Genomic DNA, 52517 nt, shown 5'->3' with positions numbered 1-52517 from the left:
ACGGATGTAACTTTTTCTGTAGATGTTCGTAGAAAAAAAAACGTCAAAATCGGAGTTCGTATGCAAAAGTTATGCCCGTTTTACCAAAGGCACTCCGGGTCACCTATCAAATTGCACTTAATCTTATAGTGTTAAGGAAACTAGTTCTATCCATACAACTTGTGTAGTATACTATTGCTTAGAGACTGTACTCTCCATATTTAATAGAGTTATAAAATTCCAAATTGTTTTGTCCATAGACAGGATGCTACCTTAGCATGCATGACTTCAGTGTTTTTTTTTGCCATACAATTATGATAATATCAACAATTCATCCTGATACCTAGTTTCAATATCAATAGAACACATTCGCTCTTTACCTGAGATCAAGATTACCTAAATGGAGGAGCAATTAAACGTCAAAATTACTTTAGTTTCACCTTAGGTACGCACCACCATGGCCCAGAACAACAACATGAACCTATTTCATTTGTAAGGAGTAGAATTGAAACATCATAAATATCATAGTCAATGACACTGAGTGAGTTGATGCATCTATTAAACAGAATCTAGTATCAAGTTTTAGCAACAAATTAGAATAAATCCAGCCCACCCATCATTGACACTCACTCACCTCACATTTCCACACCCAAAACTGAGTGTCCAGTTATAACTTTGGCATATGAATTGATGATTACAATTTGAAAGAGACTTCAATCTCTAGTGAATAATGGCAGGCATGATGTTAAGGTACATAAAACTATATCAAACACTGAGAGTAATACATAGGATACAGTCGTGGTAAGTAGAAGGTTTTCATAGCAAATACTTATATAAGTCTGAAAAGAGGTGCTGAAAATAGCCATACATACTACGATTAATACAATGACACTATAGATACTGATATGCAACCTAATCTATGTGTATTAATAGCTTTAAGCAACTCACAAGAGCAGCCAACCTAGGCATCAACTATCCAAAAACTCATTTATAGTACTAAGTGCAGGACCACTCACATTGCGTTCCCATGCTATGGCCTTCGCAGTATAGTTTGATCCAGTGAGATGCGCACGTATGGTTTCTGTGGCATCAAGGGAGCAAACAAGCCAACCCCAAACATCAGCAATATGTTGAATCTTTGCAGTTTGTGCTTTTGCAAGGGCATGCGTATTGACTTTCATCTCATCTATGGAAACACAAAGTCTCTTGCATCCGGCAAAATATTCACTTAGTTCCGACACACCGATTGCCCTAGCTAGCCCAGTGTGCTCGACAAGCTTGCGAATGGACATAGAATCAAAAAATTCTTTGAGTTCCTCCACCAAACCAGCATCAACCATATCGTCAACACGACGGTTGAGATATTCCTTAAGAACTAACTCATGAGCATGAAGCCACAGGAGGCAGCTTTGGAACCTTAAAGTTGGCCGATACCTCGCAATTGCAAAAGGATCAACAAGGGAGGGATCAAAATGGTCAACAAGGAATCCATGGATCAGTGAGTTTGAGCCACCTACCAGAACTGGTACATGACCACGTGTAATACCGAATTTTTGGAGGAAAAAAGAGAGAGGAATTTGACCGCATTTTTGACTTTTGATCCGAGGCTCGTATGGACGATCGGAGACCATGGTTGCGTTCATCTCGTCGAGATGAACCCATTTTGCTATTCATATGTCCGTTCCGGGCACTTTGAGACCCGTAGCGAGCCCAATAAATTTAGACCATTTGTTGTTTAAAAAAAGTAAAAAAAAAGAGAGAAGAGATAAAGCTCCGGTCGTCACTCGATCCATCCAGAGGTTTCGAGCGCTCGCGTCTCTTTTTTCTTCTCTCTCTCTCTCTCTCTCTCTCTCTCTCTCTCTCAGTGTGTCGCGCGCCCGAGCTCATCGCTGTGCTCTGCGCCGAGCTCCCGTCGCCGCTGCGCCGCGCCACCACCTGCCGTGCGCCGTCGTCGCGCTGGGCCGGCTCTGCGCCGTCGCACCAGGCTGTGCGTCCTGCCGCCTCTGCGCTGAGCTGCTGCTGCCGCCGGTGCTACGCGCTGCCGTGCCTCTGTGCTAATCGCTGTGTGAAGGAGCAGCAGCAGCCGCCAGCCAGCTGACCGATCGAAGAAGCAAGCAGCCAGCGCAGGAAGAAGCCAGGAAAGAGAAAGGAAGAAAAGAAAAGAAAAGAAAAGAAAAAGAAGAAGAAAAAAAAGGGAAGAAAAAAAAAGAGAAAAAAAAGGGAAAGTTGGAAATTTCAGAATTTTGTCGGATTCGTCGTCAATCTTTCGAAGGCAATTTCTCGGTAATTTCTGGACGTTTGTGGTTGAATTAAATCAAATCAAGCAATTTGTGTCGTATTATTTCATGTGATCAATAGTCTGATTCTTTTTTATAATCGTTGTTGATTCGAAGATACGACATCCGAGTTGAAGTATTTCTTTTTGTCCATCGGAGCAAAGTCTAATTAGTGAGAACTTTGGTTCGACTCTGAATTAGAAATAGTGTATCATTTTATGTGATACAGTTTTCTGTTTAGTTTTCCGAAATATAGGCGTACCGATGGCGTGGACGTTATTCTTTTTCGGTAATTGGTTTAGGTGCTTTTGGCGTATTAGCGTGCATCCTCTTTTATTTCATCGTTGCGGCGTCGTTGTGCTAATGGTGTGTTTGTTCAGGTGGTGTGACCTCACGTCACGACTAGTGCCCGGCTTCATCGTCGGTAAAGGCAAGTGAATGTATTGTATGACTATGCTTTAACCTAATATTGGGTTGCCTACATTCTTTAATTGCAGTGCATTCATCTAATCTGAATGACTGATTCTGAGCTGAGTACTATGTTGTTTACGTTTCCAGAAGTTTACTCGATGATTGATTTATGAAGTGCAGTAGTCACGATATGCCATTCTGGAGTTATTCATTAGTGTTGTATGCAATGTTTTTTTTTGAAGTCTCAAGCATATTCCGGAAGTTATGTTGGTTATGCTTGAAGCACGTCATACATATACATCTCATGCATTGGAAGTTTGTCGTCGTCTTCTGGCCGCGACCGTACCGGTACAGTACCGTATGTCACCCGAGGAGGGGTACGGTGCACACCCTTACGTTACCCGAGGAGGGGTAAGGGTGAGAAGAGCATGTCATGTGCATGGTTATATCTTCTTATGAAATTCAATGAATCATTCGCATCAAATCTTATTTCCTTTAGTTAGCTTGTATATAGATATATATGCGGCTCTGAAGGCTTATACCAACCGAATGTTAAAATATTTAATGTTATCGTTGGACTTGCTTAGTCATAATTGTTTCTCCTAGTGTGGCGGTCTGTTTCATTACTAGTTTCTATTTAGAATTGTTAGCACATTCAACTGTGGCTAAATAGCTTTTTGTTAAAGTACCTTTCACTTGCTAAGATTTTCGAATCTCACCCGTGCTTTCTTTACAGGTATGTTTAGATGTTGACGTGCATTTTGGGGATGGATCTTGGTAGCTGCACACACTACCTCATCACCATGTTGATAGCTCAACCGGTGTTATAAATGATATTTTTGGTGGTCTATCATTTGCTTGGTTCATGTTGTGGTAGACGCTGGTAGCGTCATAACGGTTTCTATATAGGCTGGTTATATCTGATTCTGTTTGCCTGAGATCTTTCTTTTGGTCAGTTATACCTCTCTATAGAGGAAATACTGCCAAAATATCCTATTTTCATATAAATAGGCTGAGTTGTAAAGTAGGGTGTTACACCACGCCTTACAATAGACTTTGTAGTAATGGTTGCAATAGATCGAAAGAAAGATACAGAAAAATCGTCAGTAATTGCTGAAATAGCCCCAATAAGGTGATGAGGAATACCACATCCATCATTCAGATGGACCTTGTTGGTTGCGATGTCAAGCCCAGGATAGATTTGCATCTTGTCAGCATTCACCGCTTCGCCACTAATCACCTTGGATACATCAATTGATAGCTTTGTCTTACCCGTGCTCGTAGCACCCATGATCACCACTGGTTTAATTGTCAACATCTGGGGGATGTAGTCAGGGGAAAGAGAGTGTAGGGTGAACTGGGAAGAGGAAGGGGAAAGTGGTTCGATCGCTGTGAACCCTAGGTCTATCGGCCCATGTTATACCAGTCAATGTTGTCTGCGTGTAACAAGGGTTCATCTACGATATCAACCAATGGCATTTTAGCAGGTACACAACGCTATTCATCAAAGGGAGATGCATAGCTAACCTCTCCACCGCTGGCGTCCTATAGTGGATATCAAATTCGAACATATGCCAGATAGCCTCATGTGAAGATAAATAATGACAATCAATATACTCCTGAACCTCATCGACATCTTCATGTTGTATCTGTGCATCTAATGGATGGGCACCAAGACTGCTACTGATAACCTCATACATAGTGAGTGGGTACACTTATTGACATGATATCTGCAGATGTGTCGGCTGATTTCTTTATGTTTTCTGTAGGTGCAACGACTAACATGAGGTTAGAGATAAATAAACAACTTGTTCATTTATGTGTGACGTAGTTGATATTTCACTTAGAATGCTGTATTTGCAACTTAAAACTAAAAAATTAGATAAATTTTCATTATAATCATTTATAAACAACTTGCTCACATTAATTTTTGTATGAGGTAAATATTGTTTAACCATGCCCTTTTACTTGAGATGGCAAATAAATCTAACATAACCAATTGGTGCCCCGCAACAAAGCGCGGGCATCAGTTAGTTATTGTATGTGCATAATTTGCAAAAAAAAAAGTAGTTTACTTGCTTTTGTATGAGATTGTACATGGTTTATTGTATTCTAATTGATTTAAAAACAAGTACAGTGTTTTCTTTCCAACAGTCACCCGGGTCTAAAACCTAATTTCAAAAAATGTTCAAACTTCTTCTCTCTTAGACTAACCCAATTCGCTCCAGCCAATCCTAACTCCACCTCTCTCTCCTTATCTTCTACCTCCTCTCGCCTGTGCACGTCTTACACATACGCACGCATGATCGTGAAGCACGGAGCACGCCGTTTCCGCATCCGACCACCGCTGCCACATCGTCACCTCACCACCGCCCATGTCACTACGCCCCACTACCCACCTTTACCCCTCCTTTACTCACGCAGACCGCCGGTCACCGCACGCACCACAGCGGCGACGACCCATACGCGAGGCCCCTGCTCCCTCCTCCTGCCTATAAGATGCAACGCCAGGGAGCTCCCCGGCCATCCCAAAGCTCACCCAACTCCACTACCTTTCCATCGAGCCTCAGCCCTCCAGTTTCTCTCCCTTACCTCTCTTACAAAAAATTGGCCGCCAGGGCGATCTCCCTCTCCGACCACACCCTCGGCAAGGTGAGCAGCTGGTGAGAGCCTCCAAAAACTCTTACCCTCTCCTCTCTATTGAAATTTTTTTTACCCATCCTTTTTCTCACAGATGGCAGAAGAAGGATGGACCACCAGTTACTGCTTGAACAAGTAAGGTTTTCCCAAGCTCCTGTACACCGCTATGGTAAGACTTGGTATTCTGGACCACCCAGAATACGTGGGCAGAGAGTACGAAGAGTATGGCACAAAACGGTGCGAAGTGATCATCCATGTTGGAGCAAGTAAGGATTTCCCTTACATAAAGCCGTGGAGGGTGTCTACGACAGGGTTCCGATTCAAGGACACCTACCAGGCTATCGCTCGCAAGGCTTTGAGGTACCTGTGCCAGATATACGAGAAGGTCATCTGCCGTACACCCATGAGGTTCTTTCCACCCTTGGTAAGGAACCGCCAGTGGATGGCCCGGATGAAGACCCTGGAAGGACCCGAATTACGAGAAGATGACCCGGCTGTGGTGTTCATGTCCGGGTACTTGCTTGCCCTAGACGAGCAATACGACAAGCAGGCAACCAAGCTGAGAAAGTGCATCCACAGGGCGGAAAAAGCTGAGACGCAGATCAGGAAACTCGGCGTGCAACTTGCGGAGGCTAAGGCCCAAGCCACTGAAGCCCAGAGCCGTGAGGCCGCCGCGATTGAAGCCTTGCAACAGGTAGAGGACCGCCACACTCAGCAGCTAAAAGATGCCTACCTTGTCACTAGGGCCAAGAGAAGGACCCTTGCCTTGGAGGTCATAGAGTGCCCAATACTAGATGGAATCCCAGTTGCAACGATGGAAAAAGGCAAAAGGAAGTTCTTGGACGCCCCTCCAGCACCCCGCCTACAGAAGTCTCCCATGGGACTTCTGACACAGAGTCCACCGAGGAAGAAGAAATTCTCCCTCTGACTCATCCACCGCCAAAAGATGATGCTTTCCCTCTCATCCACTTAGAAGACCCTTCAACCTCAGAAGAATGATCTAATCAGCCACTCAGACACCTCAAGGAATGAAGCCACTCCAGTCCGAATTTAAAAGTCTAGAAGTAGTTCTAGCCAGCTCCCCATTACGCCCAAGGGAAGTGAAGGCTACTTCACTTTATGTATGTATACCCTCGCGTAAAGGGGATGTATCCGTATTGTAGTGAGTGTTCTTTCTACCTATAATGTAATCTATTGTGATAGCTATTGTGTTTCAAGACCTAAACCTGGCACTTTTTAAAAAAATGAACCAAACTAACAAACATCACTCCAAGTTGCTGCTCCCCGTCAAATTGTGGAACAACTTGGACTGCAGAAACAAAAAATAACATTTGAGGAAAGAGAGAACGGGATGTTTCATATAGAAGTGGACCTTGTTAACTGGATATCTATGGGATTTAGAGGCCCATGAGAATTCACAGGGAGGGCATCAATTTCTGCAAGCTGCTGGAAACTTTGGTCTGTGTGGAAGAAATTTCCATACGATGAGTTCAGACCTCGTATTTGGTTTCCTCCAAAATGTATGTTGGCATAACTATTTCATAGTGATTTCATAGAAAATCTGATAATCCGATCATTTGTTCGAAATAGACGCATAGGAACATTTTTCACGGGATTTTGTTCCAGTAAAATTTCTCTGAAATTCATATGAAATTAAATACTCCCGACGGCCTCCGAGCATAGTCACATTAGTCTCCTTTAGTTGCTCAATTTGATATGTTTTCTATGGTCTAAATTCAGGCTTCCCACCCTTTTACTGTGACCTTAGAGTGCCAACTTATATCGGTCTTTACAATAGCATCTGCGATAATGTCCTGTCATACTATAGCTTTATACCTTTCTGTGACATGATACAAACAAAAGTAGAATATTATATTTTGCTGCAATACCAGTTCACTCACCCGCAGCAAAGCGCGGGCATCAATGGCTAGTATATATAGTTGAGGGGTGGGGATCAATTGTAATAACTCAGTCACTCGCAATAATTATATCTATTTTTATTCTTCTTTATTTTTCTGTACATTAGAATAGTTTTAGGTTAGTCTTCTGCACATTAGAATAGTTTTAGGTTAGTCTTTTACAGCCCCGACCACTCCTTACCACAGTTTCACACCCAGACACATCGCCGCTGCCGACTCCTTACCACAGTTTCACACCCAGACACATCGCCGCTGCCGCCTGCCATTTGCACATTGCCGTTGGACGGAGCTGCTGGGAGCTAGCTAGCATGCATGCATGCATGCAGCTTGCAGCCAGCCAAGGCCCATGCATCCATCCCACTCCCACGGCTGGTAGGGTGCACGCCCATGGCGGCAGCGGCCCCGCCGGCCCACGGAGAGATCCCAATGTCCCACCCCACCTTGCCCAGCGCGGGATCGCCCGCCACCAACCCCACCTCCATCCCTCGCTGCCGCACGATCCGTGCTTGCGCAGGGCACGTCACATGCGCGTCCCTGCGAGCCCGGCCCCAGCCGCTGGCGGTCGCGCGCCTGTGCAAGTGTGCATGCGGCCGATGGGGCGCCAGCGAGCGATCGGGCAGGGGTGATCTGGAGATGCTTTCGGGATGTAGCTGCTGTGATCGGCTTGAGCCGGGCCGGACAGGACAGGACAGGACAGGACAGGACAGCGACGGGGATTGCACTGTTTGGGTATGGCCGATCCTTATCGACGTCGATCTCGACGGGACGCCGGCCGCGCGAGTCGATGGGTGATCGTTGCAGGGATTTGACCCAGGCTGGGCTGACCAGCGGCAGGCTGGAATGGGGGCCAGGAGACTGGAGGACTATCTGTCGAGACTCGATCACTCGATAGGCCTTTTCTCTTGAGCTGACAACCTAAAGCGACGCGGCGAATAAACGATTGGACAAACGAAAGCCCTACTAGAGTACCCTCCGGTAAATTTTTTTACAGTTGTCGGTATTGACACGGTCTCTAAAACGTAACTAGGTCACTACTTCCCTTTTTTCTATATTTTGTCGTTTTTTTTTGTTGCAATGAATTGAATTGGCCAACGATTGCTTTGTAGTACAGCCTTTGTGTAAATGCTTCTGAATTGATTCAGGTTACTATGCTTGCGGCAGCTGCCACACAGGAAACGTAATACGGCTTTAGCAGTGGCATCATTGTGCTGTACTACTACTAGATCGTTTTGACCATACCGTACTTAGTCCATAACGCTGAAACTTCCGCACAAATCTGCTGGCAGTAAAAACTGAGAAGAAACAGGGGGCCAGTGCAGCATGGAGTATCGTGCCTCCTTATTTCTTCACATGTGTTGTTCATCATGTCCATGCAGCATGCATATGTACAGCTTCATACACGGGTGGAGCTACTCCCAACTTAAGCCTGTGGGCTCTTCCCAAAAATGTCCTGTACACACATGCAAGAACTACTTAAAAGCGATTAAAAAATCAATACAAAACTGAAAGAAGGAATCGATCACTTAGAAATATGCAGCCAAATATTTGGGGTTGAAGCTAGCACTACATTGGCCACTACATGCATCAATATTAATGCATGCATGCATGCATTCATACATGTGAAGGGCACATGACCACCATACGTGTGCAATGCCCCCACAGAGTCAATCAGGCACTTGTAATCGAGGCAGGATCAAGAACAGAGCACTCGTGTTCCTTGTAATCGATCGGGCCCTGACACTCTCGGGGCGGCGACCACCCCAGGACACGGCCATGCATCGGCCCACGCGGCCGTGCCGGCTCGCTGCCCCCCGGCCCCGGCGCTCATGCATGCATGTCGGCCGCGCGCGCGCCATGCGCCCACGTCCCGTCGCGTCGCCATCCGACGCGCAACGGCCTCGATCACTTCGGCGTCCGTAGGGGGCTCGAGCTCGATCGACCCTGCCGTGCGTTAGCGTCACCGTGTGCGAGTGTCAGGATCGCTCGATCATTCCTAGCAAGCACCGGCCGGCGGGGCACGGTCGGAGGTCGCCGTCGCCGTCCGTCGTCGTCACCGACTCGACCGCCGTGTCGCGCGGTCGGGACGCCGACTCGACATTCTGGCTAGCGACCGTGTTGATTAGGGACTGATTGGACGGCCGTGGGGGTTATATGCATGTCGATCAGATGGGAACGCGAGATCGATCGACAGGAATTGTTTGCATCGATCAAAGTGGTACTGGACCACTACTTGTTTTGGGCATCGACAGTGCCTTGAAAATGCATTTTAGACCACTAATTTCTATCAAAATATATTTATAAAACCCAATAAAACTGTACAATTATGGAAGTACTTCTCAAACCAGATCTACAAATATCGACATATTTTTCGATTTTATGTCCAAAATCACAAGTATTTGTGACCAGATGCATTATTTCTCAATCAAATAATGAAGGCTCAAAGCTCGCTTATATCATACATAAGAAAATCAAAAGACAACTTCAGAGGCAGAGAAATCCCACAGCGTACCATTTGGGCCCTTCGTGATCACATTCTGCCAAAGAGTTTTTTCTTTTCACTGACCTTTCCGGTACTTTGTACTCATATTATCACCTCACGATCGATGCTCTCACCAAGAAGTTGGCACGGTGTTCATTTTTTTAACCTGAGCCATGGAATAATCCCTTTGTCATTCCAGTACAGACGCAAGGAACGACATGATGATTGTATTTGGTTTCTATTTCGTGAACAGATCAGTAATCGTGATTAAAGGCGTCAGGAGAAAATACCGGTGGATCAGCATAAACGGTGTGCATCTATTTGCATTTAGGATTATGCAAATTGCTCTTAAGGTACAACGCCAATCTGAAGCGGAATCAGAGCCAACTTATTGCCCATGCAGGGACCGGTACCCAATGGTACAGAGACATTTACTCCTCAAGATTAAGTACACAAGTTCTAGTAAGGGATTATAAAAAATTCAGTAGTACAAAAACCATTGTCCATTTTCAGTGCTGTAAATATTCAGAAGTGAAACTGAGACAGTTATTCAGAGTTGAGGCAGCAGAAATTACCCTTTGATATGAACAAATGATCTTTTCTTTTTCCAAGTAGAGTACAACGGCATGCAAGCCTTGGGAAGAGCCCCAATGCAATGCCTAACTGAGGTGAAACTAACAAAAACTTCAAATCTAACAGTAACACCATGGAAAATAAACTCTACTACAGCTAACCCTAGTTACTGCTCTCGTTATAACCACCAGACAAGGGGATGGATTAGGTCCGACATCACAAACTCATCTGGTGCCAGATTCTACCTCCATCACAGCATTATTTCCTCCTTCTAGATGCAAAAAAACAAGAAACAAAAAACCAGAATTATTTAAAATGAAATTCGAAAAAGATATATAAATTCTGCAGGATATAGTAAATTATCTTGGCACATAGCTAAAGATTTCCACTGAACGTTGCTGCATTACCTGTTGTCACTGTAGGATCCTTTACTGGCTTTCCTCCTCTCTTTCTACTGGAAAGAGCACATGTGGTTACTGAACATCACTTGATTGAACAGTTCTTGCCTTGGCTCACCTGCTGTTTGCACCATGTAACTGCCATTGTCCTGAAGATTATGAAGACGCAGACGGGTCAGCCTCAGCTGAAGGCACAGTGCATTGGAACTGGATCCTGAATAATCATGTGGTAGAGGGAAAGGAAGAGAAGCCAAACCTGAGGGGAAGAGATGCCGCCGCCGCCGCCGTGAACCTCGTAGGATGATGGAGAGGAGGTGGAGGTGTTTGGGTCCATGACAGCTTGAGATGGAGCTCTGTTCAGGACAGAGGGAAACATTGCAAGCGCCTCTTGGTGGAGCATTCCTTCGATCTTCTGAAACAAGAGGATCGGCAGTTATGACACTGTGAACACTTTGATAAGAGGGGAAGAAAAAGAGATAGCAAAATATATGGTTTATAGGAGCAAAGATTTTGAGATGTTGCGTACCTGAGTGTGGTCACTGAAGGCATCACTGTCCATGCCAAAACCATACAGCACTGGGCTCAGGGAAGCAATCCTCATGGAAAGGAACTGCATCACAGGCAAATAACAATCTATAAATTCTCAATATCTGTAATCTAGTCTAGATTTTTTCCTGGCCATGTTTATTACCTCAACTTGGTTCTGCAAGGACTGCACATAGTTGATGATCTCATCCAGAATGAGGGCTTTCCCAGTAACCTAGAGTAAAGGGCATATTTTTCCCTCTGAAAATTAGTACCATGCAATAAGTTTTAAAGAGAAATTATGTTAGCATTTAACAAAATTAACCTTGTCACAACCAGGGACCAGGGTTTGCAGCACCCTCATCCTCTCACTGATTCTCTCCCTCCTCACCTGAAGAAAATGACACAAAAGATGAGGAAAAGGGAGGCCCAAACAACCAAGCTAAGGTACACAAGCTACAACAGCAATAAAATGATGGTGAATTTGGCAATTTGCAGGCAATGGTGTAAGCCCAGTACCCTCTCTGCAAGGCTGTGGCTGTCTGTTGCTTGCCCTCTCCTTGCCCTGACATGGATGTATCCCTTGGGTGCCTCCTCCTCATCTACCTCCTTGCTGTGTCTCTCTCTTCTCCCTCTCCTCTTTCTGTTACTCTCCTTGGAGTTTGAGTCCTAGTTGTTCAACCACACAAGATCAGCAAACTTCATGATGAAATTTATCTCTAAAAAGAAATAAAATTTTCTGTTTAAAAAGCTATCAAACATGTTCGAGTGTTAAATACTTAAATGTAATAATATTACACTACCTTGGACTGAACAGAGCTGAGGTTGGTGCCGTCTTCTGTGGGTTTCCTCTTCCTGTCCACAGAAGCAGTGCCTTGTGGCGAGGTGTCAAGAACCACAGATGAGGTCTCCAGCGAGGCATCTTCAGGGGTGGCTGATACTGAATCTGCTGTGGCTGCCCCATGGCAGAACAAGAATCTTGCCATGCTGTGAGAGGCATTGGTGAGGTCATGCTCCATCTGCTGTGGGAGGTGTGAGAACCCTGCCATTGGTCAACAGATTTGTGCAGCTGCTAGGCTACTAGTTCCTGTGTTGATGCTTTTCAGTGTGGTTTTCTTGGCAAGGAGTTCAGAAGCAACAAGTTTGGGTTCATTGGTGACCTTTTCATTGGTTTATATATAAGCTGGGGAGGGCAAATGAATGAGAGAGAGAGTAGAGAAAGAGAAAGAGAGATGATAAGACCAAATCATTACATCTCTATTAATGGATAAGTTGGCAGTGGTAAGAAAGGGCCCCGGTGTCTCTTGTAGTAGTAGGATGAAATAATTAGAGAAATGTTCATCAGAACATATCGATAAGGGTAGGGCCTTCTTCCCTTTCTCTTCTATTTGATGGTCAAGTTGTGTGCAAGAATATTGTTTTCCCACTCTGGCAGCAGCTGTTTGTGCATAAGAAATAGTGTTTGTAAAGATAGCTAAAGTCCATAAAAAATTTATGCTCACTAGCTAACATGCAGTGCTAAGCATTCTTCATGAGCTTGAATCTGTCATCAGTAAGTCGATTTTATGAAATTTTGTGAAACAAAAGGGTAGAACAACAATTCACATGTAGTATGTGGCCCTGGATATCAATTGAAACCTAAAACATCATGAGATAGCAGTCTGAGGTAAGGGCTGCCCTTTCTGGTGTCTGAGTTTCTTCAGTTTCCTGCAACATCACCTATAGAGTAGCTGCGTCATTAATAACTGCAAGAAGAAAAAATCATCTGACAGTAAATAATAATTACAGCCAGAGAGTGTTATGTATCACAGATTTTCCTGACAGTAGTCAAAAGGTGCTTTTGAGTGACTGCATGCCTTTGCACGTATTACAGCCGCAGAGTGTTATGTATCACAGATTTTCCTGACAGATTTTTCTGAAACGCTGACTATGTACTGTACTGTGCGAATGTTAAGAGCTCGATGGCTACGTGCGTGCATGCGTTGGTAGCTCATCAGTTACTGACCTGCAATTAATCAAGCTCCCACGAACTGTAAGGACCGATCTTTCTGAACGTACGTACGCGCCTCGTTTCTGAATTCTACGGACGCGCCGTACGCACGTATGTGTAGCTCAGGTAGGCGTAGGAACTGTGTATTATGGTCATAGCTTCTTAGCAGCTGGTACATGCATGTTACCTGCATGCATTTGAGCAGTGGGCCAGCGTGAAAGGATCCGTGATATCTTAAAAGTAGGATTAACTATGATATTTAAAATTAATTGGTTGTAAAATTTTCTTAACATAAACTTATATCAATTTTTATCTAATTATACTTTAGTTTTATCTAATGTGTCTATTCTATCATTCAAAAGGTTTGCAACTTATAGCTAAATGTAAGTTGCAAGTCTGTAATTGCGGAAACGTAAAGATGATAAAAAAAGCAAACTCGGTATAAGGGGTTTTATCATGTGGTATCAATAGCATAAACGATACCTTATTTCACGTTGAAGCAGCCACATAAGATATAGCTCTCAGACGGCACCCGATCACGGACCTAGAGCCACTTAGACCTCAAGTAAGTTGAGCCACTAAGCTACCAAGTCAATGCCTCACCATAAACCTCTCTTCCGGTCACTTACCGTCGTTTTCACTTCAGAGCTTGAGCCACCAAAGTAAGGGTCTTTGCGTCTCCGTATAAGCGTCTTATCGCCGTACCACACCAAATCGAATGGTCAACAAGCATGAGCCACCAAGGCTCACGATCCCGACAAGTCACCAAGACTACAAAGTACCAGCTCACTACTTGGTACAGTGTAGGATCTCTCATTGATCTCCTCTCTAGCAGTAACAGCTAGCAACACTCTCTCTATACCTATGAACACTAATCATTCCCTAGTTTTGTGCTTAATTACCTTAGATGACCACTTTTAGCACTTTGGTGGCTTAGATATCTTCTCATGTGTATGAGCTTCCCTGGACTCCAGCGTCGTAAAATGGCCGAGTGGGGGGGGGTATTTATAGTCCCAAACCCGTGCACTAGCCGTTGCTAGAACAGTCATAATAGACTGTGAACACCGGATAATTCGACGTTAATAACAATACAAAGACTGGACCATCTAGTGTATATAGCAGTAGAAAACTAGCTGTTGGAACTCTACTCAAACTCATTATGAACACCAGATATTCTGGTCCACATTAGAGTAGTCACCTAGGCTATAGCTCCCGGACAGTACCCGGTCATGGCCCTTGAGCCACTTAGGCCTCATGTAGGTTGAGCCAACAAGCCACCAAGACAAATTCTCACCACAAACCTCTCTTTCGATCACTTAGCGTCGTCTTCACTTCGGAGCTTGAGCCACCAAGGCAAGGATCTTCGCGTCCCCGTACAAGTATCTTGTTACCGCTCCACAGCAAGTCGGGGGGTCAACAAGCATGAGCCACCAAGGCTCACAGTGTCGACGAGTAATCAAGATTGCAAGGTGCCGGTGTACCACTTGATACAATATAGGATCTCTCTTTGACCTTCTCTCTAGGCAGCAATACTTAGCAACAACTCTCTCTAGACCTATTAGCACTAATCACTCCTTAATCCTATGTTTAATTACTTTATATGATCACTTTTAATACTTTGTTGGCTTGGATATCTTCTCAAATGTCTATGAGCTTCTATAAACTCTAACGCCCTCAAATGACCGAGTGGGAGAGGGTATTTATAGCCTCAAATCCGCGCACTAGACGTTGCTCTAATGATCATAAGAGACTGTGAACACCGGATAATCCGGCGTTAACAACAGTACAAGTACCGGACCATCTGGTGTGTACAAAAGTAGAAAACTAGCCGTTGAAACCCCACTCAAACTCATTGTGAACACCGGTTATTGCGGTGTAACCTTGAACTCTATCATCGGACCATCCGATGTTTATATGTCAGCCGATCGAGCCACTTCTTCTATATTGTTCATTGTCCATTATGTAGACCTTTGATCACTGGACCATCTGACGTGTACAACCATGCCAAACTACCCGTTGAGACCTTCTCTTGGAAAATGCTCCGATGCAACCACCCAGTGTGTACACCTCCAAGCACCGGACCGGACCATCCAGTATGTACAACTTCTCTCTCCACTGAAAACCTTCTGAAAAATGCTCCAGCCAAGGCTCCGGTGTACACAACATTCTAGTACCGGACCGTACAGTGAGTTCATCCTTCTTCTTCTAAAAACTACATTTCTGCTGTAAACACACTCAGGTATTCATACCACTCTAACATCGGACCATCCGGTGTGTTGTTTCTGAAAAGCTTCTTCTAAACCAAGAACACTTCGGTGTGTACAACAATCTAAGCACCAGACTATCCAGTGAGTACAATTTCCTCTGAACTCGTTCAATTCAAACTTTCTTGAGTTCGGTTTAGATGGTTTCTTCATATATTGCATCTATGAGACCTACTAAAGTATATTCTTGATAAACATGTTAGTCATATTGATTATATTGTCATTAATCATCAAAACCACATATATGTCATAAAAGGGTCATGTTCGCTACGCATTGAGATATCAAAAGGTTCATGATCAGTTCTACATCGGCAAGAACACCCTGTGATGGTTACTATGACATGTACGCAACTGGAGCAGATGACTAGAAAGCTCTTTACGCGGTTTGGATAGTAGCTTACTCTCCGTATTCAAGCCTAAACATAATAACCTCTGCAGAGGGGATGTGTTTCATCTTATTAGTTTTTTTTTTTTTTTTTTTTTGTCTCTTGTAACATTCTAGTTTATACTCTAATATGAACTACATGAAAAAAATTAAAAAGAAGTCCATTAATTTTAATAATACTTTTATACTTATACATAAAATATAATATAATTAAAAAATATGTGCAAACCACCTAAAAAATATACATACCACTTAAATAATTTTATATAATCACATGCACTGTATACATATCATTTATTACATGAGATACTCCATGTGTTATAGAATACGTATGTGAAAGTACATACTCATATATATATATATATATATATATATATATATATATATATATATATATATATATATATATATATATATATATATATTCTCTAGTTTGGAAGACTTCTGATGACCGAGCTAGATTGTCAATTCAAATGAAGTGCAGTGCCACGAGAGAGAAGTGACGAAGAAATCAAATAAAAACCTACGACTGCCTCACCAGCGGCGTCCAAGGGGAGGACGACAACTCGCCTTTAGCACGAATCTCGTCAATCAAACAGTGAAAATTAGCAAATTTTCAGTAGCAATGATTTAGCAAATGTAAAGGGAAAAAAAGGCACAGCCAGGGGCGGATCAGGGGGCTAGGGGGCTCCAAGTCTCCAACCGTCCTACTACTTTGCAGCCAATGAAAACCCTCCTTAGCTCTTAACAATTCTTTGTTATGGATGAGGAAGAGAAAGTAGAAAAGATAGAAGAAAAAGAAAAAAAATGAGAAAGAGAAAGGAGAATAGATAGTCCCGCTACCTGGGGCTCGTTTGCATCCGCCAATGGGCATAGCATGTATGAGCTGACAATGAGCACGCAACACTAAGCTGTAGGGGCCATGCATGTAGGCCTCACTGGGCGCTTGGTGCTAGCGATTGTCATCTAGTTAACAGCTGCCAAATTCATCAGATAGAACACATACCGAAAGGTGTGCACTGCTTGATGTTCGATTGATCATTGATTGTCCATATATACCGTACTGGCAGGACGAGTACTTCGTCTCAGTCCGTAGACCTTAGACCTTGCATGTACCATATCGCCACTGGTTAATGTTCTTCGCTGCACATTGCACTTCCATAATAGTTTGACCTGTGACGCTCGTGTATCTCTCTTTCTAACTCTCGCTGTACGTACGTACGGTACATTAGCTGCAAAAAATCTAGGCATGCATGTACGTACCACTCGTACGTCCATCAATGCTAGCCTGGTAGAGAGGATATGCAGCATGCTGTACGAGTTCCAGCATGAACAAAGTCAATGCTAGGAGAAATAAAAATAAAAATCCACACTTGTTCTTTCCTCAGTTTTTTTTTTCGAGGGTTGCATTTGCCAATTGGTTTGCATGGTCATCCTTAAGCAGTCCAAACTGCAACACCCCCGACCCTCACAGAAAAATCTTGTAATGGCCATCAATGTGTTTCCAGTTTTCACGCTCCACAGGCGCTGTTGGACAAAGCCATCGGTTGGCAGCTCCATCGATCTGATACGCCATGCCCGTGCAGCCTTGTATTCTTCCAAGCCCAAGCATGCATGGATAGTCCGGCAAGGCTCTGCTTGGCTCATGCACGCATGCAGCTCCAGATTCCAAGTGGCTGACAAGCTGAGCAGCGCCTTGTTCCTTTGCAATTAACTTCGGCATTGACAACTGGGACGCTGAACGCCTGCTCGTGACACGTACTACGGCGCATCGGCGTAAGATTCAATTTCCCTGGGCCGTGAAGGCGACGTCTGATCGGCGATGGACATGGACTTGTTCTCGGAGGGAGATTTGCATGCAGCAGGATTCTGAGCTCTGTTGTCACTTGTCATCTACAGCCATTGGCCGCAACCGGTGCAGTGTAGCCAAGAAAACACGGTAGCACAGCATGATTGGAGGTGTCGGCATGTGGGCATATCGGGTGCAACTATGTTGTGGTATTCTCTCGCTCATCAGATTCAGAGCAACTTCCTGTTCAGCAACATGGAGAACGGCAGAGTGAAGACATCAGAAACAGTAGTCTTGAGCAGAAGGTTTTCAGATTTTTGTATCTGGTCGCTCTGGACAGCCCAATTTCCAGATAATGCACTCACAAGTAGCATCAAAATGACACATTTCTCACCAATCTAATGCTTCCATAAATTATGATGATACATCGCTATATATACATCTGTCATAAGAACAGCAGTCACTTCCCAATGTACAAACTTACAGCGCATCATCAGCAAACAAAATCCAAAAGCTTGCAAACTGCAATCACGATAAATAGGGATCACTTAATCTAAACCGAGGAGCCACATTGCAGCTCCAGAAAACCTTCTCTCTCTCTCTCTCTTGGAAACGAACCGAGATCATCGGCTAAGACATACTTGGAGCTGTGCTGGTTGACTGCAGCAGGAGGGGCACATGCTATCGCTAAACTGAAGATCTGATTATCTGACTAGCTACTGGATCACCTACCTGGGTCCTAACAAAACAAGAATCTCTTCATCGTCTATAGTTCCACTGTCAATTGCATACTGTAATGCTGTTCTACCATCTTGGTCTGTGGCTTGCGAATCAGCCCCCCTGTATAGAGAAGTCAAGCAACTATAATTAGATCTCAACATATCCGTAATTTCTTAAACTTTCCAAATTTTCAGTAAAGATATAGCCCGCAATGGTAGTATATGCTTACCTGGAAAGCAGCAGCTTGGCGTACGCATGCTTTCCTTTCATAATGCTGTGATGAAGTGGTGTTCGACCTCTTGAATCTGTAGAGTTTACATTGGCACCATACTGCATGAGTAGCTCAACCATGCCCACATCCGCAACGCGGCATGCTAGATGAAGCAAAGATAATCCCTCAACACAGTCATCCAACTCGTCTATGCGTGCCCTTGTGTCAGCAGGAGAAATCTTCTCAAGCGAATCGACATCAAAACATCTAGAACTTCCATCTGATGGCAGAGCTGGTTGCTCTTGTAGAAGCAGTGCTTTTCCAAGAGTCAGAGCCGAATTAAATGATGTCTGCCCATAAGTAAAATTTACATCCGCATTTGACCCCACAATCAGACTGTACACCCCCTTCTTATTGTTTGAACATACATTATCCCACATCTGTTGTGCTAGCTGATTCTCATCCATACTATGTTTTTGCACAAAATCCTTTTCAGCGTACTGGAATATTTAATAATAATAATAAACATCAGCTAAGCATACTTGAAAAGAATTAAGATGCACACTCAACCAATTTCTTGCTTTTCAGCATAGACAGTTAATGAGGCATTACACATTATGGCCAATGCAACAATGCAACACACTTCAGGTTTCATGGACATTTGCTAAGAACAATTCTAATCAATAGAGAAAATAGTTTATTATTCATGAAAACGTAATCTTATTTCTGATTAATGATTGTTGTATGTTGACAAAGTATAATAGACAGAAGCAACAGACGAACTATAAGTACCTTGGCGTGAATAAATTTCTCCTTCACAGCAATAGGATCAGATTGTTTAGGCTTGCTGACTACAAGGTTATGTGATGCGTTTTCTAATCCATCAGCTCTGCAGAATAGTAAACTTGTAAGTTAACTGCAAAATAATAAAAGGATGGCGATTCTTTAACTTATGTATTTTTACTTTATTACCTTGAAATATCACCATGGTCAACACAGCTTGATGAAGGTAACATTTCTTCCCAGACAGTGTTGGCAAAAGTGTTGCCTAATGACTGAAAGAGATTGATTACGGATGGCTCCCAAACCCTGACATCAAGTGTCAGAGATCTTACCTGCCAATACAAGGTAAAGTTCAGTCCCCTAGTCACATTAAAGATGATATCAATCAAAACATAGCAAATCTAAAATGGTATAAGTTGTTACAAAGCTGTTAGATAAATGTGTCCACGAGAATCAAAATGTTCTAAATATCTGCGAATAATGTAGACATAAATATTATCCTAAAGTTTCATCACGTCCCTAAGAATTTATTACAGATGTAACTATTACCACCTAGTGTCTTGTTGGCACAAAGCACATGGGATCATGCAGGTACAAATGTACCATTACAGACCCCCAACAAGAATCAGAACAAAGAATCACAAAAATTCTATACTCTACAGTTGTGTGATGGAATTTTTGCACATGCAAATTGCAGAGAATATTGCTTGTTTACCTTAGATATATGCACACCAAGGTTTCTGTGTACCCCAGAACACTCTATGCATAGAAGAACTCCGAGGTTTAGGGATGCCCAATCAGGCTCTGCAGCACCACAATCAGCACAAATATTATTGCCAACCACTTTCCTAAGCAAGTCAATTGGCTTATCAGGTTTCATGCTGGTTCGGTGATGCTGTGTAACTCTAGCAGAATGCTCAAAATAACCACTTCCTGAGTTCTTTTCCAGCATGCAATCTTCACTTATAGAATGTTCAAGTTCTGTTGAGCTACTGAAAGAACTACTTTCACTGGCAGTTTGATGATGGCCACTGCCCTTGGGGCTCAGCAGAAGACGCTGTAAAGAAAATTTAGGTGTCATGCAAATCAAATCTGGAAGTGATAAAACCTAAGTCAATCATCACTAACCCGTTCTGGGGATTGGGAGCTCAGTAAAGAAGCAATGACGCCAGTAATTTTTTCAATCCAATCCATCTGATCCATTGTACTCTCTGCCTGCACAAGTATAGGTGCATGTCACTAGATAGGAAGCAACTTGGCAACTATGGCTGTTAAACAACTTCCTACAGCAATGTCTCTTGACTAAAGAAAACAAGGAAACAGTTGTCTGCTTAAGCTTCATACCTGCAATGTGTAGTTCTTTGTGGGAGAGATTATTCTGAAGCAGAACCGTAGATCTGATTGGTCTGCATCAACTTTAATGGTTGATGTTAGCAAGTTTACAGTATGACGTGCAACAGATTTCTCATCATGTACGCCTCCATGATAATGAGAAGAGAACCATCTGCTGAGCAACCCAGAACCATGTTCGGAAGGAGTGCTACTTCTTTGGTTAGAATAACCACTCTGCAAAAAAAATGGAAAATGGTAAATATTATGAACCGAACCACGACCTAAGCATGTATCACGTCAGAGTGAGTATTTGAAAAGTGTTATGGGGGAACCTACAGATGGTCTACTATTCTGCTTGCGATAATAGTATAACATTCCTCGACTATCGAGGACAAAGAACCTCCTTTTCCAGTCACCTCTCAAGTTTGAAGATCTCTTTGAGAGATAGCCTTGCCGAATGGTCTGAACCTGAAAGTAAGTACTTACTTTTCAATATAACTAGAATTTTCCTAGTAGAAATTACACCACAGTGCATGCTTGAATATTAAGTTCCAAGTCAAACCACAATGTCTTACCTTGCCCTTTGAAGCTGATTGCATCACTGCATCGATCATCTTATGTGAACTTCTACCGATTGCTTGTATTCCATCACCATTAGGGGAGTCATTTATCCCATTTGGTGACCACCGACTTTCCCGATCAATTTGCCTTTTGAATTCTTGCATCCTCTCAATAAGAGCCGCTTGCTCATAGTTAGACCTTTCTCTTGATTGCTGAGCATAAGCAAGAACCTGCAAAAAGCAAGGGGGAAAAACATGATGTGTTAAAAGAAATGACCATTGTCAGCTTTAAAAAATGAGGGGGAAAGCGCAGCTCTATGAATAACTATAGAATTCAATAACCAAGGGTGCTACATTGTACCTAATCAAACCATGAACAAACAACCACATGACCAAACAATGAAAGGACTTAAGCTGAAGCAAATGGAGCAGAACAATCTAACACCCAAATTGCTAGGACTGCAAGGTCTAAAGAAATCAATATCTTGCTGAACAAGAAGTCAGTCACATTTGGTATAGAAGGCAAGGATAATTGATCATCAGTGACAGAAAGTGTTGGTGCCTTGATTATCCAGGATCGCCTCAACAAGGTCAATAAATTGTATGAAGCATTCAATTATGCACCAGAAACATGGAAAGAAAGGCCATGGGCCATGACGAAAGAGTTACTTGATTGATATATGGTTCCATCTGATGTAGCAGTTCATATCCCTGAATAAATAGCAACAGAGGAAACTTGAATCATGTTTGTACGTAACCAAGGAATGTCAAGATGAAAATAATGACTAGACTGTACTTGTTTGAAATAACGAAGATGTGCATCCATTGTCCCACTAACAGCCTCCAAAAATTCAAATCTTTTCTTTGCCTCGATATTTGAAAGTGCAGTTACCTGGATATTAACACAGGTAAAACAAACAAAGGGATGTCAACTATGTAAATACAGAAACCAGAATAGTGACAGGGGAAACAGTGAATGTACCAGGTTGAAACGAGCTTGCTCAAATGAAGATCTGGCGCTGTGGAGCTCCTGATAATGTCACATACAAGTCAGTAGCAGGAAGTAACCCTATCTTTGAAAAGATGTTCAATAAAATCAAATTAAGAAAAGAACTTACATCCTCTACTGCAGTTGCTACGTCTGTCCTTGTACCTTTCTTCAAGGATAAGTACTTCTCACGAGCCTGGTTAATAAGAAAGACAAGCAGAAGTCAATAACAGACTTTCTAGAAATCAACTTAACTTTGGTTTAAAATGCATCGCCAAGTGAAATGTTAAGCTTGATAGCAGTATGGCACACAGCCGAAAGAAAACAAAGCTACAAACTCAGTGCTACAGTGCAGTAAATTTAGGCCACACATAACAAACGGCGGACTCTGTTTATCAGATACTTTCTGACTCCAGTGCAAGTTGGCTATTCTGTTGGCAGGTAAAGGAAAATAAGGGAAATCGAACCCTTCATCATTTCAACCACAATATGTGCTTCTACAAGATTAGAACTTCCGAAATCTGTTTGTATTGCCATTTTGAAATAGCATCAAAACAGTATTACCTGGTCATAAAGAAGGCTAGCCTTGTCAAAATGCTTCCGAGCATCCTGCACGAATATTATCATATTAACACCATATAAAATTCCAAGTGTGGATTTTACAGATGTAATGCTGACAGAATGATTCCAATACCTTCATTTCATGCAAATCAATGTCCACAAACTGAACCAACTTGTCATTTAGCATATGCTCAACCTATCAGAACAGTATATCAGTAGTTACACCACCTAAGCTGGAAGTATAATGCAAGTTTATGGCACCTAATAAAATGAGACTAGTTCCATTCCCAGTAATGAATACAACTACATCAATGATTTATTTTTTTTCAATGCGAGAGTGAGAGCCATGGTAATGATCTAGATATGCCCTTCACAGTATCAGTATCCTCACTAAAGATAACACCATTAGGCAGATTGGCATGAGCGCAGAAGAACCAAGACAAGTCTAACTAAATAGCAGGAATTGGAGGGCCAAGAATGACCGCATAAATGAATATAACCATGTAACTATAAAAATAACTGATTTAATGTAGAATCGGAGGGCTAAGTAGATGAGACTAACTAGGAATCAATATCTGGAAGAATGATGACTGATAAAAACATTCTAGATGAAAGAATGACTCCATAGTAATGTGCATATGAATGCTCTACCTGGGAGCGCAATACTTCCTTGTACGTTCCAATTTCTCTCAGGGCAATTGTAAACTTGGTCATCACAGGCCCTGGAAAAGGGGTAAATGTCATACTTTACGAGAGATTCGAAAATTTTGGAAAGCAAAAAGGGGAAAACAAACAAAATTGCTGAAAAAAGGTATCTAGTGAAGACTGTGGTATCTTGTAGTTTCAGGTGCCACAAACAAATTATCCAGTTCCAAAAATCATCAAAACAAAAGGAATAATGCATGCTTGTATTACAAAATAGAAGAGACCATAATTAAAAAAAAGCTAAATACGTGTATTCGAATGAGAACTACACCGCTAACCTCCAAAGGCAACACTGATGGGATCATTATGACCCCCACCAAATGACTCAAGTGAACTTGCGAATGCAATATCTCCATCATATGCTTCCCCTAAACCTTCCCTGTAAAGGAGAAAGGAAATGCTTTTATCCTAGATAACCACACACGAGGACAAATTAAGCAGGACAGACAGGTTCGAGAAAGATTGTTAACTATAACCCAATTCAAATTGTCCAATAGAATTCACAAATCAAAGGGAGCAGGAACTTTCAGGTTTAATAAGTTCATTAACTACTTAAGGGAGACGCAGATGATTACTTACGTGTATTTCCGGCAACCTTTGTGAAACTTCAAACATCTCTCTCTCAGCAATTCAGCACCTTCTTCAAGTGATTGTATCTATTAGTGCAAGGAGAACTATTTAAACAGTGTTGATGGACTAAAAAAAGCAACTATTTTATTTTAGTGAATCGCAAGACAGCCAACAGATTTAAAAAGGTTAGAATGACACAAAATTTCACTGAGTCTATACGTTCCACACAGATATGAATAATCTATAATAAGAAGACATGTAAATGCTACACACAGATATGAAATAAGCAATAATAAGACATGAATTAAATCATAGGGACCTCCTTTGGCCGAATTGGCAAATCTATATATCTTATAGAGGAACTACACACTAACTGAAATTAATCCCTTTAAAACTCAATCCTCAGCAGGCCACATCACTCCAAATTCAGCACTGTCCAATCATTAGCATTTAGCTCTAAGCCTGATCTGTCCGTCCACCTCCCTCACCTGGTCACCCCATCAACGTCTCCGGCAACCACTTCCTGATTCCCCAACTAAGGCGTAGTATTCAAACGGACCTCCATCGGGCCTGCCACAGGTTTTGATTCCCTAACACCAATGGCATCTGAGGCAACGTTTATTCCTCATACCCCTTCCATAAGAAAAGCCAGTCCGTTTTGTCTACAGACATGACAATTCTAAACCACAAATTATACAATCTGCTACTGACAAATAAGTCAAAGCATCCCAAAAATGTTCACCAAATTATCAAAATTCCTTCCAAATTTACACATAGACGCTATTCCAATCGCATCAAAACAAAATAACAAACTACAAGACACATGCACAAAAGAAATTAGCATCTAAAAGAACACAACATCTATAATCGACTCAATTTGAAACATGCCAAAATGCAAAGCTTTGACCACAGTTCGCATCAGAACACACTAATGACACTAGACACACCCGTGAAACCATCAGAACAGGCCAGGGAAACGAATATGAAACATCAAGCCTGCAGACCCTGCACTATCAATTTAAGATGATCCACGACGAAATCACACTGTATAGGATCAGACTCTCCCACCCATTCTCATCAGGACAACCCAAAAATAAGGACAGATCCAAGCAACCACCCTCAGTCCAATCCGGGAGCCAGCAGAGCCAAGCATTGCACCGAAAGCCACAACCTTTCTCGCTCCCACTCGCCTCCCTCCACTAAACAGGATTCCCAAACCGCATAATCCGAGATCCAGCGTGTCCCCTCACCTGCTTCCTGAACATGGGCGAGTCATCGAGCCTGCTGAAATACATGGTTGCCTCCGCCAGTCCGCCTCCGCCGCCGCGGCCACTTATTCACCCCCCACGGCCACACTGCCTCCTACCACCTCATCAAACACCGCGCCACCGCGGCCTCCGCGAAACCTCACTCGCCGGAGACCCGCGGCGCAGCCACCGCAACCACCACCACCTCCTCCTCCTCCTCTGAGAGACACACCTCCTACTCCTCCGGCCGCCGTGTACGACGCCGGCAGAGGCGCCCACCGCCGTATCCCGCCGGCGAAGCTCGCAGCGAAACCCTAGACGGCCGCCGGAATCGGCGAAATGGCGGCGATTCGCGTGGGGGTGGAGAGGAATCGAATGGCTCGGAGGGGGGGACACGCAGGGAGAGAGAGGAGAAAAGTGGGGGTGGAAATAACGGTGCGCTTTTTAATTAGGCGTAATTGCTATTATTATTTCCTGTTCCAGGGTTAATTAAGAGGGAGTGAGGGATTAGGCGCTAATCGTGTGGGGAGGGCGTGGTAGACCCGGTCTATCGTGGTGTTGAAGATCTGGGGCCCGGTTTCAGAGACGGTGCAGGGAGTCATGGGGTTGGGGTTGGGGTTGGGGTTGGGTTAGGACGGGCGGGTCACCTACCGGTGAGTGAACGGGTTACTTGCCCTTTGATTGCCCATGTGTGCCCGCGCGTCTTTTCCATTTCTTTCTTTAGGAAAAAAAAAAGATAAGGCTATGTTTGACATAGCGCTAGTTTAATAAAATGAGCTTGGCATTCTCAGCTTAAAAATTTATGGAAATGCTAAGATTCATACGTACAAGCGAAACGTTCTCTTCAGACGCTACGTGGCTTATTCTCATTCACGCAAGTTCCAACTAACTCGTTCTCAACTTGCTCTCGTAACTCCCTCCAGCTTCACTTGGCTTCATTCCCTGTAGCCCCGCATGCTGCACGTGCTGGTCGCATGATCACCCTCTTGCTCGTTAGTATCTCGCGCTGCTCAAGCTTCCATCCTCTTGCTCACTCTTGCCTTAGGAGGTCACGATTGGAGCTACGAGTGGTTGATTTGAGCTTGCGATTGAAGCCTCGGAGGTCACGATTGGAGCATGGGAGACCACCAACCTGCCTTGCGAGGCTATGAGTGGAGCTTTGCGTGGATCACTTTGCTTCCAAGTGTGTATTGAGATCTCCGGTTTTGTTTCCTCTATCTCCCTTTTTGCTAATTGTGTCATATTTTCTCCATGTCTGATGAGATCTCATTCTATTTGTTGCAGCCCTTCCTTTGTTTGTCGTGTGTGTCTCTTAACAAGATGTGTTCAACAGGTGAGTTTCGATATTATGATAATTCTTTTGATTTGCTGTAAGATTAAATCCGAAATATTGGAGTTACTTTCATTTGTTCTTTGATATTATTCGCATGATTCAGGTCAAGAACGATTAGAATATTTGCAGTATAAAATTTGCGTTGCAACATTTTGATTCAATGTGTGCAACAATCGGAAACAACTTTTGCAACATGAAGTGTTAGGATGTTGCAATTGGATTAGCTTCTTTTGATGTTGTATCAGGTGATTTGGGATGTTGCAATGTTTATTTTGAGATGTTGCAGTAGCAATTTTTGAATGTTGTAATTGTTTAGGGTGATTGATATATTTAGGAGGTAAGAAACTCGATTTACAGTATCTAGGACCCTTTGCATGTCATTTTTCAGTGCAATTGCGGAAGGAGTCGAGCTCACTTACGATCTCTTACGTGAGCTCAAGGTCGAGTGACGACATGGGGTTTTGCCCGAAAATGTTACGTGCAACATGACGGGATATTATGGTGGAATTTTTTCTCTCAGAATCATATGCATACACTGAGCTACTTTGGTGCTTTTTATGTTGCAAACGTTGACTTTAGATGTTGTAACAGACCGTTGAAGCGTCCGATCCATCAGGCGTCCAGTCGCTAGCAGCTCGCTTGTTATGGAGCTGGAGCTATGAGTATATGGGGAGTGTCAGTTTGGATGAGGCATCTTGTTTCCCTTTTAGATTACAAATATATGTTTAATCTATTTTATTTTAACCTACAAACTCTAAAGCACTAGTTTTTATCGAGTAAAGCACTAATTAAAAGAATATGATGGGCACCTAAGTCAATTTTAACATTGGAAGTATGGAACCAAAGACCGAAGGTTAAATGTCGTCGTGACGCTATAACATTGGTTTCTTGCATATTCTTTCTCTTTTACACTAATTTGTATTTGACTTTTAGTTGATTGATTGAAAAGGGCATCTTTGCTAACATGCAGTTATGGTAAGGTTGTCAATAACCACAGGTAATGAAAGTAGCTAGTGATAAGAGCAGTCGTGGCACCGGTGGCTTATCGGGAGACAATGCAGTCACATAGAACCAATGAAAAGGGGGCGAGAGCTTGCCACCATGACAAAAATATAGGGTAGGCCATGTATTTGGATGTTCGCCTGACATAATTTTCTTGTAAGAAGTAATGTGCATATAGTGGTGAAAGTGAGTAGGGATGACAATAGGTTGGGTCAGATACGGGTGTAGCAAACCTAAGCCCTACCCACCACTTGAACCTCACTACCCTGCCCATGCCCGAAATGGCTGGTGGGTGGGTGTGCCTATGCCTATCGGACACCTAATACCTACAGGTTTGCCCGCAGTTTTTGTCAGGCTAAAAAATACTCTCCCAGAATCACCTCAACGATCTCATCTCAGACATATCAAGATATCATCAACAAGTAATAAAAACAAGCCACCATAGCACATAGAAACAATAAATAAGCAGAGGTCACAACATGTTGAGAACTTACCCTCTTACAAGCACATAGAAACATGGAATAAACAACACGATACATAAACAATTAGGACACACTGATTGACTGACACAAGTTCATACTCCATACTCCAGAACTTGCAAGCAATAGACAAGCCACAGCACAACAGTACCACACACAGTACAGAAACAAATATGAAAAGCATAAACATTAAGAAACAAATGCTCCTCCAAGCATCCAGCTCAGCAGCTCCCATGCAGCATCAACCATTCAATCAATTATTGTCAATTCGGGTCCTCCCGAAACATCAAAATACCATAAGCAAGTAGTAAACATTAGAAATTTACAATGATAATTGATTGATAGTAGCATAATACCATATCTTCTTCATCCTCCAAATAAGTTAGTGCTCAATTCAAACCCTAATAGCATAGAGTGTGCAGAAGTTAGCACTTTCATATTTGAAAGGGGAAAAAAAGGACTGAACTATTTACCTAGCATGTCGGTACAAGAATAAGCTTGCATACACATAAGTATTTTTACCATTTTTTGGTGTAAGCCTACTACGATATGGACTGATTATCCTCTCACTAGTAGTAAATACTGATTCAGAGGCTATTGTGGTTATAGGAATTGTCATAATATCCCGAGCAATTTTTCGTATAGTATGATACTTAATCCTTGCATACTACCTCTAATGAAATACTGAAGAAAGAGAAAATTAGGGTTAGATTATATATTGCTGGATTGATAGGCTGTTGGGTTGTGGAATGTGTTGTTGGTCTTAGAATGTAGGCTGCTGAGGAAAATGATTTAACACACAGCTCAAGGCTAGTGAGGCCAGTACTCTCTATCTAATTTGACATAATCTTACTAAAAATTACATAATTGAACTGATGATAAATTCGACACGAGTGTATGAACTTTGCATATCGAGGCACAAGTTGCCAACACCAATCATCAAATGGAGGAGAAACAGCTATTATCTGTCTCAATACCCAGGCTGATTTTGTGATAGGGTCGAAATAGATTGCGCACAACAGCGGTGGTAGTAGCATCATAAGAATGGGTGTACAGAACATTCCATCTTTTTGTTTTGTCCTAAAATAACTATTTCTTAAAAATTCATGACATAAAAAAACCAGCAAGTTGTTCCTGCATCGTTACCGTATCATGATTTCAATCTTGAAATAATTAAGACCCTCGTAATATCATATGAGAACATTTTGATCCTTATGTTCACTCGCTTGGAGCGTCGAAGATGTCGACATCGTGGATCCGTGCGTGCATAGGCATGTACTTAGGCCAATAGCCAACGATAGAGAGCATGTTGACCCAACATGGGAAGGGTGAGAGGAGAGTATGGCTTGGTTAGGCTACCTCAAGGGCTTTCCTTCAGAGACAAAAATTCCGTTGTATAGAGATTTTCGTTATCTTCAGCGCTCCAGCGATTTTCCTTCACGATTCTCGTCACGAAGGGATTCCCAAGATCATTCTTTTCAGGATGAAATTCTCTCTCATTTTCCTTCGTGATTCCCCTCGAAAGGAAGATGTTGGAGATGAGAGAAAATAAATGAATTAGGAAGGAAATGAAATGAATGGAATATGGTTGGAGATGGTCTTAGGATGTGTTAGGCTATTTAGCGAGTTTATGCTAAACTAGGCGGATTAGCGCGTCTACGCCGCGTCCATTTTTTTTTTACAAAATATGACAAAAGAAGTCTAAAAAAATTATGTTCACTATTTTTGGCATCTCAATATTTATTTATGAATTTGTTTAAGACATTCATTTAAATATGGGGAAAACAATATTATTTTTATACATGCACATAATTTTAATAGGTAGACAACAGTAATACGAACCTATTAAAATTTATTTCATATATTTTTTTGAGTTTTAGATATTTTTCCGTGCATTTTAGATTATTTCAACTGATTTATCAATATAACTATTATACATTTCGCTATTTTTTAGAATTTTCAAAAAATTATATTATACATGTAAATATACATATAAATATATACATACATACATGTATATGTACATATATACATATATACATACATAGGATCCATATATTTTTCTTTGCATTTTAGATTATTTCAGTCGATTTATCAATATAACTAATATTTCTTTCGATATTTTTTGAAATTTCCCAAAAAATAAAATTATATCATATGTGTAAATATACGTGTATGTATATACATATATATACATATACGTATTCATATATATATATGTATACATATATCTATACATACACATATGTGGCGGCATTAATACAGTAGCTACAGTACCCAGACCTATGAGAGCGCTTGAAATCTTGGCTGGATAATATATGTTATTGATATACATGATCTTACCTAGTTGCAAGTATATTTATGTATTATATACAAATTAATTGTGATGTTCTTTTTAAAAAATATTATGTGTACATTTGTACACCATGTCCATCTACTAGGTCCGCTCCTGCTAGCCGACAATACTAGAAGTCCAGAACAAGAGTGGAGCAGAACTGCCGGAACGGGTAACCTCACCGGAGGTGACATCAGCAGCGGCGATCGTGAGACGCGACAGTAATCATGGCACCAACAGGTGCAGGTTTTGATTAAAATTCCTCTGGTTCCAGGACTAAACACCACGTAATGTATGAAAAGAACCTCGGTGAAGAAGAAGAAAAAGAAATCAGACAGCAGTTCGGAGACGCTCATGAGTGGGCCCGCGGATGCCGCCTCTGCGTCTTGGCTTTATTGGATGCCGCTCCTCTGGGCCCACCAACCCCCTCAAATTTGCTACGCCACTGATGCCGCAAGAAATGAAATAAGTATACACTTGTGGTTGCTTTATCCTTTTAAGTAAATATTTTCTCGATTCCTAATTGACACCTTGACTCTGTCTAGGACTCTGGTGAGCGTTGTAGAACCTTTTTTTCTCTACTCTTAATTGATTCGGTAGAGCTCCTGGCTTGTTCTGAAAAAAAAAATAGACTAGACCTATTTGAATACAAAGTATTATTGGAGTTTTTAAAAACTTACTGCATTTTTACAAAATACTTTGATTTTTGAAAAACTACGAGGTGTTTGAATGTAATAAATATTATAGTTTTCAAAATCGTAGAATTGCTAAAACTGTATAAAAAATTGGACTTTTAGAAGCTTCACATGAGACATCTTTTTTTCCCAACCATGGCATTGCAGATCTGGTTTCTAAAATTGTAGTTTCTTAATACCATAATTTTTGAAAAAATATGACATCGAATCAGGCCTTTAAAGTGTTCGATATACGCTCCTACAGCAGTGTATGAGCATGCCACTGGCTATCAGCTGCAAGGTTGAACGAAGAAAGACAATTAGTGAAGGAACTATTACAAAAACTTGGCACAAAATATGATAAAACTGGACACATAGGCTCTTTCAATAATTTGCTCGGCTAACCATGGCTTGTCGTTCTTTTTCATAAGCTCGTGTCTGCCGTTGTCCTACCTTAATTTACAGTTTCTAGAAAAAGTCCCATTTTAGCTTGGTCTCAATGCATCCATCCACTTATAAACTAATAAATTGCACTGCTTTAGACAACCGATAATGATTGTTCATCAACTGATTATCTTATTTGCACACGACCAGCGCATTTATCCGGTACCAGTCTGCATTCAAACAATATAGCCTCACCATCTAAAATTACCACTCATAGTACATATGACTTTTTAGATAAAAAAACATTCATGACTTTATAGAGCAAAAATTATGTGGTCTTTCAAACAATTAGTGAAGATGTGATTTTCCCATGATTAGAAAAACCTCCCATATGATTAGAGACACTCACCAAAGATCTCCATAACCTATTGTGTGCATTTCAGCTAATGTGCTGAAGATCGATACTTAAACACATCCAGCGGCGAATCTTCCAGTAAGGCAAGATGGTGCAACCGCCTTACCTATCATTCAGTAATTCCATGGTGAGCGAGCACTGTTCAACGGCCGGCGCCGACGCTGACCAAGGCCAAGATGAGGTTCACACCACTAAAATCTTCGACACAACGGTCCCACTGAACACATCCTAACAATTCGGACCGGCAGATGGTCTGAGACCGGCATGCACCAATCCTAGGTAGGAGATGCGGATGAACAAAATGACAGACAAGGGAGCAACAGTAACGAATGGGACATCATTGTGCTCAGGCTTCCCTCCTAGTTTTGAGTGGGGTTGACGCCCAATCCTGAGGGTCTGCTCTTCCCCTCCGGTGGTCTGCTCACCTCCTAATCAACGCAAACCTCTGTGTAAATGTCGTGGTTAAAATTGACAAATTGGAAGCTATACACAAAGCTACTTCAAGTGAAGTGGGAGTTAGTAATTCTGGTATGCAGTATTTTAAAGCTTCGTTAATTTTACAGGCATATAGTCCAACTCAATATAATCACTGGCTCGAGATAGGTCATTTGTATTTTTTTTCTCCATCTTTTGTTGTTTTATTGACAATGTCTCGGAGGTCTTAGCAAAGAATGGCTTCTAGTTCTATGTAACCCACTCTAACCCATGCTGACGCTAAGCTTTACAATTCCCGTTTCAGCCTCAGTGAGTTGTGAAACACGTGAACAGGGGACAACAAAGCATTGTTAGAGGAAATTCTCGTTACATATAGATATGTATCTTGTGTGTCTTTGTTAGGATCTCCAAGATATGATCGCACCTTTATCTCCATGATTAGATTATATTTATAGCTGCCTTAGAGATCAAGATGAATCGTTCAAACTTGGAGATCTATCTGTACCTGATATTCTTGTATCAATAAATCCTAACGCGGCCTCCTACGCGAGGTAACAAGCTTAATCAATTTGTATGGTCATTAGAGCCACCTCTTCTAAACACATCTAATCCATGGCGTGATGAGTTTATGGCTCATTCGGATACGATCAATACCGCTAATAATCTTCAAATCATACAAAATCCAATTACAAGAGCACGTGCACGACAAATAGATTACCAGGTGAAATCGTTTCTCGTTGTTCATGTTTTCTTGGATAGATTACTACTAAATTATTGTAATATTTTGTTACTTAGAAACGTGAGAAAATCACTACAACCTTACTTGGACGTCACCCCTCGAAGGCCAAGTCTACTCGGACTCGAGGCTGAGCTCTGGTCAAAGTCGTGGTCATGGTCGAGTCTCAAGACAGCACTTCAGTAAAACGGATATAACTCTCTCATACGAAGTCCGTTTTAGGCGTTCTTGGATTTGCTGGAAAGCTTATATCGAGCCATTTCCAATGGATCTATGCTCGACCAAATATTTCTTATAGTTTAGTCAGAGTCGAAGGAATAAGATGTTGCATCACCGTTCTGAACCCTATCTGGTTTTATAATCGTGTCGAGGTTGGAGTCTAGGTTGTGCATGTCTCTTTCCACGGCTACACAACCCTAGGTTGACCCCCTCATGTCCCCTTATAAATATACGGTATCCATCATAGTTTAGACTCAGGTTTAGCTTAGATTATTCTGTTTTAGACAGTTTCACCGTTTATCGATTTGTTGAACCCCAAACTCGAGTATTTCATTGGTAATTAGCAATATTCAGATTGCATCTACTTGTTCTTGCTTGTGTTTTCGATTTGCTTGCAGGAAAAGCCTTCTTGACGAGATCAACCGCGTCTTGACACGGTTGATAACTACGGAGTAGTGGTGTAGTTGTGTAGTGGTTGCGAGAGTTCTCGATCTGTTCTGTTCGGAGCCTTTAGATCATCAACGTCGAAACTCCACCAATCGACTTATCATACTACCTTTCAGAAGATCGGGCAAACGCGCATCATGGCCTCCCCTATAGGTCCTCTCATCTTCGAGAAACTCACGAGAGACAACTTTCTTCTCTAGAAGGCGTAGGTTCTTCCTGTCCTTCGTGGAGCTCAGTTGATGGGCTACCTAGATGGCTCTATCGCTATGCCGCCAAAGACCATCACCGTCACCAACACCGATAAGAAGACCGAGGATGTACCCAGTCCAGCTTATGCGGCATGGATTGCTCAAGAACAGCAGGTGCTGGCATACCTACTAAACTCCTTTTCAAAGGAAGTACTGACACAAATCCATGGACACAGCGACCAAAGTTTGGTCCGCGATCCAAGCGATGTTCGCCTCTCAATCCCATGCAAGGGTGACCAACCTCAGGCTAGCTCTCGCCACCACTCAGAAGGGCACCATGATGACGGCGCAATACTTCTCCAAGATAAAGGCCTATGGAGATGAACTTTCTGCCACAGGAAAGATCTTGGACGAAAAGGAGATGGTGTCCTATATCCTATCAGTTCTCGACATGGAGTATAACCCCTTGGTTCAATTCATTGTTGCGAGGTCAGATCCAGTTTCATTAAGTGATCTGTATGTACAAATGTTGAGCTTTGACACTCGTATGGAGATGCTACAAGGCACTGGAAATCAGCTTCAGTCCTCCGCTAATGCTACCTCACGTGGGTGTGGCAGTGGATCTAATTCGCGAGGACGTGGAGGCCATGTCAGTTGCGACGGTGGTCATGGAAATAGCCGAGGAGGGCGCACCAACGGTGGTGCTCCCAAACAGGGAGGCCAATGGTCCAGAACTGGAAGACCCAAATGCCAAATATGTCATAAGCTCGGTCACTCAGCAGCCAACTGCTGGAACCAGTTTGATGCTGACTTCCAACCAGAAGAAAGAGTTGTGGATGTTACTGTTACATCATATGGTGTCGATACAAGTTGGTATACTGATACTGGTGCCATCGATCACATCATAGGAGAGCTTGAGAAGCTAACTGTCCATGACAAGTATCACGACCATGATCAAGTGCACCTGTCAGTGGTTCAGGTATGAAAATTAGTTATGTTGGTCGTGCATTAGTTCATACCCCTACTCGTGATTTGCATCTTAACAATGTTTTGCATGTTCCAAGTGCACACAAGAATCTTGTTTCCGTTCATCGTTTAGCCACTGACAATGGTGATTTTCTTGAATTTCATCTGAACTTTTTCTTGATCAAGGACCAAGCCATGAAGAAAACAATTCTTAGAGGGAAGTGTGAATGAGGTTATTTATCATATTCATTCATCATCAAGTCCAGATCACAATAAGCAAGTCTTCGGTACCACTAAGCGATCCTCTACACAATGGCACAGTCGTCTAGGTCATTCATCTTTTTCAATTGTTGATCTAGTCCTTAGAATAATGAGCTTCCCTGCTCAAGTTAGTTTAGAGAAGAGTCTATTTGTGATTCATGTCAAAAGGCAAAAAATCATCAACTTCTCTATCCTAGATCCACCAGTGTGTCTGCAAGTCCTCTTGAGATTGTCTTTTTGGATGTATGGGGACCAGCTCCTGACTCTGTTTGTAGACACAAATACTATGTAAGTTTTATTGATGACTATAGAAAATTTACATGGATCTATTTACTCAAGAAGAAATCTTATGTGTTTCAAGTTTTCCATAATTTCCAGAATCTTGTTGAACGAAAATTTAACAAAAAGATTCTCACCATGCAAACTGATTGGGCTGGTGAGTATGAAAAGTTGAATTCTTTCTTTCAAAGGATAGAAATTGCGCATAAAGTTTCATGCCCCCATGCACATTAGCAAAATTGTGCCGCCGAAAGGAAACATAGACATATAGTTGAAGTTGGCCTTGCTCTTTTTGCAAATGGATCCATGCCTTTGAAGTTTTGGGATGAAGCCTTTCTAACTGCCACATATCTCATCAATCTTTTGCCATCTAAAGTCATCAATTATCAAACTCCAGTTGAGCACCTTCTCCACCATAAACCAGACTACACATCTCTTCATATATTTGGCTGCGTGTGCTGGCCTAACATGTGACCCTACAATACCCAAAAATTATCCTTCTGGTCGAAGCGATGTGTTTTTCTTGGTTACAGTTCTCTTCGCAAAGGTTTTAAGTGCCTAGATACTTCCTCTGGCCAAGTATATATTTCTCGGGATATAGTTTTTGATGAGGTGGTATTTCCTTTTGACAATCTTCACCAAAACGCTGGGACTCATCTTCACCAAGAAATTCTCCTTCTTCAGCAAACTATGCGCCATAGTCTTGGTTTTGATCACAGGGGAGAACTATGCATTGATCAAATGACTAATCATAACCCTGGCTATCATGTCTCTGGTACAACCATGCAGGAAAATCATGCTGAAAATGGAGTACAAAACGGTGATCAAATCGGTGATGCATTGGTGCAAAATGGCGATGAGCATGGCACTAATTCTGTTAATGATCTCGGCGCTGGATCCCAGGCGGATTCTGTCCAGGAGGGATAGAACACCCCGGCCTCTAGGGATGTGTCAAATCCATTCGATGCAGGTGTGGCATCGCCTGTCTCGTCTAGCTTCGGCCCTGGTCCAATGTCTCCTGCCTTCATCTTAGGTGCAGCGACACCAAGTTATGTTGTGTCCTCTGTGGTGGCTCCAGGATCTCCTACTCCACCTGATACTGTTCAATAACGACCACACACAAGATTGCAAGATGGTATTATTAAACCTCGTATCTTCATTAATGGTAGTATAAAATATGGGTACTTTAGTTCTACAGGTGAACCTGAACATCTATAAGAGGCTTTGAAAGATGACATATGGCGGCATGCGATGGATGATGAATAACAAGCATTAATGAATAACACAACCTGGTATTTGGTCCCACCAAAACAAGGCAAAAATATAATAGATTGCAAATGGGTCTATAAGATCAAGAAGAAGGCATATGGAATAATAGACAGATATAAAGCCAGATTGGTTGCAAAAGGGTTCAAGCAGAGGTATGACATAGATTATGAGGACACTTTTAGTCCAGTTGTTAAAATTGCTACTGTTCGACTTGTTTTAGCTATTGCAGTCTCTAAAGGTTGGAGCTTGAGACAATTAGATGTACAGAATGCGTTTTTGCACAGTATTATGGAAGAGGAGGTCTACATAAAGCAACCACCAGGATATGAGAACAAAGAAGCTCCACAATATGTATGTAAGTTAGACAAACAAATCTACAGATTAAAACAAGCTACAAGAGTTTGATATTCTCGCCTGAGCGCTAAATTATAGGATTTTGGCTCTGTACCATCAAGATCAGACACATAACTATTCATCTACAACAAGTCAGGTATTATCATATTTGTTCTAATTTATGTTGATGATATTACTGTTACCGGTTTATCACATGAAACAGTTGCAAATATTATTGCAAGATTTGAGTACTAATTTTGCTCTCAAGGATCTTGGAGACTTGCATTTATTTCTAGGAATTGAGGTCAAGAAAATTCCAAATGAACTGCTGCTGTCGCAAGAAAAATATGCTTATGATCTCTTGGAACGTGTTGGAATGCAAAATTGCAAACCAGCACCTACGCCCTTTTGTCACTGTCTAAGAAATTATCAGCATATGAAGGACAACCTCTCAGCTCAGAAGATAGCACAAGGTATAGAAGTATAGTGGGAGCTCTTCAGTATTTAACTATCACTAGACCCGGTATCACCTTTTCAGTAAACAAGGTATGTCAGTTACTCATGCGTCAACAACAGTACACTGGACAATAACAAAAAGAATCTTGAGATATGTTAAAAATACTATGGATATTGGACTAACTTTCAAGAGATCATCCTCTACTCTTGTAAGTGCCTTTTCTAATGCAGATTGGACATGTTGTGTTGATGATAGGAGATCAACAGGTGGCTTTGCAATTTTTCTTGGACCAAATCTAATTTCTTGGAGCGCTAGGAAGCAAGCTACTGTCTCTAGATCTAGTACAGAAGCAGAATATAAAGCATTAGCAAATACTACAGCAGAAATCATATGGATACAGTCTTTGCTAGTTGAACTTAGAGTTCCTCAAAAGCCATCTCCGTGTCTTTGGTTTGATAATTTGGGTGCAACATATCTTTCTGCCAACCCTATATTTCATACCAGAACAAAATATATCGAGACTGATTTTCATTTTATTAGAGAAAAGATGGCAAACAAGTTACTGGACATCCGATTCATTAGCTTCAAAGATCAGATTACGGATGGTTTTACCAAACCTCTATCAACTCATGACTTAAGAGAATTTCAACATAATCTTAACTTAATAATGTTGTGATTAAGGGAGTCTGTTAGAGAAAATTCTCGTTATAGATAGATATATATCATATGTGTATTTGTTAGGATCTTCAAGATATGATCGTACCTTTATCTCCAGGATTAGATTTTATGTATAGCTGCCTTGAAGATCAAAATGAATCCTTTATAGATTTATCTGTACCTAATATTCTCATATCAATAAAACCTAACACGGCCTCCTACGAAAGGTAACACGCTTAATCAGTTTTCAAACATGTCTGAACAGACAACTCTGAAGACGCCACCTTTCTTTTTTGGACAGCAATGATTATTGCACGATGCCTGCTTGGATTGCTGGTGGCCGGCACGCCCAGCACTCTAGTCCCCATCGGTCTCTCACTCACGTCACGGCAGCCGCCGTTGCAGCACCGCTCACCGGCGGTGGCCGGAACGGCGACGTGCGTGAAGGACAAGGCTCCCCTGACGTATTCCCCGGCCCGGCCAGGTCTCCGAGCAGCCAGTAAGAGACAGTGGCAGTACCAGAGCCACAGTAAGCAGGTCGCACCGTCAGGGACGGCTAATCTGCTGCGAGTACTGAGAGTTGTTGAGGAACGTTGAAGTCTACGAGCTCACACCTGCCTTTATCCAAGGAATCTCTCTGTTCCTCGCTCACTTTCTTTCTGGCCATCCACCTAGGGAAGCTTGGAGCTAACGTCCCTTTTGTATCGCTTTGTTTGGTTGGTTGGTGTCTTGGTGAGGTGTTTTCCCTTGTTTGCTGATCGCCTGAGGACGGATGAAGACGATGATGCAACTTTGTAGCTTGTTGCAACAAAAACCTAGTTAGCTGGTACAGTATTCTGATTCCGGCTGAGCTTTCAAGGCATACAAAAATACCGATATATATATAACAACAAACGTTTCAATACGAATCAGAAGATTCGCATATAATACATGGGTGCCTACAAGCATGATAGCATCGATCGCACGATGGCATCTAAACGTTCTGCAAATGGATCCATGCTTGCCCAGAAAAACTCCCTTTTTCTCAGGGCAACAGATTGTCTCTCATATACCATGCCGCATAGCATTAGCACCACATGACGCCGGATATTGGTTGGTAGCGGGAGCAGAGCGACCGCGAGCCCATGCGCGGGAGCGAGAACAAAAAGATAAAGGAGATCGAGGCCAGGCCACGCGGAGGAAGTGAAGCGAGGTGACGGGTGGGCAACGCGGTTGTCAGATGCCGTTCGCGTCGCCGTCGCTCGTTGGCACCAGGGGCGCGCGCTTGACTTGCGTTGCCTTGCTGCGGCGTGGACAGGCCGTGTCTCCTGTCTATCTGACCATGCGCTGTTGACAGACACTGCTCGTCTCGTCGAGCATTTCCGTGTGCGGTTGCTTGTAAACTTGCTCCCTGACTACCGACGATTGGGATACAGAGATTGCAACCGCTGGGGCGTTTAGCGTCGGCGTAGCGTACGTTCTAGGCCGGCAAGCGTTACGAACGGGCGCCGTGTTGGCAGGGCAAGGCCTTGGCTTACGGGAGGTCTACGCTACGTCGTCACGTACACGACGCAGCAACCTGCCCCTCCCGCTCTGACAGTAACTGTCGAGTGCTCGCGAGTGACGTGCGAAATAAGCCAGGTCCGTGCGCGGTCAGTACCAGAATCAAACTGCCATGCTAGTGGCGTAGTGGTTCCAACTTCCAACGACCGTGACGGTACGCTAAGCCAGAGCACTAACGAACAGGGTGGGTGGCTGGGTGCAGACTGCAGAGCAGCCAAATTTTCCTGAAGAAGCTCGGCCAGACGCGCCAAAACTCATGTAAACTGGAGACATTTTGGAGGCCGATCGAACTACCTGGACACGCCCAGATGCACCAAACGGCATCTGAAAGTGAAACTTCTGCTGCAGCCACTGTCCTCCCTCTGAAAGTGAATTCTGGGCGTCGAAAGCGCCACCAAACAAGAGATGGAAAGCGCTGAGCAAAGGCTTCCTGAAAAAGTGAGATGACAGAGGGCGTGCAACAAGCAGAAAATGTTCCGGTCCCGGAAGATTGAAAGAATCTGCCACTCGCCCCGCCGCTGGAAATGCTTCACCTTTGGGTAGATAATGTCGTAGTGGCCAGGCCGGCAGATCGAATTGACGTTAAGGTCTTCGATAATCAGACGATGATGCTCCTGCAGGGGTGAAATCATGATGGTTCACGCTCATATTGTGTGGCATCCCCAAAATGAAGGATTTTTTTTTTTTTTTTTTGCTTGCTTACACTCTATGTTTTCGTTTGATTCGGTTGAATTTTGGTCTTATTTGGAGTTCAAATGTCTTTCCCCGATCTCTCCCCATCTGAAAAATCTTAAAAGAAAACCTAGGGGCTATTTGGCTCATAGCCAGCCTAAGGTTGCCACCATTTGCCACAAAAAATCGTCAAACTTGACTAAAATTAGGAGATGAAAATCTTCACGCACATTTTGGCAAGACTATTGCTACACTTTTTTGAGCCATTGACACGTGGGACCTAGATGGCTGGAATGGAATGTTGCTACAACTGTAGCTACGAAGTCTAAGTAAGTCAAACTTGCCCCTAATATTCACATGCTGCAAACCAAATATGCCCCTGATATTCTATTCCTGGGTCGAGCCCATAATGTTCTGTACCTGACTCAAATCACCCTGCTTTCTTTCACAGACCCAAGGCCCCTCAGACCTTCAAATAATTTTGTGTGGCGGGCCGAAATGGCAAAGGTGTGAACTGCTAGACAATGTAGCTTTTTAAATTTTATATTTCGAAAATCAAAAAATTGTAAAACTAGGTGTATGTTTGAAAAAAAATATAAAAATAATTTATGTGAAGGGCAATAGCAAGGTGTTGCCCTTCCAACAGGCGACAGGTTAAAAAATCAAAAAAGCATTATGTTCCATTACTCTTAAAATTTAAAACACTATTGAAATAGTCATTTAAAAATCTAAAATATGTTGTAGTGGATGATATAATATATCTCTAAAAAAATTCAACTCAAACAATTACTTTTACAATAAGAAACAAAAAGATAAATTTTATTGTACACAATCTGTCTTTTTGTTTCTCATAGTACAAATCATATTTTTGTCTAATTTTTTCAAAGCTAGATCATAGTATCATCTATAATATATATTTTTAAAGAATTTTTCATGACTATTTCGACAGTGTTTTGAATTTTGAGAGTAATAGAACGTAATGTTTTTTATTTTTTAACCTGTCACCCGTTGGAAAGACGACACTTTACTTTTTTAAACCTATTGTCTGTTGGAAGGGTGACACCTTGCTGACGCACTTTCAGCGGACGACAGTGGTCTATTTTTGCAATTTTTTCAAATGGATGTCTAGTTTTGTAATTTTTTTTTATTTTTGAAATATAAAAAAATAAATCTAGACGATGATGCAGCTCAGCTGCACGAAAGTGCAAAACTAGTTGGCTTCCTGACTGCCGAAGGCCGAAAAGCGAATCATCTGTTGTCGATGTCCTTCACAAATTTTTTTGGTGGCTTTAGGACAGTGAGAAGGTAAGTAGGAAGGGAGCTTAGGGCTGAGTGCACAATCTAGCCCTGAGTTAAGTAACTTGCACTGCCAACCAGCTAATCTAGCCATTGCTCGGTGTTGTATTGGCTGCGTGTGTACAAGTTGAAGGGGGCCAAGAGTTAACAGCAGCCCCAAATAGGTCAGCAGAAAGGTAACTCGCTGGCCAATGAAGGATGGCAGAAGCTCATCAAGATTGATCGCCTGACACCAAATTGAGCTATAGAGCTTTTCTCTAGATTCACTCGAAGGCCAATGGCATCTCCGAAGCGTCGCATGATCTCCACTACCATGTCCATTTCGGCCTTAACAAAAACTACGGCATCATCTGCATAAAGCGAAAGTCTCATCTTTGCATGTCAACCTCGTAGAGTAGATAGATGACCATCCTCCATAGCCATCTCAAACAGCCTTTGTAGTGTATCAATTGCTAGGATGAAGAGATACGGAAAGAGTGGATAACCTTGCCGAAAACCACGCTCATGGCTTATGGAAGGTCTTGGTATCCCATTCAAAAGAATTGATGATGAGGAAGAGGAGAAGATCAGGGTGAGCCAATCACACCACTTTGGTGGGAAACTTTTGTGCTCAAGGAGCTCAAATAAACATTCCCATGAAACCGAGTTGAATGCTTTCGAGATATCCAATTTGAAGAGCAGAGCAGGAGTGCGCGTTTGGTGGTAAGCGCAAGTTAAATTCCCGACATACATAAAGTTGTCTTGAAGGCACCTCCGCTTGATGAAAGCACTTTGAGAGTTGGAGATCAGACCCTCCATTTTTTTTGACAGCCTGAGAGCAAGCACCTTGGACACAATCTTGGCGAACGAATGGATTAGGCTAATGGGCCTAAAATCCTTTACTGTCTCAGCCACCTCTTTCTTTGGTAGGAGGGCAACCGATGCGGTATTCATCTTATGCAACGGTCCTGTGTGTAGATTGTGGATGCATGAGAAGGCATTGACTATGTCCTCTTTGATGATCTCCCAACAAACTTTATAGAAAGTCCCCGTGAAACCATCTAGCCTGGCGCTTTTTCTGATGGCATTTGTTGGATGGCCGCCCAAATTTCTTCTTCAGTGAAAATTCTGTCAAGGTCACTGCCATCAATCCTACCAAGGTCAAGAACACCACATTGGAATGTGCATCGCCGTTCTACCTTGGTTCCCATGGTGTGATGGAAGTGACTATGTATCTCAGCCTCTTTTTCCCCGTGAAACCAAAGGAAAGAGCCGTCTTCTTTCTTCAAATTAGGTATGAAATTTTTTTCTGCAACAGGCATTTGCCTTGAGATGAAAAAATTTCGTGCCCGCATCGCCTTCACGTAGGTAAGTCAACCTTGAGCTTTGGCGTTGTCGAGAACACTCCATAGATGCTAGGCCGAGCACCCTAACCTTGAGGTCTTTCCAGAGTTGTGCTTCCTCCTCAGTGAGAGCACGGTCGTCTTGAGCCATGTCCAACCGCAAGATCACCTCTTGTGCCACATAGAACTATATACGGGCATCACCAAACAGGCTAGTGCTCCAACTACGCAAAGCTTTAACTGTGTTTTGTAACTTGCGGTGTAAAATATTGAGAGCAGAGCGACCATTTACCGGCTTGTTCCATGCATCTTTGAGCATCTCCACTAACCCTGGCACCCGGGTCCAGAACTGCTCAAACTTGAAGCTGGCAGGGCGGGGTGGCCGCTGTTGTGGGCAGAGAAAGAGAGGATGATGATCAGAGGCGAACGAGGCTAGAACCTGCAGATAAATAGTAGAGAACGTGAGATCCCACTCCTTATTCCAAAACATCCTATCCAATCTGACTAAGGTTGGGTTTTCGTGCTCATTGCTCCATGTGTATTTGCGGTTGTGGAGAGAAATTTCCATCAATTCACATCTGTCCAAAGTGCGGCGGAAGGTGCCCATCAGACGATGATTTAGATTCATGTTGTTTATATCTTTTGCCTCATATATTAGATTGTAGTCGCCCTAGAAAAGCCATGGCGTTCCAACCGGAGGCACATTGGATATCAGCTCATCCATGAATCTGTGCTTGTCCCCATCCTCCAACGAACCATATACTATGGTGAGGAGGAAAGAAAAGTTGATGAGGCGCAGCGTAATTCTCATGGGTAGTGAGAATTCTTTTAACACCAAGTCCACTGCCGAGATGTAGTCAGCATCCCAAGCAAGAAGAATTCCACTGCGGGTTCCATCAGCTGGCAGGTAAGCAAAATTGGCCGGCCTTTCACCCAAAATTTCTACTCCCAGCTAGCGGTCAATCTCTTCAAGTTTTGTTTCTTGCAAGCACACAAAATTTTGTTTGCAGGCTTGTATGAGCTCCAGCACTACTTCACGACGAGCTGCGGCGTTGAGCCCACCTACATTCCAATCCAAGATGGACAAGCCTTCACTCATTGAGAGATAGTGAAACACAATAGCAGATTCCAGCAACTGAAAACTACATTATGCCGAGATTGGTTACACCACCAAACACATAGCCAGGTTGAAGGGCAAACCGCCATGTCCCCCAAAACAGAGCCCTTGCTGGGAGCTTCCACTGAACCAACACTAGGAAGGAAACCTAACTTGCTAGACTGAAGGTCTAGTGTTGTAGGAGCTAATCTGAATAACATTGGAAACTAGATGAACTACTGGCACATTGATGAGCATATGATGGTCTGATGATCAGATCGCCTCGATTTCTGCTGCTTCCCCATCTATGGCCAGAGCTACTGATGCTGCCATGATCGGGCGACTAGCCAGATGGGTCACCGCCCTGGTTGCAGTGACAGTCTTGCGTGCGAGAGGCTTCTTGAAGGAGTCAGTGAACGCCTTCATGGCCTCGTCACCGATCGGTTCTTCTGCTCCCACCAAGTCGAGTTGGCAGATGAGACGGTGTGTTACGCGCTTCGCAACTGGCACAAATGAGGGGTTGACAGCTTGTTTGTTGCTCCGACAAAGAGTGGACTTCTGCTCAGTAGATGTGGCAGAGGTGCTCGGGGCCAAAGTAGGTGGCACTGGTGCAGGCAGGATTGGAGGTGGGAGGTCAAAGAAGATGCGGCCAGCAAAATCGGCTGTAGTTCCGCCCGCCACTGGGTCGCTAATGTCGATGCCATTCACCTGAGAGGTAAGATGGTCCATCTCAAATGCATCCTGGTGCAGTTGCCCCCCCCCCCCCCTGGCGCAAAGACGACCACCACGCTGCCACCTTCACGGTACACCATCTTCTGATTTGCCTGAACAGATGCTAAATTGCAGCCGTGAGCCCATGAAATTGTGCAATCAACATGAATCGTTATCATGTTTCTGCACTGCTAGTCTGAAGGATTAGCTGTAATACCCTAGTCTATTAAAATTTTTGGTTTCGGCTCGTGTGGCATAAATGTTTTGATACGATGAATTTAGTACCATATTAATAGTTTAAATAGGTTGATAATAGCTTATAAGTCTTCACACTTCAAATATAATACCTCAGTGCTAATCTTTTTATATGAAATGAATATGAAAATGTAAGAGAGATGTTATGTATATGCAGACCTGTCCCACGAGTGAGTTAGACTGTAGGCAAATTTTGAAAACGGAGTGTAACAAGTGTTATTTAGAGCTAACTCAAGATCATATGTGTTTGTCTACCGTATATGCGGTAAGTTATCGAGGGTGTCAGTCATAAAGAAGTGATAGTGTAATACACTAATTTATTAATGTTTCTAGTTTCGAGCCGTGTGACTCAAATATTTTAGTGTGATAGATTTAGTACCACTTAATAATCTAAATAGATTTAAGTTAACTTATAAATATTCACACTCTAAACATAGTACATTCAGATTAATCATGAGAACACACTGGACTGCTGGAAGCGCCTAAGCGGGCTGTTACATCAGGCAAAAATCCAAAATTAGACAATATACGTGACCGTATTTACCGAAATAGACAACATGTTAGCGTATTTACAATTTTAGCATCCGTATTCGGCACACCGTGTGTCGAATATGGCACTGTAGCTCATATTCGGCACACGGTGTGCCGAAAATGACACTGTAGCATAATTTTCGGCACACCGTGTGCCGAAAATGGACTGTAGCACAGTATTTCGGCACACGGTGTGCCGAAAATGGACTGTAGCACCGTATTTCGGCACACCGTGTGCCGAAATACGGTGCTACAGTCCATTTTCGGCACACCACACTCCGAAAATGAACAGTACCGCGCGTGAACAGTAACAGCAGTGCGTTTGAATTTCGCTTTTCCTCTTTTCCAAAACGGTGGTCTTCTGTTACTCCAAAAATGTTAAAACTTTTTTTACATATTTCATAATCCATGTGCAACCCATTTTAGTTGGATTCACTGAAAAATCCTTTGTATATTTAAAACTAAAATTATTCAAAAAAGACTACTTTTATAAATTGTAATAATTTTTAGTGTCTCAAATAAACTCCCAAAAATCTAGAAAAATTCACTAATATTCTTATTATGTGATGAACTAATTTCTAAAATTATTTTCAGCTCTAGTTTATATGATGAAAAAATGAGTTACTTTGTAATGCTTCATTTACATGAAATGATAAAAATACATATAAATGAAGCATTACAAAAGAACTCACTTTTTCATCATATAAAATAGGGCTAAAAATAATTTTAGAAATTAGTCCATCACATAATAAGAATATTAGTGAATTTTTCTAAATTTTTGGGAATTTATTTGAGACACTAAAAATTATTACAAGTTATAAAAGTAGTGTTTTTTTGAAGAATTTTAGTTTTAAATATACAAAGGATTTTTCGGTGAATCCAACTAAAATGGGTTGCACATGGATTATGAAATATGTAAAAAAAGTTTTAACATTTTTGGAGTAACAGAAGACCACCGTTTTGGAAAAGAGGAAAAGCGAAATTCAAACGCACTGCTGTTACTGTTCACGCGCGGTACTGTTCATTTTCGGAGTGTGGTGTGCCGAAAATGGACTGTAGCACCGTATTTCGGCACACGGTGTGCCGAAATACGGTGCTACAGTCCATTTTCGGCACACCGTGTGCCGAAACACTGTGCTACAGTCCATTTTCGGCACACGGTGTGACGAAAATTGTGCTACAGTGTCATTTTCGGCACACCGTGTGCCGAATATGAGCTACAGTGCCATATTCGACACACGGTGTGCCGAATACGGATGCTAAAATTATAAATACGCTAACATGTTGTCTATTTCGGTAAATACGGTCGCGTATATTGTCTAATTTTGGATTGTCTGCCTCCTACCTGCCATCATGACTACTACCACAAGCTAAACTATCCGATGATTAGTTAGAATCTGAGACTAAAAATACTTACCGAATTTTTATAACCTTTTGACGTACGCGGAGATGACCCTACACTGACATAGGCATTGAGCAGAGGATCGTATTATCACTTAAGAATCCACTAGTACTTACATATTCCGAGATATTTGTTCGTTTAAATACCTTGACGTCGTGTGAACGTCCAATCTAGAAGTCGAGTCCTTGACTTCGCTGAGAGGAATTGCACCGAAACTTCCTGTCCGACTTTGTCTATTTCCCACTTGTAACTAGTTTTTTCGCGGTTGGATTCGATTCTCTGCTAGTGAATTTGAATTGTTGCGTCGATATCTTTTCAGGTTCACATCAACAAGCTATTCAAGGCCATAATTTCTCATGTGTTGGTCATGCTTCTACGTAAGGATGTACCTCGCGATCAGTTATCAGCTGCCCTGTGTCCTTGCTAGCTAGCTAGTTCTCCCTCGTTTAAAAATAAAAAATACAAGATGTGTTTTATTTTAACAAAGTCAAACTTTTATACGTTTTTATCAGTAATTAGTTAATTATAAATATATTTAGTGTATAAAAAATATTTAACTAGACTTATATTTCAAAGTACTTTTATACTATATCGGTCTTCTAAATATAAACGATATCTTATGAGTAAACAATGATCCAAGTCTAATTTTAAAGATCGGACCATTATAAAATCTACGCTGCTAGACATTTGATGCAGGTGCTAGCCCCAGACACTTAATACTATAGGATTATGATAGATTGGTTATCCCATTGCCGTACGATTTAACTCGAAAAACTCCCACCGTAACATCTCGCACTCCCTCGTCATCCACTGGGCGCTCACTCTCGAGTTACGATGATAAAAATCTTCGAGGAACTTGACTTCTACTATATTGACGAAAAAATATAAAAAAATATGTGTCACTACTAATATACAAAATATAGATTTTCAACCACTAAATCATCCATCTACTCCCCTACCCTCCAATACCATTAATTGTTGCATAAAAATTATCGAGTTTTACTTCTTACACCATGCAACAACAAAAAATAAGAGAAAAATCAAATTCACCAACACATTCAACGAGCACAACAAGAGAAATTGATCTGCAACATAGAAATCCAATGCTCTCCATCATACCATTTGATATTAACTCATGAAACAATTTAGCTACACATGTGCAACAGTATAAAAATACAATTTGCAACATCCAAAATGTACTAAAACAATTACCAATTAGGCAACATCTAAGTACTCGTGTTGCAACTAGAAAATTACTCCTATATAACAAGCCAAACGTATAGTTGCAACACCACCAGAATTACATATCTACATGGTCTAAAATACGGAATGTTGCTTTCACATTTGCAACAAATTTTAACCATAACAGAGACAAATAACCACTACAACAAATCGAAAGGATTAGTGGAACAAGTGCCAGAACCAAAATAAAAATACAATAAACGAAAAGTACCCAATGTAGTATTCAGAAATATCCAATGCAACAGAAAGGTAATACTAGTGCAACATATTAAAATGTATTATTTAAAAATCTCAAGAAACAAATATAGGATAATGCAATATAGAAAAATATAGGTGACAACATTGAGAAACCATAATTGTAATATATCAAAAAAAGAAGGTGAAACATCTGTAATAAGTCATATCTATAGGAGGGTGCTAGAATTGTAACAGAAGAAAAGGAGAGGACAAAAGAAAGAGAATATCGTCATCAGCCACATTCTTCACCGTTGCATCAAATCAAAACACCAATTACAACATATCAAAAAACTATTTGCAACGTGACTACCTGTGGCGTAGATGTTGTGCACAATGACTATAGCATCGAGCTTTTTGGAGATTGCAATCGAAGATCCCATCAGAGCCGATGAAGCCCTATTATAATAAGCATCTCACAAAGCCATTCTGCGAGGAATGAACTAGTCACCACCTAAATCAAAGCTCTGCCACCCACAAATGCGTCTTCTAGCTAGTACCGGGCTCCTCGTAGTGCAAATCAAAGCCCTACCCTAGGATTGATCTCCTCGCCACTCGAATCGATGCCCTACCATCAGGATCGAACTCATTGCCACCAAAATCGGTGTCCTACCGCTAGGATTCAAGCTCTTCTAAATTGGATCGAGCTCTTTAACATATGACTAAATGGATGCTCCACTAATGAGATTGAGCTCCTTGCAACCAAAATGGAGGCCCTACTGTTGGGATCCATACTCATCCTCATGGGATCAAGCTTCTCTGCATGGGATCAAACTCCACGCAGGAGAGGGCGAGAGAGGCGACGAATTGGTGAGTTTGGTCAGTCGAGGGAGATGACTACGAGGGAGGAGCATCGTCCACGTAGTGTCTATTTTTTCTTCTTCATTGAGTTGAGTTCGGACGTGAGATGTAAATTAATTTGATAAAGTATAGTCAGCGCCGTTGGTTCTGTGATCAGCCGTGATTACAACATCCGAACAAATCGTCAACACCCGGACATACGAAGGGAATCATTCTCGTTATAAAATTTGCCTTGTATTCTTGGACAGGGGGAATAATTCTCTGTTCACCTAATTAGTTGTTAGCGTCATCGTGAGCAGAGAGAAGCTTGCCTATATAACAAGGGGTTAGCACTCCGCGATTCACATCGTTATCTTAGTATCTCTTTCTACGTGCCTGGTTACCGAACGAAGATTACTTGCGAAGCATATGGGATTTGAGGTGGCGAGGGAGGCAACGACCAATCACTGTGGCTCATCCAAGCAGGCGCGGTGACGAACGTATGGAGGAGGAGGAGCAACGACGAGGTGGCGGTTTCCTCGGCCACCGCTACTCCGCGGCCCGGGGCGAGTACGAGGTCGCCGTCGTCGCGGCGGCGCTCACGCACGTCGTCTGCTCCACCGAGCCGCCGCGCGGGGACGAGTTGGCGGCCCCGCTGCCGGCGCCGCGGCAAGGTACGGGGCCCCTCTTTGCACGCGCACGCACTTACGGTGTTTCGTTGCACGTTGCACGTCACGTTTCTGAGATCGCTGTTGTCACCGGCCGTGACATGCGCGTTCAGGGGGGCATGATGGAGGTGGCGGAGGGGAGGAGGCGCGGGCGCAGTACAGGGGCGTGAGGCGGCGGCCGTGGGGCAAGTGGGCGGCCGAGATACGCGACCCGGCGAAGGCGGCGCGCGTGTGGCTGGGCACGTTCGGCACGCCCGAGGAGGCCGCCCGCGCCTACGACGACGCCGCGCGCCGGCTCAAGGGCGCCAAGGCCAAGCTCAACTTCCCGACGACCTCACCCCAAGCCACCGCGTCATCGTCGTCGGCGCCGCCGACCGTAGCCTCCGCCGCCACAGGGGAGTTCCCTAACCTCCGGCAGTACGCGCACATACTCCAGAGCAGCGACGGGGACGCGCCGGCCGTCGCGTCCGGGCTGCTGCTGGGCCGCCGGCCGGCGGCGGAGAAGCAACGACGTCCCGAGGACGGACGTCACGACCGCGGCAGCAGCAGCAGCGCGAGCAGCGGGAGGTGAACACGGGCGTCGCACACTTGCACGTACGGGTCGGCGCGTGTGTGATCGTGCGGTTGGACTTGATGCCTTCATCAACCATCAGTGCAGCGCGCGCGGACGGGTCGATCGATCGATCGATCGCGATCGAGTGGTTTGGTCAAGGGTGTGCCGTAGGTAAGTAGGTTGATGTGATCAACTAAACTGTACGTCCGTCACGTACAGTTCTGTACGTGCACGTCTGAAACTCTGGAGGTTGCACACATCTCACAGCGAATTCGTGAAGGTTCATTGAACAGGTGGTTAACTGGTACATACACAAGCACACGCCGCCACCCGAGTGTGCAGATGTATGTGTGCTCGTGACCAGACGTGGATGAAACGTTTATCATTTGTGTGTGCATGCACGTACTATTTCAAAGCACGTACACGCGCTTGCTAAGGGTGGGGGGGAAAAAATCCGAAAACCAAACATAGAAATCGAAACCGAACCGAAATAACCGTTTTTACGCTGTGTTCGGTTTTCAAATTCATGCTATTTGTTTAACCAGTTTAATTATGATTTTTCGACTCCAAAACCGAACAAACCTATAAACCAAAATATATATAGATCTCTATTCGTCAACTTCTGAGATGCACGAATCCTAGCCCAAACCATCTAAGGCCCTGATGCCCAAGCTACTCACGCACCTCCTGCTTAGCCTAGTCTAAGACTATTTGAATTATTATGTTGTAGTTTTTGTGATTTTTTCATGTTGTATGCTTTTATGGTTATATTTATATTGCAATGATGTGTTATACGTGCCTATTAAGCTATGTGAAAATTTTGGTTTAAAATAAAAAAACTGAAGAAACGAACTGAAATATATCGTTTATTTAGATTCGGTTTGTTTTTTCCCAAGGTTATTTTGGTTTCTAGTTTTTGAAAATCCTAGCGCTTGCTACTTGCTATATAGGAAAATGACGACGACTAAAACAGTATGGTTTACGTGCAAATCACACGCTTACGCAAGTTAGTTTCATCCTAACCATAAAAGGGGAAGATATTTAGTAATCTAGCGCACATACGAAGAGACTTTTTGTTTTTTTAAAATGAAGAGACTTTTTGTTTGTGTATCAAGAAACTAAATTTTCTTAGAATTTGTAATTTTTTTAGAGGACTGACGAACTAGCCACATAACGTAAATGAACAAATCCTTAGGCCCTTTGCAATTGGGCCTTAGTCTTAAGCGATGTTTACCCACCACCCTCTCTTATGAGGTTTTAATCTCGGATCGAGATTCTTTTCAGTGGAGTGTGAGATTTATCGCACCTCAAAAATTATAATCTAGTCATGAAGCATGTATATGCATAATAACATCATAATTCATACAGTTGATTTTGTTTTATGTGTTCCAATTTTTTTTTTAAAGGTTGCGTCATTAAATGACTCGTTTTCTCCACCTATGTTATAGATAGGAATTGTTCGAAGGTAGTTAGATAACCCAAAATTATTTAGAAATGATAGGGAGAAAAATTGGTAGAAATGGAAAAAGAGAGAACTTTCAGTACATGGGTCAGCCCGCGGTCTGATTGGGCCTCCCCATGATCTGACCGTCAGGACTCAAAGCAGTCATTTAAGATCCCATCGACCACCTTTTACTCTCTCGTTTATTCTATCCCTACTCGAGAGAGAAGGGATTCCTCACCATTCCTCCACATCAAGCTCCATAAAAACTAAAGATTGAAGAAGATCACCACAACATCCCTAAGCTCATCCTCAAACATTCTCTTACCGGAGCAAGCCCTAAGCCTTCTTCCACCTTTAGACTAGTCGAAGCACCCCGAAATCAATCTCTACATCGGAGCATCCTCAGAGTATACCAACCATCAAGAAAGCTTTCTCATACCAAAGAGAAGCTCCCCAACCCATTCCCCTGAGTTTCCCTATTCCCCGTAGCCATATGACCGAGCTTCACCTAGCTATATACGTCGATTCATGGGGCTCAAGTTATATAAAGCGTTTAGGTACCAACCTTAGTCAAAGGCCTTGCTGGAATCATCGT

The 52517-nt window shown here is 42.6% G+C and overlaps 4 protein-coding genes and 1 non-coding gene across 7 annotated transcripts; 2 read left to right on the top strand and 3 right to left on the bottom strand.

Moving 5' to 3' along the window:
- Window positions 1–947: 947 nt before the first annotated feature.
- Window positions 948–3984, bottom strand: LOC133902347 (adenylate isopentenyltransferase-like). Its single transcript, XM_062343937.1, has 2 exons — window positions 3710–3984; window positions 948–1518 (listed from the first exon to the last, which is right to left on the bottom strand). The coding sequence occupies exons 1-2, from the start codon at window positions 3982–3984 to the stop codon at window positions 948–950; spliced, it is 846 nt and encodes a 281-aa protein (XP_062199921.1).
- Window positions 3985–10274: 6290 nt separating this feature from the next.
- On the bottom strand, window positions 10275–12445 carry LOC133901934 (transcription factor BC1-like). 3 transcript variants are annotated; one of them, XM_062343482.1, is made up of 8 exons: window positions 12004–12445; window positions 11720–11869; window positions 11526–11591; window positions 11367–11435; window positions 11202–11285; window positions 10932–11084; window positions 10685–10824; window positions 10275–10548 (listed from the first exon to the last, which is right to left on the bottom strand). In XM_062343482.1, exons 1-7 carry the CDS (start codon window positions 12247–12249, stop codon window positions 10729–10731), a joined length of 864 nt encoding a protein of 287 aa, XP_062199466.1. In that variant the 5' UTR covers window positions 12250–12445; the 3' UTR covers window positions 10275–10548; window positions 10685–10728. The 3 variants fall into 3 exon arrangements, with proteins under 3 accessions (XP_062199466.1, XP_062199463.1, XP_062199464.1); XM_062343479.1 differs by having other exon boundaries at window positions 10932–11087; window positions 12004–12444; XM_062343480.1 differs by having other exon boundaries at window positions 10275–10545; window positions 10932–11087; window positions 12004–12444.
- A 5569-nt stretch (window positions 12446–18014) lies between these two features.
- LOC133901751 (ADP-ribosylation factor GTPase-activating protein AGD3-like) lies at window positions 18015–25720 on the bottom strand. Its single transcript, XM_062343226.1, has 19 exons — window positions 25309–25720; window positions 24068–24144; window positions 23767–23867; window positions 23435–23505; window positions 22917–22979; window positions 22787–22831; window positions 22353–22418; window positions 22217–22264; window positions 22031–22126; window positions 21904–21945; window positions 21250–21465; window positions 21011–21142; window positions 20687–20908; window positions 20471–20557; window positions 20058–20399; window positions 19532–19674; window positions 19352–19448; window positions 18578–19059; window positions 18015–18468 (listed from the first exon to the last, which is right to left on the bottom strand). Exons 1-19 carry the CDS (start codon window positions 25351–25353, stop codon window positions 18357–18359), a joined length of 2487 nt encoding a protein of 828 aa, XP_062199210.1. The 5' UTR covers window positions 25354–25720; the 3' UTR covers window positions 18015–18356.
- Window positions 25721–34355: 8635 nt separating this feature from the next.
- LOC133902595 (small nucleolar RNA Z247) lies at window positions 34356–34494 on the top strand. Its single transcript, XR_009906923.1, has one exon. It is a non-coding gene; the product is annotated as a small nucleolar RNA Z247 (small nucleolar RNA).
- A 15143-nt stretch (window positions 34495–49637) lies between these two features.
- On the top strand, window positions 49638–51119 carry LOC133902018 (ethylene-responsive transcription factor ERF114-like). The gene is made up of 2 exons (XM_062343589.1): window positions 49638–49931; window positions 50039–51119. The coding sequence occupies exons 1-2, from the start codon at window positions 49760–49762 to the stop codon at window positions 50494–50496; spliced, it is 630 nt and encodes a 209-aa protein (XP_062199573.1). The 5' UTR covers window positions 49638–49759; the 3' UTR covers window positions 50497–51119.
- Window positions 51120–52517: the final 1398 nt, after the last annotated feature.

This window comes from Phragmites australis, chromosome 20, assembly GCF_958298935.1.
Source record: "Phragmites australis chromosome 20, lpPhrAust1.1, whole genome shotgun sequence".
Lineage (NCBI taxonomy): Eukaryota > Viridiplantae > Streptophyta > Magnoliopsida > Poales > Poaceae > Phragmites > Phragmites australis.
The sequence above is the reverse complement of the archived record's forward strand: the minus strand, read 5'-3'. Positions and strand labels throughout refer to the sequence as shown.

Coding starts and splice junctions, on each gene's coding strand:
- LOC133902018 (XM_062343589.1), top strand. CDS start 49,760: ATGGAGGAGGAGGAGCAACGACGAGGTGGCGGTTTCCTCGGCCACCGC. Junction 49,932..50,038: donor GCTGCCGGCGCCGCGGCAAG/GTACGGGGCCCC, acceptor ATGCGCGTTCAG/GGGGGCATGATGGAGGTGGC.
- LOC133901751 (XM_062343226.1), bottom strand. CDS start 25,353: ATGTATTTCAGCAGGCTCGATGACTCGCCCATGTTCAGGAAGCAG. Junction 21,466..21,903: donor TGGAACCATATATCAATCAA/GTAACTCTTTCG, acceptor TGCTTTTTGCAG/GTTCTTGCTTATGCTCAGCA. Junction 20,400..20,470: donor GCTCCCAATCCCCAGAACGG/GTTAGTGATGAT, acceptor TTTTCTTTACAG/CGTCTTCTGCTGAGCCCCAA.
- LOC133902347 (XM_062343937.1), bottom strand. CDS start 3,984: ATGTTGACAATTAAACCAGTGGTGATCATGGGTGCTACGAGCACGGGT. Junction 1,519..3,709: donor ACTACAAAGTCTATTGTAAG/GCGTGGTGTAAC, acceptor ATTCGGTATTAC/ACGTGGTCATGTACCAGTTC.
- LOC133901934 (XM_062343479.1), bottom strand. CDS start 12,249: ATGGCAGGGTTCTCACACCTCCCACAGCAGATGGAGCATGACCTCACC. Junction 11,286..11,366: donor CCTTGCAGAACCAAGTTGAG/GTAATAAACATG, acceptor CCTGTGATGCAG/TTCCTTTCCATGAGGATTGC. Junction 11,088..11,201: donor CCTTCAGTGACCACACTCAG/GTACGCAACATC, acceptor CTCTTGTTTCAG/AAGATCGAAGGAATGCTCCA.